At 38.1% G+C, this 72,089-nt stretch overlaps 2 protein-coding genes and 1 long non-coding RNA gene across 3 annotated transcripts; 2 read left to right on the forward strand and 1 right to left on the reverse strand.

Moving 5' to 3' along the window:
• The first annotated feature begins 11,903 nt into the window (after positions 1-11,903).
• fam149a (family with sequence similarity 149 member A) lies at positions 11,904-41,355 on the forward strand. Its single transcript, XM_017475032.3, has 15 exons — positions 11,904-12,274; positions 20,898-20,990; positions 21,164-21,296; positions 22,683-22,825; positions 25,268-25,393; positions 27,661-27,828; positions 29,107-29,291; positions 29,954-30,105; positions 30,212-30,306; positions 31,010-31,177; positions 33,243-33,366; positions 33,635-33,754; positions 35,293-35,389; positions 35,943-36,098; positions 40,606-41,355. The coding sequence occupies exons 1-15, from the start codon at positions 12,084-12,086 to the stop codon at positions 40,680-40,682; spliced, it is 2,028 nt and encodes a 675-aa protein (XP_017330521.1). The 5' UTR covers positions 11,904-12,083; the 3' UTR covers positions 40,683-41,355.
• LOC108269275 (uncharacterized) lies at positions 36,239-41,554 on the reverse strand. The gene is made up of 4 exons (XR_001813442.3): positions 41,367-41,554; positions 39,296-39,473; positions 37,722-38,005; positions 36,239-37,581 (listed from the first exon to the last, which is right to left on the reverse strand). It is a non-coding gene; the product is annotated as an uncharacterized LOC108269275 (long non-coding RNA).
• A 106-nt stretch (positions 41,555-41,660) lies between these two features.
• On the forward strand, positions 41,661-51,221 carry LOC108269274 (cytochrome P450 4V2). The gene is made up of 11 exons (XM_017475034.3): positions 41,661-41,917; positions 42,025-42,137; positions 42,382-42,467; positions 43,813-44,003; positions 44,166-44,235; positions 45,263-45,389; positions 47,503-47,673; positions 47,754-47,856; positions 48,391-48,525; positions 49,866-50,045; positions 50,752-51,221. Exons 1-11 carry the CDS (start codon positions 41,725-41,727, stop codon positions 50,913-50,915), a joined length of 1,533 nt encoding a protein of 510 aa, XP_017330523.1. The 5' UTR covers positions 41,661-41,724; the 3' UTR covers positions 50,916-51,221.
• The last annotated feature ends 20,868 nt before the right edge of the window (positions 51,222-72,089 follow it).

Raw genomic sequence — 72,089 nt, forward strand, 5'->3', positions numbered from 1 at the left:
CGAAGGAAACGCTCAGCAGTCGTAACGCTGACGTTTCACCAAGCCGTTGTCTCTGTGTTGGATTTCCCTTATTCTCGGATTTACTGCCTGTTTTGGATTACGATTCCCTGCCTTGCCCAGTTTGGATTGTTCGCCTGATTGCCTGACCTTCATCTTTTTCCGGATTTCGTCTTCAGCCTGATCCTCGTCTTCCTGTTATTGCACCGCCCACGCTTGTCTCCACACAAGGTACCGTAACACCTGAATACTGCGGCAGATTAATTTCTTCATACAGGAAGCATCTTGAAGCAGTCATTACAAACAAATGCTTCACCACTAAATATTAAATAAATTTCAGTTAGCATGTTCAATACTTCAATACTCCTGTTCAATACTCCTGTGTCATTCCATTTTATTAGACATAGCTTCATTTATGAGCTTTAATGTGTGGATTTCTTGAGTTAATATTTATGTCTGGTGAAAATTTCATGGGAATAGCCTCATTGGAAATATATTTACTGAAAACAACGCTGTCATGTTCAATACTTATTTCCCCCACTGTATAGAGACAACCGGATAGGCTTCCCCCAAACTAGGCAGAATGCTCTGCACCAAAAATCCCCCAGGGGATCCCTCAAGATGGATCACAGAGGACCCTCTCTTTTTGTGAAGTGGATGGACACAGATGGAGAAGTGTCTATATGCTCTACAATTTACCAGCATTCTCAGGGCATACTGAAATTGTTTAGCTTGTTTTCTTAAATTTTTTTAATAAAATGTGAGTTTTTTATGGGTGTTTTTTTCTTCTTCTTCTTTTTTATGTATTATGGAAGCACCTATCAATAGTGTTCACAGTGTTTAATATTGTTTTTGCTTAACTAAGATGGATTACATCACTGATATGTGCTATATGTTAATGTGTTTTGATTATTCTGGCCTCCATTTGTTTTTTTTTTATCTACGGTAATATTTAAAAAGTAATAAAATATTCTTAAAGCTGAAGTTGTGCTGAAAATAAAAATGATACAAAACACTTAAATGTAAAAAAAAAAAAAAAAAACATTTGCAATGTGGTTTAATACAGCAAAGCAAAATCAATGGCAAAATTAAATTATCAAAGGTATAAGCTATTACACATTTCATGTTATTGTGAGTATTTATAGCTGTTTTAACACGGTTATTACTTTACGGAGTCTCTATTCATGGTTTACAGCCCGATAAAAATCAGACAAAAACCCTGAACACAGAAAAACAATTATTTAGCAACACTTGCCATGCTAACTAGCCGGCTAGCTAATCTTAGCTTAGCTCATATTTCTCATCAGCGTAACGATTAGACTTTAGTAAATTTTTAGTAAACTTTAAGAAAAACATCAGACTTTTCTAACAATATAGCAAACAAAAAAGAAGTGCTAACAAGCCCTCTAACATCCGGCTAACTATTAAGAATCTTAAACCAATAGCCAAATGGTTCATTTCTACCCACATTAACATTTCTGAAAACATTTACACCGTTTTCTTCTTTCCTGTTTGTTTCCCTGTAGTTTACTGCTTGTACTTTAACACATTTAATGACATTTTAAGCATGTTTGTATGTTTTAAGGCTCTTAAAACTGTCTGCAGTGTTGTAACCGTTATTACTATAATACTCAAACAGCAATAAGATAATGCTAACAGCTCACTAGCTCACCGTTCCAGGGGTCGTACAGTCTGCTCCATCCAGGCTGAGGGTCTTCTTCCTGGAGCTCCAAGGAACTCTTCTCCCACGAAGTTCATCGTTGACGATACAGAGGTGGTGCAGGAATAATCCCAGAGGTGGTGCAGAAATAATTGCAGAGGTGGTGCAGGAACAATCCCAGAGGTGGTGCAGGAAAAATCCAAGAGGTGGTGCAGGAATAATCCCAGAGGTGGTGCAGTAATAATCAAAGTGTTGCAGGAATAATCCCAGAGGTGGTGCATTAATAATCCCAGAGGTGGTGCAGGAATAATCCAAGTGTTGCAGGAATAATTGCAGTGTAAGTGTCGCATGTGTGATCTTGAGCTTGTTTGAAAGTTTTTTGAAAATAAAATTCCAAAGATTTAAGCTTAAACATTCCAAAGCCCGGTCGCAGCAAGTCTGTATCGCTGCAGCCCGCGTACTTACACCGCAAGTAGGCAGGATTTCAGAAATGGGCTGAAATTAGGTGAAAATCCAGAAGTATGCGGAAATCCCTAATAGACTCTTTTCACAATGACGTCAGAAAACTTCCGCCTTTCCGCAAAGCAGTGTATATGTACTTCCGTTTTACCTTATATTGCCATAGTACCATAGGTAGCACAATTAACGTTTCACCTTTGACAACAAAGCAGTTTTTTTGCTGCTGAAACAAAACATTTTGGAGGAAGCCCAATCTTATATAAAATTCACCAGTGTAGGAGAAGAAATGTGTGCTTGGCTATCTACCTGCGGCAAAAGCACAAGCTCCAATTAGTTTAGCTTAGCTTATGGCCTTAGCGCTTTTAAAGAAAAATAATAATAATAATGAAACACACTCACTTTTTGTTGCAATTTATTCAAAATCTTAGTGTCACCATCAGGGTTTCATTCACTATATGGTGACCGGGAACCGGACTGCAGCTGTTGGGCCATGGCCTTCGTGTTTCCTGGGTGAAGTGTCTGGCTTGGTGTTGCTCACTCCCGGGTGCTGAAGCAGCGACAAGCCGGACACTTCACCCAAGATAGGAGCTACACTGGGATTTTGCTTGATTGCAACAAGAAGTGAGTGTTTCATTATTATTTATTTATTTTGCTTTAAATCCGCTAAGATCCTAAGCTAAGCTAAGGTAATACGTTACTGACTTTTATCTAACAATACTTGTATATTCTAGAGCTAACATCAGTAATATGGAAACATGATTGCAACAAGAGTTTGCAGTCTGTATTACAGTCAATTAATCAAGAATAAGGACTTAAAAACTTTCTATATGCAGAAGCGAAACTAACAAATACCATTATCCTAACTCCTAAGTCGCTGTACACCATTTAGATGTATTTCTGGCAGATGTAGAAGGGACTGAGTAAACTCCATAGTTCCACTATGCTGACAGAAGTAACCATACACTGCTTTGAGTCAGAATGGCAGTTGCATGACGTCATGTGAACAGTGTCTATCATACAGAGGTGCGTGGTGATAAATGATGACAGGAAGTAGCTACACTAGTGAAAAACCGCATGTCCAATGCCAATTTGAATTTGAATCTTCCGCCGAAACATGGATGCAGCAGGAGAACGGAGGAGGCGCAGAACCCGGAAGTCGACGCCAACCGTCCCCGCTATGGACTCAGTCCACTTCCCACAATGTACATTTATGGAGCTTCCTGATCCATTTGATGGATTTTTTGGTGCCCCAGAATATTTCCTGGTAGACTGTCAATTCTATTTCTCCAGCCTGTCAGAGGCCCTAAGCCAGAGGAGAAGCAATGGCTCCGATTCATGTGGTCCTGGTTCTTTGGACTGGCCCGTCAATGGGTGCAGCTCAAACTGCATAAGCACTGTAGGAACCTGGACAGTGTAGAACAGTATGTGGGGGAATTCATGATGCGATTCGGGAGTCCGGAGGCGAAGGGCGAGCTAGAACAACTTCTCAGGGGGGTAAGTCTGGCAGGCAAACCTGCCCTGCCGTTTACCCACTACTACAGGCAAACTCATGCAGAGTCTCAAGTCCCTGAGGTCCAAGCCAAGTCTCCAGTCCCTGAGGTCCAAGCCAAGTCTCCAGTCCCTGAGGTCCAAGCCAAGTCTCCAGTCCCTGAGGTCCAAGCCAAGTCTCCAGTCCCTGAGGTCCAAGCCAGCTGATCCAGTTGACCAAGCTCTGCTAATATCTAAGCCTAATGACCAAAATTCTGCTCACGCCCAAGTCTACCGACCCGGTCGCCCAAGTTCTGTCCACGCCCAAGTCTACCGACACGACCACCCCAGTTCTGCCAAAGCCAGAGTTTGCTGAAACAAACAGCCAAGCTCTGCTCATATTCCCGTCTGATGACCGAACCCACCAAGTTCTGCTCACGCCCCAGTCTGCCGACACGCGCAGCCAAGTTCTGCTCACGCCCCAGTCTGCCGACACGCGCAGCCAAGTTCTGCTCACGCCCCAGTCTGCCGACACGCGCAGCCAAGTTCTGCTCACGCCCCAGTCTGCCGACACGCGCAGCCAAGTTCTGCTCACGCCCCAGTCTGCCGACACGCGCAGCCAAGTTCTGCTCACGCCCCAGTCTGCCGACACGCACAGCCAAGTTCTGCTCACGCCCAAGCTTCACCTGGTGACCTCAGAGCCTCAGTCTCCCTGTTCAGTTGAGGTCGTCGCTCAGCCTGCCGGTCCGGCTGTGGTTGTCGCTCAGCCTGCCTGTCCGGCTGTGGTCGTCGCTCCGCTGTCATGCTCCGCCGAGGACGTCGCTCAGCCTGCCTGCCCGGCTGAGGTCGTCGCTCTGCTTCCCTGTTCCGCCGAGGACGTCGCTCAGCCTGCCTGCTCCGCCAAGGTCATCGCTCAGCCTGCCTGCTCTGCCTCCCTGCACCGCCGAGGTCGTCGCTCAGCCTGCCTGCCCGGCCGAGGTCGTCGGTCCGCCTGCCTGCTCCGCCGAGGTTGTCACTCAGCCTCCCTGCTCCGCCTCCCTGCCCGGCCGAGGTCGTCGCTCCGCCTCCCTGCCCGGCCGAGTTCGTCGCTTCGCCTCCCTGCCCGGCCGAGGTCGTCGTTCCGCCTCCCTGCGCCGGCCGAGGTCGTCGTTCCGCCTCCCTGCGCCGGCCGAGGTCGTCGTTCCGCCTCCCTGCGCCGCCTGAGGTCGTCGTTCCGCCTCCCTGCGCCGCCTGAGGTCGTCGTTCCGCCTCCCTGCGCCGCCTGAGGTCGTCGCTCAGCCTCCCTGCCGAGCTGAGGATGTCGCTCCGCTTCCGTGCGCCGCCAAGAACACCGTGCAGTTTCCTGGCTCTGCTTGGGACATTCAGCCCAGGGGGCCGGGGCCACCAATGAAATGGGATGACTCATGGCACTCTGGGAGGAGTGCCTTTGGGGGGGGGGGGTTCTGTCATGATTCCCCCTTGAAGCAGCGTGCTCTAAGCGCGAATGCGTGAGCACCTGCTTTTCCGTTGTTGACCGTAATGACATCTGGACACGTGTGTTTTATGTTTCTGTCATGTCTCCTCCACAACGCGGAAGATTACCATAGAGTTAGTTTAGTTCGTATCGTAGTCATAGTCACGGTCCATGTTTAGAGTTAGTTCATGCTGGATTATCCGCTTCAAGTCCCTCGTCATAGTTCGTTTCTCGTTTTGTTTATCGACCCTGTTTTCCGTGACCACGACCTAGATTCCTGCTTTGCCCCATGTATACCTGTTTGCCAATTGCCTGACCTCTTGCATGTTTGTGGATTACGTTTTGGATCACGTTTTGGATTTGTCTGCCTGTCTCTCTTTCAAATAAACAACTGTTCATACTGCACTTGCATCCGTCCTATCTCTGCTCCGTCACGATTCGTGACATTTATATATATTGATACTGTTGAATTTTATTTTTTTTAAATATATAAATAAATAATATGAGAGAGAAATTTTAAAATTCAACAGTATCAAGATGGAAAAAAACCATATAACAAGATATAACTGCACTCAATGAGGTGAATGTTTAACAACATTATAACCAACAATTTTTTATTGCTCAGTGATTTTGTTTTTAGGTTAGGGCAAGATGCAGCCTGCTATGACTGGGGGTGCAGGGGTGCAGTGAAAGTTTCTGGGGGGTGTTATGATGGTACACGGGGTGGTCTAGTTAGTGGGTATACTTAATGATTACCCCAACCCCCGTCAAGGAAAGCATAAAAAAAAAGGTATGACCAAACAATGTGTGTTTTTTAAAATATTTTGGTAGTTTCATTGTTCATCATTTTGCATGGCTAAGCTTATATTTCCTGAGTATATAGAATAACAAATCATTTAAATTTCATAAATCATAATGAAGTCTTTATTTACTATGAGGTCTACTTGGCCCAACAACATGACACAATACATGAAGCAATCATGATCAGAAGGCCTTATACTTTGTCTTGCTGCCAGCAATGGCATCGCAGAGAGCAAACATTTTGGCTGTATTCTGGCATGCATTTGGCATTTTTGGCTTTGTTTTGGCATAGGGAAACTGTGGCATGATTATGGTTAGCCATAATAAAAGGTACCAGCAATACATGGCTGAGTTATGGCATATGTTTAACCGGAAAATTGGCTGATGAGTGGGATTACATGTATGTATAGGTGTTTTGGCTTGTTTCTGGTTTGCCAAAACACTGGAAATTTCCACTGGAAAGGTGGACTTTGAAAAGATAACTGAAAGCAGTAGTAGGCTAGTGGGTAAGTTTTATCACTGTAAAAGCCATTAATAAAGCATTCTGAGGCTACTTATACAGTAGATTTAGCAATTCTATTTGTTTTGTCTTCGTGTATGTTCTATAACTTTTAGATGCCGTGAGAAGAAATCCCATCTTCTCTACCGCCACAGAAGCAGAGGTGGCACAGGTCATCAAGCAGTGGTTTTACTGGGTTGGGGTCAAATTGAAATTAATTAAACTAAACATAACTAATAAAATATAACGAAAACATTATTAAATTCATCCAAGCTTCCTTTTCTTACAAATACATGTAGACACACAATATAATTAAACAATATAACCTTATGAACCTATACTATGTTCTAGGCACTAGGCAATTAACAATTATTAGCAATAAACGTGGGTAGACATATGGCAAATTAAATTGATTTAAAATTTATTAAGGGTAGCTTCAGTGTAGAACCAATTATTTGGCACAATTATGGCCTCATGCTGGGTCAGTTATGGCTACTATTTGGCTGGATTGTGGGGATTTTGGGACAAAATCATAGTATAATTTTTTGGACTTTTTTCCCCCTCAAATTTTGTCCCTATAATATTTGATTCCTCTACTCAATCACATCATTAATTCTCTGTTTTTCTGGGGGGGAAAAAACTCTAACAAACTCATCCATGTCTAATGTTTCTGTCATGTAACATGGTGCTGCGAAATGGTGCCAAGACATGGGAGTGTGTAGAGAATGAACTTTTACACGATGCTGACGATACACCAATGATCTGTGTTGTGATGTATAGTGTATGCAGCCCAGGAAATGCTTCCTTGTAGCCACTGAGCTATTTGCACATATTAGAGGGGTCCACCTGTGTAACATCTGTGAATTTTTTGCTTAACATGGGCCTGGCCACAAGAATTTCATATCATAGATGCTCTGAATTTCAGCATCTCAGAGCTCCGACCTGTCAAATCCGGAAAAAGATCTAGACTGAGAAAGAAGGCAATCCACTGCCTTCATCAGGTCAAGGTTTCGCTTTGAGAAACAGTTTTCAATTTCAGCAATGGCTGTGTCAATAATGTTAAGCAAAGCTCTTTTCAGAGATTGTATAGATCTCTCAGAATGATCACCCTGACCTATAGTGGACAGAACAACACTATCACCAAGTTGCTTGCTCATTGTTCTCTGTCTCTTTCTTTCAGGGGTTGGATCTGTTTTATTTGTTTGATCCCATGTACTATCTGCTTGCATATCTTTCAATGCCTGCAAAGAGGCACTGATGACATCCCCTGCATTGCAGAGGTGTCACGTAACTGAACGTAATGGAGGTTAGGACAGATACAAATGCAGATAAGAGTGTTATTAAAGAGAGGCAGGCAGACAAATCCAAAACATGAGACAATAGCGTAGTCAAAAAACAGGCAATAGGTCAGGCGATCGGCAAACGGGCATAAACAATTGCAAGAAACAAACGCTTGGTATACGGAAAACTCACGTAATACTTAGCAAAGAGTGAATGCATTGAAAATCCTTTTAAACTATGGTAAAACCATAAAATGTTCTAGCCTGGTTACCACAACACTAAATCTCATGCAAGTTATTGGTCTTGGCAAGACTGTGTTTGAAACAGCTTGTTTTTTCAAAAGCATTCCTATTTGCTGTCATCATCTATATGACACTTTCTACGCAGATAACCAACAGTAATTGGACTGTCCATATTAGGGTTTGGGAAATAAAAAGTCTACTAGTCTTCTCTCTAGTTAAATGAGTGAGCTTACGCCATTTCAGGCTGGTAACCAAGCTAAAAATGTGCCACTAACCTTGGGACAAGTTGGTAATTTGAATATTATGATCACATTTGGAACACTGACCCCCCGTTCAATTCTCCTGAGACTTCCTCTGAGGTGGCCTTTGTTCCAGAGACTGTTGGTGTGTACTTTATCGCGTATCCAGTAGCCCTTGTATCTGTACATATATCTGACTGTGGGTTAGAATGTAAATAAATGTTTCCATTTTAAACTTTGCCAGAATACTGGACCTTTCACAGCCAAAGCCACTCCATGGAGTACATGTTAATATTGTAAGAAAAAATATATATGTATATAGGAGGAAATAGAAAAGTATTGTTTTTGAATACTCCATACTATTTTAAGACTGTTTTCTACAAGATCTCCAGCACTTACTGACCGATTCCTCAGGTGATGAGGCTTTACCTTTTGGAACCCCAAGTGATCCTATTCTGGCTTCCTCGAACTGGGGCACAAGACAAAGTATTTTTTCAGAGAGGTGGAGGGCAGACAGACCCCCGTCTGGTGAACACGGCTACGGCACAAGAAGCAGTGATCTGAGGGGTCCTGACCACGCGTCCACATGTGATGAGTTGGGAGTGAGGACGTGTTGGTATTTTACACCAATCACACTAAAGTTGTATACATTTAATCTATTTTAAATGCAAGTAAATATGTAACAGCACTTAATAGAAAAGATTAAATTTGAAACAAACCTTAATAGTAAAATACAATTACAGGCATTGTGTTAAGCTGATGGTCCAGAACAATGAAGAATGCAATGCTCACATATTTTGCACAAGTACTATTTTACATACATATACACACAAAACATAGAGAGGACGGGTGATGATGAATGAAACTCCTTTACTATAAAAATCATCCAGTCTTCCTGGAGCACACAAACTCCTACTCTCTCTTTATTGATCGACTGCTGACTGATCAACCTGTCACATTTTCCTAGAGTAAAACTACTATATTTTACCCTTTCAATTGTGTGTAACCTGGATTAACTGATTCACACTGGTGAAGATGACGAGGCAGGTTCTACATTAAAAGCATAGGAGAGACAGTCAGTTCCTCTTGCTTACCTCCTCTGAGACTTGGTTTCTCCAAAAGATTCTTCTCCTTACCCTGTCACTATTGCCTTGGCTTTCTCAGAGGGCATTAAGGCTTTATACTCTAAATGATCGAAGAGCTAAAAACTAAATCAGCATGAAGCTTTATAATTAAAAAGAACTCCATGTGCATTAGTAGGACATTCTGCACCATAAGATGGGCTTGGAGAGGACTGTGAGCTGTTCAAACTCCGACAGAGGAAGTACTGTATTTTTAATACGGCCTCATTATATTTTATTGCATATTTTAATTTGAATATTATAGTGCATTTTGCAAGAGTTGTACTGCAGTGTATGGGGGGGTTTCCATGACAGGGGTGTCATTTAACCCTAGTAAATGAACATTAACATCAACATTGAATGAACATTGAAAGATGTTTAACCATCTCAGGCAACGGTCTTTTGTTTTTTATTTGTTGCTAAATAAGTAATAGAGTTAAGATGTTGTTTTTCCCCCCATAGAATTAGCAAATACAAAATGACAGTGAATCCATGATCATGGCGTGAGGAAATTAATGACATTCTAAATCTATACTTAAAATATTTATTTTAAATAAATATTTTACTTTCAGACTTTTGGGTAACATGGTTGCACTTTCAGAACAAGTCAGTCATCAGTCAATATGAAAGTATCACTGAAAATAAAGAAAAAAGAACATTTTCTGGTTGTTACAATGTCTATTAACAAGACAAGCCTACATATAATAATAAACACTGCAATTTTCTTAGATAATAAAAAGAACAATAACATGCACAAATGCATAACAAATTTATAAATACAATGCACTACATTTGTAATTTTAAATCGATATAAAACAAGTTTCATTTCAATCCTGGAAGGATTTTGTATCTTCTGAGCAACATGACACCAGCAGAGTTATTTTTAAAAGCACAGGTATAAGAGAAGCAGTAATGAGACACTGATGTAACACGCACACGCACACATACACAAACAATTATGAGACTAGAAAAAACTAGAGTTGGACGTGGCTGTCTCTGATACCACATACTCTCTTGCCTCCATTTTCACTATCCTTCAGGGGTGAGATATTTCAGGAGAGGGACAGTTTGTACTCCATAGCTGTAAAAATTCATTACAGTGCGCCTGCTATAATACAGTTGATAATACACCTGTTAAAAACAATTACTTTTAAACTATCAATATGATAAGCTCTCTGGATCCTGGACATACAGTGTAAAATGGGTTAATTGGGATTTCATGGCTGCCAACAATGTGGAAACATTACCTTTTAATTTGTGTTATTATACTAAGCTTTTGCTGAAAGTTGTGTTTGATAATTGGCCTGGTGTCTACTAAGTGAATAAAACCATTTCTTGCATTATTAATTCTTAATTATTCTTCTGTCCCCAGGTTTTTTTATTTATTTAAATAAAAAAGCCTGAATGAAAGCCTTTAGGAATTTACTTTTTGTGGTCTGAGCAGTTTACACCATTAGATGGTTGATTGACTGGTTTAGCATAGAAGATCATCCTGAGAGCTCAGTCCAAACAGCATAGTGACATCCAGCGCCTTGCTTTGTGGTGTATCTGTCCATGACGTTTGTGCTGTGACCAGCTGGGCAACGGCAAACACATTTTATAGACTCATTTTATTGATGTAATACCACTGCGCATTTGTTGGTATATCCAACACATGCTCCAACAAATAGGCCTCAGTGTTGGAGCATTGGAAGAATACAAATGAATAACTTTCTAGCTAGTGGGTGGAAGCTTGCAATGACTAAAATATTGGGAAGAAAAACTGGGGTAAAAATCCCAACTAAATAAAATCATACCAAAACTAAACTGAAAACAAAAAACGTAAACTTTTTTTTCCCCGCATTGAATTTTGCAAGCTGATTTTGAATGGTCGAATTTGAGCGCCGAATTTAATAACCCGAATACATTTATTATTGTGTCTGAATTTGTGAACACTGAAACAAGTATATTTGTATATAGATACTTGATTATTATTAATTTTTTTTTTGAAAATCTGAATTTTAAAATGTGAACTGCGTCTGAACACTGAAACAATATTAAGAATTCAATGACACTTTTTTTTTTTTTTTAAAAATGTAAATCTTTGATTTGAATTTTTGGATTCCATACACCTGCAGATACACACAACTCAAAGCTACTAAAACATCTGTTTGCTAGTTATGACGTCAGTTGTGCCTGCTGAGAAAAAAAAAGTAGAAACCATTAAAAAATAGAAACAGTGAAAACCATCAGAAATTCTAAAGGGTTTCACTACAAATAACATTACAAACAATCAGCTATTAAAACCGTTACCATTTCCATTATTGGTCCTTAATGGTAACTACTCTACATAACAGGAGGCAGCAAATTACCAGTAGAATCCTACAGCAACCATTATAACTTCAATTAAAACAAATACAATTCCCATTATAGCTAACCATTAAAACCATTATTTTTCCAGCAGGGTGTGTATGGAAATTGAATGCTTAGGCTTCCAAGTTTCAGACTGATACCAGTTTGTTCCCTCTTTCAAAAAGACCTATTATTTTGAATAGTACTTAAGAATCGATTCACATGGGTGGTTCAAAGGAACCGATTCCCTCGCGAATCTCCCATCAACAGTGCTTTAATGGTGTGTGTCGTCTTGTAAAAGTTAGGGCGGGACATTTCTTGACAGACAAGCAACGGAAGCCATGAGAACCAATTAGATACAGCCATATTCAGCTCTACAGAAACATTGAGATCGTTGAGGAACTCAATCAGTGACGCATGGAGGGCAGGTTTTGACTTTAAGCGTCCTTAGCTACCTTTTTTCTCCTTTGCCTGTATGGGGCAGTCGGCTTACAGCTCATGACCACAGATCTTTACATGTATAAACTTTTTAAATGCAAGTTACCGTGGAGCACATCCCGGCGCCACGGAGCGCCTCTGTCGCCTCCAAGTGCTTTGGTTCCTTGGCCAGAAGTTCAGTCTCCAACCTGGAAAAGCACCAGTCGCACCTTAGCCGGACATTTCCGGGGAAAAAGATGAGGAAGGAGCCAGACACAATGAACTCAAGCCAAGACAACAGCCTAAGGTAAGACTACACTTCTTTTGAAAGATGATGAAGAAGAATCAGGTGTATTAAGTGCTTTATTAGTTGAATCCTGTTGAACTAAATGGTTTGTTTGTTTGTTTGTTTGTTTGTTTGTTTGTTTTTTAACCCATACTTGTTTTGTCATTAGTGACTTGTGACGTAACTGATGGAAAGAAAATAAAAGCAGTGCTACACGGCATCTTTTAGACCAAAATGTATTGTAATTTTTATTTATTGTAGTTATTGTCACCAACCAAGACTTTTCCTTGGCAGTGCTACACATGCAAGCCTCATGTCAGTGAATGTGCAAGTATTGTCTTTCCTTTGGGCCTAGCATATCTAATTGCTGCATCTACACCAGCATTTAGTTTCGCCTTTGGTCTAATTTTAGCCCTTCTTTGGAAACATGGACAGGCTTCAGTTTTCATTTTCTATATAATTGATTTGTTGAAGATGCAGAATATGCATATCTTTTCACAAGGCCACTTGTTTGAGCTTAATTAAAGTTATGTAGTAATCAAGGATAAGTAATAATGTATTTGATCAGCTTGAATTAGGCTATCTTCTATAAAATGAAATACTTCATAGCACTGATCTTAAGTATGTACATTTTATTAGGATTTCCTTGTGCATTCTGTGGTTATAACTGCAAAATCAAGTTTGCTTATTTATAATACATTGTATTGATCAATGTCCATCACATACAGTGTTGTGAAAAAATATCTGATTTCTTCTGTTTTTGTGTATCTCTCATACTAAATTGTTTCAGAAATTCAAACAAAATCTAAGATAAATTGAAGGCAATCTGATTAAACACAATATAGTTTTTTAAATGTTATTTATTGAAGGAAAATAGTGTCAAAATGTATTTGCCCCCGTACTTAATAATTCCACAAATCTACGAAACTGCATTCATAATGGGGTTCAGATGGACTAGGCCTGATTACTGTAAACCCTGTTCAATCAAATCAACACTTAAATAGAACTTTTTCAACAGCATGAAGTTAGTTAAAATGGGGTTCCCAAACTTTTCCAGGGCAAGGCCCCCCAAATGGCATTAACATTTGACCGAGGCCCCACTTTTGCAAGATGTCTTTAAAACACATTAAAAATACAGACTTCTGAATATATCCCCTTTTTTTAAAAATTAATAATTACATCTTTACATTACATTAGATTAGGAATTGATTGTGTGTGTGGTTGTCTGAGAGTGAGAATTTTTTTCACACCAAATTGTTGAGGCCCCCCTGGCGGCCCCCACTTTGAAAACCACTGGGTTAAAAGGTCTTCGCTAGTAACACACTATGCCAAAGTTGAAAGAAATTCCAGAAATGATGAGGAAGGTTATTAAAATCTATCCGTCTGGGAAGGTTACAAAGCTGTTTCATAGGCTCTGGGACTCCAAACAACCACAGGGAGTGCCATAATAGCACAGTAGTGAACCTTCCCAGAAGTGGCCAACCTTCCAAAATTCCTCCAAGTGCACAATGATTACTCCTCCTGGAAGTCACAAAAGAGCCAAGGACAACATTAAAGGACCTACAGCCCTCTCTCGAATCAATAAAGTTCACTGTTCATGACTACACTATCAGAAAGAGACTGGGCAAAAAATGGCATCCATGGAACGTGGCGATGTGAAAACCACTGCTAACCCAGAAGAACATTAAGACTCGTCTGAATTTTACAAAACACACCTTGATGATTCTCAAACCTTTTGGGAGAATGTTCTGTGGATTGAGGAGTCAAAAGTGGAACTGTTTGGAAGACTGGGATCCCGTTACATCTGGTGTAACCCAATCAAAGAATTCCACAAAAAGAACATCATACCTACAGTCCAGCATGGTGGTGGACGTGTGATGGTGTGGGGATGCTTTACTGCTTCAGGGCCTGGGCAACTTACAGTAATTGAGGGAAACATGAATTCTGCTCTCTACCAGAAAATCCTAAAGGAGACTGTCCAGTCTTCAGTCCATAAGTTGAAATTCAAGCGCAGCTGGATTATGCAGCAAGACAATGATCTAAAAAAAAAAAAAAGAAACAATTTTGGAGTGGCCCAGTCAAAGTCTTGACTGGAACCAATTGAAATGCTGTGGCAGGACCTTAAATGGGCAGTTCATGCTTGAAAACCCTCCAGTGTGGCTGAAATAAAGCAGTTCTGCAAGGAAGAGTGGGCCAAAATTGAACCACAGTGCTGTGAAAGACTGATCTCCAGTTATTTGAAGCATTTGGATGCAGTTATTGCTGCTAATGGTAGCACAACCAGATTTTAAGGGGGCAGTTAGTTTTTCACATAGGTGATAGGTGTTTTGATAACTTTTTTTTTTTTGGTTCAATAAAAAAAAAAACTTATTATTTATTCAGGTTCCCTTTGTTTTGTTGCATTTTGTTTGAAGCGCTAAAACTATTTAGTATGACTGATTAGGGATGTCACGAGAACCGATACTTCAGTACCAAGTCGGTGCCAACATTCTTAATACGTGACTGTACTTGTTTTTCTGCACTAGTGTTGGAACCATTTCTAATGGAGGTACCGCGGTTGCAATTCTTCCTGACCTGATGGGGGCAGCAAATACACGCAAGTGTTTTAGTCGGTCCACAAGTGGTGAAGAAGAATAACGCCTACAAGCACACAGGAAAAACTACAGAAGATTAACTCAGCTTAACAATGGGTCCTATATTATGTTTCTTTGAGGCAGCTGCATTGTGGCCATGAAACCAGCTAACGTTATGCTCCATGTAATGTTAGCGATAGCCAGTTATTTGTTAACGATGCTAACACATTGCAGTATTATAAACTACCTCCGAATGGGCCACCATGCATCACCATTCAGCCACGGTCCTGCCAGCTAAATGTAGCCTAATGTCACTAATAATTATTCAAATGTTCATGCTTTTAATTAATCTTTTTGGCCTGCCAACATATCAGTGAATTTAAACTAATGCTTGCATTCAGAGTATAAGGTGTATGCGCCCATGCGTTTAGGAGTGCACCTCCACTCATTGTCAGACAGTGTTTGATAACTAAAATACCCCTCTCTCTCTTTACCAGTATCCGCCAGAGGAGGATGTCCTCCAGAAGAGTTTAATTAATTTTTTAAAATTTTATTTTTATACCACACCTTGGTATCGAGTATTGTGTACTTTTGGTGGTATCGGTCCCGACTACTAGGTTTTTGGTATCGTGAGATCCCTATGAGTGATACATAGAAACAGAAAAAGTCAGAGCAAATATTTTTTCACAGCACTGTAGGTCACACTTGTCTCTAAGCTCGGTACAGTGTGTTATCTAACAAAACCACATAAAGAAGCATTATTAAGTCAGTGCCCAAATAAGTTTTTTTTTTTTGTTTGTTTTGTTTGTGTTTTTTTTAAATCATAAAATAATTATTTAAAATCAGTTGCAATTTTGTTGCCTGGTATGTTGCTCACATGAGTATTATTGATATGTATGGTACAAAAAATAGATAAAGGAATAAACTTATCTAAAGTAAACTAAGCTATATAATTTAATGGTATAATGAAGATAAAGTAAAAATGGGATAGAGAGAGAGCTGCAACAACTAATAGATAAAATCGATAACAATCGATTATGAAAATCGTTGTCAACGAATCTCATTATTGATTAGTTGGTCTGCGCGCGGCACGGGGGAGATTTACTCATTACGTTACTTCTGTTCCGAAAACACGTTTCGGAGAGTAAATACTAAAGTTGTGTCCCAAATGGCGTACTATACACTTGCACTATACACTGTGTACTGTACCATCTAGTGTGTGGATTTTAGAAAGGTAATATCTCAAAAGGAACACTGGCATTTTTTTTTTGTTTTTACTAACCAGAAATATCAGCCACTTCCTAGTCAACGGCGCATGACATCATACGCACGTAATGTGACGCTGCTTGCTTTAGCAGATACCCAGAGTCACCGACAATGACTTTCCTCAGTTTGCTGTTGTCAACATTACCTTTTTATAAAAAGTAATGCATAAGTACTGTTATATAATATAAACTTCTATATTAGTTTACATTATATACAAGTATTTATGCATAATTTTTTATGGATGCACAAAAAGCACTCAATTAAACCGCAGTCCTAAATTAATAATATATGTTCTGGTGTGTATCTGCGTGTATTGGGTTCTTTTCTGTTTTGGACAAATAGTTGTGTAAAGTTTTAGTCTGAAGTCTGTGTTTGTGGATTTTATTTTAATCAAACGAAAAAAAATGGTACTGAAGGTTTGCACCCCCCCCCCCCCCCCCCCCCCCCCACAATAATTGGGCAACTAATCAATTATGAAAATAATTATTAGTTGCAGCCCTAATATGCTTACATTGAGAGTTGTAAAGATTCAAGGTGTGTTTGGATAAGTAAAGCTGCACAAATGATGCAATAATTTATGTATTGTTCATTAATTCATTGTTGAATGTCATTTCACATACAATCAGTGCATTTAGCTTTATTAAGAATGTTATTAACCAAGCTCCATCAACATAACAGCATAACGGCAGACCCCTGAAGTGCAGTGACGTCATCCAGCTGAGCACAGTCATCATTAATTGACGTCGCTTGAGAAAGTGAGGATATTCCATTTGACTTGCTTCAATTCTTCTCTCCTCACATTTCATCCTTCTCTCACATCCAAAGGGGGTGGAGCTAAGATGGAAGGAATGATGTGAGGAAAGGAAATAAGAAATGAGAAGCACCCCAGGCATTGATGTAAGGCGAGGAGGCCTGGCGCATGGTTGGTGTTCATTTCATCCCAAAGGTGTTTAGTGAGGTTGAGGTCTGGACTTTGTGTAGGGCACTCAAGTAATTTCACCCAGAAAAACGATGTATTTATGGTAAATGGTCCGCAATTGTATAGCGCTTTTATTCAAAGCACTATACACTGTGTCTCGTTCACCCATTCTCACACACACACAGACACCAATGGTAGCAGAGCTGCCATGCAAGGTGCTAACTTGCCATCGGGAGCAACGTGAGGTTCAGTGTCTTGCCCAAGGACACTTCGGTATGTGGAGTCATGTGGGCCGGGATTCGAACCGCCAACCCTACAATTAGTGGACAACCCACTCTACCACCTGAGCCACAGCCGCCCAGATCTATGGATCTGGCTTTGTGCATAGGTGCATTTTCATGCTGGAACAGGTTTGGAGATCTTGGTAAGAGTGACGGGAAGTTGCAATGCTACGGTATACAAAGACATACTAGCTTTGTGGCAACCGTTTGAGGAAGGCCTTCATAAGGGTGTGATGGGTGTGTTCACATACTTTTGGTCATATAGTGTATACACAAGAAAATCTAGATGCTTGAGGTTGTATATTTACATTTATGGAATTTGGCAGACACTCTTATCCAGAGTGACTTGCATTTATCCCATGTCATACAACGGATCAGTTAAGATCAGGGTTAAGAGCCTTGCTCAAGGGACCAACAGTGGCAGCCTGGGATTTGAACTCATGACCTGATCGGTAGTCCAGCGTTTTAACCACTGAGCCGTCACTGCCCTTATTGCACGTTTATATTGGCTTTTGTACAATGATGATTGGTACAGATTGTTTTGTGTTTTAAGTGCTGCTGAATTATGCAGATTAGTGATTTCAGGCTAAAAAAAGTGTCTTCTGTGGTTAATCAGGGCCATAGCTCTGATGGAAAAACATGGCTGGATGAGTTTTGATTTAATCAGAATGAGTAATTGGTGGATGCTTAAACATAAAGCATTTTTGATAAAAAAAATTCACTTGCTTGTTTAATTCTACTCATTTATTCTTTGCTGGTACAAATGGTGAATGAACTGATAAGTGAGATTAGTAATAGATTGATGTGCTACTGTTAGGACATTTTCCAGAACATACTGAGCCAAAATGTGACCCTTGGGAGTTACTAACCAGAATGGCCCACATTACACCCACAAAAAGAACCTAAATTTAACCCATTTACTTCCGTTCAGTCATGTGAAAGCTATGTCTAAGAAAATGAGCAGTGACTTTACATCATGTCTTTTCTGTTAAATAACGACACCTTTTGTTTTTGGTGGTAAAAGGTTGATGATAAACTGAATCCACATCAGTCAGCTGCCTACTGTGGCTTTCATGAAGGTCATGCATGTTTCATAAAGGCCTGGCAAGCAAGCTGCTGAAATTATTTGCTGTTTGCTCTCTAGGGGAAACATGATCTGTCACCAGTGCCAAAGGTTTCTCTTCAGTCTCCGTCACCCGCCAAAGCCAAAACTCTTCTGCTAATTAGTTTTCTTTTCACTGTTTCTTGGCTGCCATGTTACTTCTGTGTTGGACTTTAGTGTGAAAGTTCAACAGATAGCTAAATAATTTTGTAGGCTGTCAGCAATCAGCCAACATATGGTTCCCCAGGCTGTTTGTCATTGTTCGACAATAAGAAAAGGGTTTCTCAAGGGATCTTTGGATAGTTACTTTCTAAAGTGGATCGTTTAAATGGTCTTGCAGAGGCTCAAAAAAAAAAAAAAAAAACTTTAATGTGTAATTAATTAAGAATGCCCCTATAAATTTTGTATAGAAAATTGCATTCATTAGTGTGATGCTAATTTAAACAACTACTGTAGATAATTTGCAAAAGGTGGTGTAATTTTTTTCCCCATTTATTTATTTATTTATTTTTTAAGGAAATCCTAAAATGGGTGAACATCCAAAGGAACATTTTGGAGCCATTTTTGACTGAGTATAGGGTGAGATGATGTTCTCTTGAATGGCAGTAGCAATGTCGAGAGTCAAACTCTCAATGTCTCGATGGCAGGGTTATCAGAAACCTTAGACAGTTGTGCACACTCTTTTGGGAGACCCACTGTGTAAGTTTTGACTGTGAAATGTGAAACTCTGGTATTATCAGGTTTTGGAATTCCTTAGCCCTTTAAACTCAACAGAACTGCATCTGTGGTTGTTTCAACAGAGACGCGTACATCAATTTTTGTGATTTTAAAAACAAAACAAACAAACAATTTTATTTGCCATTATTTTAATTAGTTTGCAGCTTTGTCTACATCTTGATTTAAATCTTGCTGCATGTGCAATGCTGCAAATTAGCTTTGCTTTATCAGTTTTAAAATTTTGGATTACCTAATTTAGCAGGTATTTTATGTGACAGTAGAGACTAGGGCTGGGCGATATATCGATATAATGATAAATTATGCAGTACACTTTTCTGAGATCGTTTTTTTAGGTTTTTAATAATTACGAATTAATTGTTTTGATGTAATTTATTTGCCCTTTTTTTTTTTTTTTTTTTTTTTAAAAAGTATTCTTTGTCTTTGTAGGCTTTAAAGAAATGTACCATCAAAGGCAGTTTAACAGTTTTTGTTTATTTTGCTACTGTTTTGCAAACAGTTTTTTAGCTAAATTGTAATTTGTGTTATGCATCATGTACTGTAGAAATGTCCTGAAGTATTATATGATATTTTTCTCATATTTCCCAGCCCTAATAGAGACCACATATGTGCATTTCATTGCAGTGTATTAGGGTCATGTGGGAATGCAAATAAAAAAAATAAATAAAAAGAAGGAAAGCGGGAGGGCCGAAAGATTGAAAGGGAGGGAGGGAGAAAGAGTGGACAAAGGAAAACCCCCCAAGAACCACAAAGTCATCTCAAGTTATCCAAACCTGGATCAACTGTGGTACAGAAGAGTAGCCATGAGAGCAACAAGGAAGAGCATTGTTCATTAATGGACCATAGATATGTGTGAAGGCTGGGACAGGAAAGGAAGGAATTTGAAAGAGAGAGATGAGTTTCTGAGCTGGATGAGGCTGTCTTTAACCCTGGGGTTTGCTTTGACCTTTTCAAGCTGAGAGAGCAGACAGGTAAACAGATCCTCCTACAGCGTCTGAGGGTTTATGTGGATGCACAGGTGAGGATGCTGCCTGTAAATCCATCCTGGTCCCTGGAACTATAACGAGTTGCACCCATGAATGCAATGTTGGGTAGTTTTGGGTATTCTACTTCAGTATCCAGTTTGCGCTCTCTGCCCACTCGCGTTTACACAGACTGCTACAGGACAGGGTGGTCCAGCAGGAATGTAGGACTCATTGTTATTGGGTAAGTTGGTGCATTTATTGAATTTCAGAGCCCCTTTGTTTGTGGAAATCTGGAGGAATTATTTTTCATACATTCATTATTTAATGTGATTTCTTATGTAAGTGTTATTCTCTCCAAATGCGTAAGAGATTAGTGTGGTATTACATTTTAGATTTTGACTTTTTTAAATACAGATACAGTTTACAGATTATTTCCTAATACTAAAATCTAACGTTAATGTTCTTTATTATAATTTGAAAAAGTCAGAAGATTTCATTTGCTTGCGACACTCCATGTGTCGCATGCCTGCATTTTTGTATTTTGTTCTTGTTCTATCTGAATTATTCATTAGTTACAATAATCAGCTGAGGAAAGACTAGCTTCATCAGAGTGAAAACTTGGAGCAGCACACTGTAACCCATTAGAAATTCATTTCCAATACATTTATTTTTTTAATGGAAAATTATACTCTGAGCTGATGGGAATTTTACCACAGTAATGACTAACTTTACACTTTGATATAAAACTGATCCATTGTATGTATTTATGTTCCTGTCTGTGTTTTTTTTTTTTTATGCTCTAGGAAAAAGATTCTCAGAGAACCAAACAAATACAGTTGTTCAGGTCCTGTCCAACTCGCCAGAAGTTCTAACAGAGGCCTATCAAATGACCAAAGGTAATTTGTCCATGTCTAAATAGACTTGCATTCTCTCAGCTTTCACTGGAGAAGAAGGACATATTGTGTTTCTTTCATGACTAGTGTTGTACAGTTTTAGCTTCATGTCCAAATAAATATCCTCTAGCAAGCAGTGGCGTAATTGGGACTTTTATGGCTCTGTTGTGTTTCAGTGTCTCGGTATGTTCTCAGAGCTCCACTGGTGACTGTAGTCCAGCCAGCCTTCTCACAGCGTGTTCATGCAGTGCTGGCTACGCTACAGGCTTCTCCACCGAACACAGCTCCATCTACTCCTGGAGATACGATGTAAGAATGTTGATGCCATCTGTTGCTCGGTATATCCCAGCCCTGTCTAGAATGTGAATATGTAACCAACTAAAATGGCTAAAACATCTCTCCAAGTATCTCTAATCTACAATGAATCACGACACCATTTTGATCTGAAAGCTTATGCTTGACATTTGTTTCCAGTAGCATGTTTCAAGTAGCATTTATTTCAAATGCATATTAAACACACTCAAGTATAAAAGGATGTTAATTATCATCTAAAACAGTGGTCACCAACCCTGTTCCTGGAGATCTACCTTCCTGAAGTTCCAACCATAATCGTACAAACCTGACCATCTAATCATTTCCTTAAGAAGTTCTTGATCAGCTAAAACAGGTGTGTTTTAGATTTTGGTTGGAGATGAATCCTACAGGAAGGTAGATCTGAAGCAACAGGGTTGGTGACCACTGATCTAAAATATAGGGTGGTTTTGATTCTGCCATATATCAGTCACATGGTTGATTCTTTTAATTAGCTGGATTTACAGTTGGGTTCATAAGTATTTGGACAGCGACACAGTTTTTCTAATGTTGCTTCTGTGCACTACCGCAGTGGATTTGAAATGAAACAAGCAAGATTTAACTGAAGTGTAGACATCCAGCCTTAATTCAAGGGAGTAGTCAAGAAAATAATCGTTGTATTATATTTTAACATTATTTTTTTATGATGTATTTTAATTTATAATTGTTAGCTTGTCCAATTACTTTTGAGCTGGTGAAAATAGCTATAATTCCTAAACGGTTAATGAAATATTTTTTGTTGTATCCGTTGACTTAAAGCTAAAAGTCTACACTTCATTCACATCTCGATTGCTTCATATTAATCCATTGTGTTGGTGCACAGAGGTAAAACGACCAAAATTGTGTCACTGTCCAAATACTTACGGACCTGACTATACATGTCAGGAGTGGAAATAAATTATTTGTCTAATAGATTAGAGCACACTTGCATGCAGCCATTCTAGATAATCAACAAGTCTGTTATTAACACAGTCACAGTTAATATTCACAGGCCCCGAAATATCATTTGTTGTCACCCATACGTCACTGAAAGGCAGACAGAGAGCCAGTTCTGTTGGCCATGCTTCTCAAACATGGAACACTTGCCAGTGCAGAATTATATGATTGCCTTTGCCAAGAAAAATACATGCACTGCTGAAATAGAAGACAGCTGTCCATATGCTGGCATCCAAATTGGACAGGCTTTGTCTTCCAAATGGAACACAAGGGCAATAACAATATTTTCAGCTAAAGAAAACTTATTGTGTAGGGATTATCACAATATGCTGATGATTAACTGACTATGAGCATGTTACTGGTCCATCTGGGTGGTGGTGTGAGATATGTTCTGCACTATGCATGCAGGAATTTGACAGGGAGAATACTCACCATGTACGGCAGCTCTTTAGCGCCCTGGATGAACTGCTGTATGAAGGTAAAATGTGCAGTAAATCTGAGTCTCTACGCAAGGAGTGTGAGGAGTGGAACACACACTCCCCCCACCTCAGGTACACACCCATCTACATGTTCTCAGTACTTCAGCACCTGTATGTGCTTGTGTCTTTCTGACTTTAGAGTGCAATTACTGTTCTGTTCTTGGAGATGAAGTGGGAGAAATGCAGTCAACTCCTGAATTATTGGCACCCTTGAAGAGATTTGTCAAAATGATTTTATAATATGAAGATTACACACACTGATTAATGGTACAACAAATAATAGTAAAACTCAAAATCACTGACCTACATAAAGAATATTTCAAATAAATGTAAACAAATTGTCATCTATCATCATGGAGAAAACCAAAGAGTTTTCGGTAATAAACAGACCGTTGGTTCTTAGCCTGCACGTTAGGTAATGGATATAAAAATGGATGCAGTTTAAAATACCATTAAAGAATTGTTGAAAGTTTTTGTTGATTCCTGAGGCGTTAATACAGCCCGAGGCTGTAGTTGTAAACTACTCATGCCACAACATGCTGCTCAGAAAGAATGAATTAACATGCCTTTCTTCAGAGCAACCCAGAAAATACAGTGATTGAACTTCACCAAGCATTACTGGAATTACAATGAGATCAAAATCGAACGTGTCGGCCATGTACACTATTGACATGTTCTTGTTTGTGTTCAGCAAACAAGACCAAATCCCACTATATCAAAGACACCCACTGTAGTATACTAGGTCGGGTCATTGGTGCTTTGTGTCTGTTTTGTGGCAGGTGATCTTGGCTTTTATGAAGATGGATCATATTATAAATTCTGCTAACTACTAGAATATTTTAGTTCCAAACCTGGATGCCACTGCCAGGAGGTTTAGCCCTGTCTATAGCACAATGACCTCAAACATGCTTCCAAATCAGCACAGAAATGGTATTGGGACACAAACTAAACGCAGGGTTCAATTCTGACCTCCGGTGACCGTCTGTGTGGAGTTCTTCCCATGTCCATGTGGGTTTCCTCCAGGTTTTCTGGTTTCTTCCCACTGTCCAAAGGATAATGCCATGAAGCAGTTAATGTAGATGAATGAATGAATGAATGAATGAAAATGTGTGGTCTGCATTAAAGAGACCAGTCCACATTGTGTTTATTGTGGGGGTGCTGATCATTTAATTATTATATTTAAATAATTACAAATTAAAATAAATAAATAAATAAAAATAGCACATGTAATTAGTTTTTATTTACAAAAGTATTTATTAAAAAAAATCACCTACTGCATCATATATATAATATAATATAATATAATATAATATAATATAATATAATATAATATAATATATATATATATATATATATATATATATATATATATATATATAATATTATATATACACACAAAAAATTACTGTTAATAAAATAAAGGAAAAGAGCACCATGCAAAAGTTTGGGCACCCCAAGAGATTTGAGCTCTCATAACTTTTACCAAGGTCTCTTAAATCCTTAATTAACTCAATACATTTATGAATTGTTCACAATCATCGTTAGGAAAGTCTAGGTGATGCTAATTTCTAATGCTAATTAAAGCTTTGTCCCAACAATCCGCAGCAATGGGCTAAGAAGCTGCCTAGCATTCTGAAAATGTAAATAATTGATGCCCACACAGCAGGAGAAGGCTATAAGAAGACAGCAAAGTGTTTAAGTTGCCATTTCCTTAGTTTGTAATGTAATTAAGAAATCACAGTTAACAGGAATTTTGGAGGTCTATGTTTTTTTGAGGCCTGGAAGACCAAGAAAACTTTCAGAGAGCTGCTCGTGTGATTGCTAGAAAGGCAAATCAAAACCTCTGTTTGCCTGCAAAATGCTTTCAGGAAGATTTAGCAGACTTTGGCTTGGTGGTGCACTGTTTTCAAATATGCACAAATATGACCTTCATGAAAGAGTAATCGGGGGGGTTGAATTTTCCTAACCACAAATTCAAAGGAACATCTTAACAAGCCTGATGCAAGTCCTGTGAACTGATTAAGATCAGTGCATGCAAGAAACCTCAAGAATCTCACAGAACTAGAAGCCTTTTGCAAAGAAGAATGGGCAAAAGTCTCCCAAACAAGAATGGAAAGACTCTTAGCAGACAAGAAAAAGCATTTATAGCTTTGATACTTGCCAAAAGGGATATTACTTATTAGTATTGAACATACAGGGTGGCAAAAACGTTTGGCTTTTGGAATTATATATTCACAGTAACAGAAATTTTGACAAGGGATGCCCAAACTTTTGCATGCCACTGTGTGTGTCTTACATGTGCAGATTCCTTAATGAGAGTGTATTCTACATTGTAGAAATGCACATTTTAAAAATTAAATTAGTTTTTTTTTATTATTTACTTTTTTTCTGATTGAAATAGTGTATGATATTTAAATGTGTATGTTGAATTGTATTATCCTTCAACATTTTCATGTAACAGAAAAAATAACTAGAAATGGATAGGTAAGCAAACTGTGTTTGGTGATGCTCCAGGATTTTAGGCAATCAACTGGAGCCTCCAAAGCAAGAGGGAATTCAGTATGTGCACTGGACACCCACTAAAACTAGGACTGCAGCATCATCACCTCCATGCCTGGATCAAAGAGACAACCACAGCGAGTAAGCTCTTACTTATCTTCCAGTCCACACACACTAGAACCGACTGTTGTTATGTAACACAAAGCTTTGTGTCACAACACGTTTGCTGACAGCACACCAAAATTAGTCTGATTAAGACTAATTTTGTGTGTGTGTTCTTTGATAGATTGACAGGTTTTCCTATCTTGAACTGAGTGTTACTGTGATGGGCTCTGGATCCACCATAACCCTGACCAGATCAAACTGGTTACTAAAGAAAAACTACTTAATAATATTTTTTATTACATATTTATTTAAAAAATATCCATTATTTATTACTGTCTCATTTATTAGGAGAATACATGTATATGAAAATAGATGCACAAAATCCCTTAACATGCTTGAAAATCTTTGATAGCAGGTGTGAGTTAATAAATAAACGAGTAATGTGATGATTTTGAATACATCTGAATTTAAAACATATATTTCTCATAATAAACTTTTGTCTATATAAAACTCATGTATTGCATAAAATAAGCCAAGGATATAATGTTTCATGGTATGAATGTTTAATCTTTATGAGCAAATTATGCTTAAGCAGTTCATAATGAAACAAACAGTGCTAATTGACTGGTATTACATTCCAGTGTAGAAGGCTTATTAGAGTCCCAGTTGAAGAGTGATGTTCCGTGTTTGAGAGAATGAGAGTGATGACCAGCTCTGTGGGGGATTCTGATAGCGGAGAGTAATGATGACTGGCTCCAGTAGGCACAAGGCCAACAACAGACAGATAAGACAGATGGATAAGGAACGCACGTGTGACAGAGCGGGAAGTGACCAGATAAAGAACACAGCCTACCCAAGATATCCATCCCCTCTGGACATTTCAGTGCTTTGAGAGCTTGCCACAGATATCTTGTGGTGTGAAGTTCTACATTCAGTCTTTTTTATTATTATTTATTTATTTATTTATTTATTTGTTTATTTATTTATTTAAATATTAACTTATTTTTATATAAATAAATTTGACAATTTGCCCATAATTTATGCAAGTTAAAAGTGAATGAATAATTTTGTAGTTTTGTTGTAGTTGTTATTTCAGAACCAGCACTATGGAGCGGAAAGGTTACGTTGCGTGTATGCCATCAAAGCTTTTGGTCATGTAGTTTGCATGTGTTGGGGTAAACCACTTGTGAATGCGCGTGATCTCTGATCCCTCAGACGTCACTGTCTTAAACAGTCGACTGTCCCAACTTTTTTAAAGTGCATTGCAGTCATCAGATTTCAAATGAGCGTATATTTTCAAAAATAAATTAAATTCACAAAGTAAAATATAAAATAATGTGTTAATAATGTGTCTCAATATAGTAGAGTGTGAATAGAATTTTCAAATGACCCTTTTGTTGTGTGGCTTTTTGTTTTTTGTTTTGCTTCTTTGTTTTTGTCCCCCCCCCAATTTTCCGTACTTTCCCAACTGTTTCACAGTTGGGGTTGTAATACCTCAATATCTTTACCACTGTATGCCCTTAACTGTTGTCTTGTGTGGTGATGTGATTATATATATATATATATATATATATATATATATATATATATATATATATATATATATATATATAAATATATATATATATATATATATAATATATATATATATATATATATATATATATATATATATATATATATTATATATATATATATATATATATATAATATATATATATATATATAATATATATATATATATATATATATATATATATATATATATATAATATATATATATATATATATATATATATATATATAATATATATATATATATATATATATATATATATATATATATATATATATATATATATATATATATATATAAAATATTCTTCATCATTTTCTTTAGAATTTCTGAAGCTAGTAGACTTTTTAAAAAGTACTTTGTTTGTTTTGCTTTTCTTTCCATTTCAGTCCTCTAATGTGTTAGCCCTTCATGCATGGATTCATGCTATTGATTGGTTTCAGGGCTGTTTTCTACTTCAATAGAATGCATTTATCAGTGTGCAGCACAAAAATCATGTTTTATTTTACATGCACCGTCACATACCTGCCCTCTCGCAGAATGCTTCACACCTGATTTAAAATATACAGTGCTTTGTGGAGTAATGGGATGAGATTGCTGTAAAAATGCCCGTAAGTGCTGCATTTATCAGTCTGGCCCATTTATGATAAGTTATTTTCTCTCTCTCTCTCCCTCACTAATTCTTTGTCTTATACTGCTTCCTCTTTTTTCCCCTCCCTTTCTGCAGGCTGTGTGTGGAGGGCTACCGACTAGCCCCAGGATCCTGGTCTGGACAGTCTGTACACTCTGGGTTACCTATTTCAGAGCTATCATCCTTGCTTATCCCACAAGAGGAGGAGATGTATGAGGTAGAGGGCAGGATAGAGGAGTTTCTTGCTTATGATGGGAGAGAAACGTAAGCCACACAATGAATCTTCTGTTTGTCCACATTCAGTTTATGTATGACTTATTTATACATTCACTGTGCACTATGTAGAAAATAAGTAAGTGAGCAACAGTAAGTACAATAAATAAGAAATGCATTTCCTAAAATGGAATCTTGTAAGTTTCTCAATAACAACCTTAGAAAAGCTACAAGCAGCGTTTAAAGGGGCCAAGCACCAAAGGCACAGCAAGCACAATGTGGAGCCTGAAGAACATGAAGAGGAGAAATAGAATGTACATGAATGAATAAAAGAGAGGTTCAGAAGCACAGTTGAGAATAAGGTTGGACAGGAAATGAACATAACAGAGGCATGTATTTGCATGCCAACAAGTTAGTGAAATTCTGAACCACAAAAGAAAGGAACTGAATTACAGATTACAGACACTTTTTGGAACACCACATGGGAATCGACCACAGGCACGTTAGAACTGAAGCTTATTGTTTATTCCAGTGCACCACACAGAGACCACAAGTTTGGTTTGATGTTGAGGAGAGCTTCCAAGGCAAGAATAAGCACACAGAAGCATTAGATAGAATGTTAAGAGATACTGGATCATAACTTTTGAACAATATGAATATCAAAATTATGTTCAGTGATTTGTGTGGCTCTGTCCACTGATTACCTGAGCCAATAATGGCAAGGCTTGGACCAAATTTGAATGAGAAGTAGCAAAAAACGCAATACTGTACATTTCAAAATGGTAACTGTAATGGGTGGAGTCTTCATCTAAGATATGGACTGCGGTCACCATGTGGAGAGTAATATGATGAATTCAATTTCTTTTCTCTAGGACAGTGTTCAACAACTATAACCATTTGAAAAGTGAATTTTTGTACTAGTGGTGGTGCTCCCAGTGGGGTAGAAGCAGAATAATAAGAAAACTAACTGATACAATAGGTGCCTATGTACCTTCTGTGCTTGGCTTCTTTCACAGGGACAAATTGAATAAGGCTTTATGTTCCTAGAGTCGCCCGCCCCCCCCCCACACACACACACATTAAATACAGGCACACAGATTTCTGTTCTGTTGACTACCCGTTTTTTTTATTAAAATTTTTTTAATTTTAAATTTGATGATGTAAAAATCAATTTTAATATTGCTTCATATTTAGTACAGTTTTGGCCTAGAAAAAAAGATGAGCACTTAAATAGTGCTGTTTCAGTGACCATAAAATATCAAATTTATTTTATTACACCAGTAGAGAATTGTGTACACATTGAGGATGTGCATGGTTCTTTTATGTTAGGGAAAATGAGGGAATGGATCAGAGGAAGGCTTCAGCTGTTGCCTTCTGGGATGGTATACCCCGTGTGTCCCCCAACGCCTGCATCCATGATGCTGTGGCTGATTCACTGTTTGATGATGTATGGCGGGAGGTAGTGAGCTTACTGGAAGAGCTGTTGCGTAAACACTGGGAGAAGCAACATTCTGGTGGGTCTAATTTAATTAAAACTGACAGAGATGCTTACATTTGTATGCCAGTTCTGTCACATACACATATATTATATTATATTATATTATATTATATTATATTATATTTATATATATATATATATATATAATTTTTTTTTTTTTCCCCCCCATAAATTTTAGGCAGCATTGTGAAGGCAATCCTTAATTCATATTTGTACCAAGGTGCAATAATAGACACAGTCTGAACAGAAAGAAAGAAAGGGAAGGCATGAAGTAATTTATTTGGAATTAAGGAAAACTAGGCTCATGATTAAATATTTACAAAGGCTCTGTGTAACAAGAGTATTATATAGACAACCAAGTGATATTGACTGATGTATGCATGCAAAGTGAATATTGCATATAGCAGTGTGTTTGAACTTCGTTGGACCTATGTTTTTTTGTTTGTTTGTTTTTGTTTGTTTGTTTTAAAATATATATATATATATATATATATATATATATATATATATATATATATATATATATATATATATATATATATATATATATATATATATATATATATATATATATATATATATATTTCTATATTTTTTAAAAATAAATTAAGTTACTATTTTGCTAGTACTTAAGATCACTACGAGACTTTTCCCTTGCCTTCATTATTATGGCATCAGACGGAGCAACACAGAGATGGACACTGGAGAGTACAAGCCAAATCTTCTGTGAACCTTCAGCACATCTCCCATCAAGAAGAAGCCACATTTCTCCTAGCAGAGGCTCTAATAGCAGGAGCATGTTTCTATGGACAAACACCTATAATGGGCAGGTACCAACCTACAACAAAAACACAAGACAGAAATACAGAATGCTGTTATTTGAGCAATACAGTTCTGCGCTTCTAAATGAAACTCTCTTATTTTGTGTTTGATTAGGACTCAAATGTCTTTAAGACTAATTTAAACGGTGTTATGACAATCCAAGCAAAGCCTTTGCAACAAAGACAGCAGGGATATGGCGAAAGGTCATTGTAAGTCTCATATAGTTACAAAATCTCAGACAAAATCATTGCAGCACTTGCAAAACCGATATATAATAATGGTTGAGCAGTGCTCTTCTTTTGATCATTTGCACTATTTTTTATTATGTGTATATATTTGTGTGTGTGTGTATATATGTATATATATGTGTGTATGTGTGTGTATATATATGTATGTGTATATATATATATATATATATATATATATATACACATACATATATATATATATATATATATATATATATATATATATATATATATATATATATATATATATATATATGTATATGTATATATGTGTGTGTGTATGTATGTATGTATGTATGTATGTATGTATGTATATATATATATATATGTGTATGTATATATATACCTCTGACTAATGCTTTTATAACTATGCTGACAGAGTGCTTCCTAATATTTACAGTATTCTATTATTTCTATGATATACATGTTCTTTTCATTCACAATACATGAAATATCAGGGGATGATCATATTTCATTATACTGTCTGGTATACCACACTCAAAATCTAGCTGCACTTAATTATCTTGGTATCCATAACTGGTAATGGAAAAAAATGCATTATTATATGTGGTTTAGTCAAAGGGGTTCTGATTCATAGTTACCAAAAGTTGCATTTTGCCAACAGTTTTTTGTTTTTTTTGCTTTTGTGTTGATTCTGTTGAAGGTATGACTCAGACGACGGAAGCACTACGCTCGCCACACTGAAGGCCCAAAGTGGAATGAGTACACACTCGCACAAACCCTCTGGCCAGCGGATTCTCCCCAGACTCAATGGCAGAGCTCTTCTGTGTCATAACTTCCCAGCACAAAGCTCCCTGCGAGGAACCAGACTGTTAGTCATAATCCCAGATTTACCCACTGATGCTGCCTCACAAAACGAGATGATACTCAACAGTATCTAATTTTGCTAGTTAGTGGGAACTAAAGTTACCAAATAAAAACCCATTGCTGTGGCAGTTCTGTGTCCTCCACTAATATTGGCATCCTTGGTTAATATGAGCAAAGAAGGCTGTGAAAAACTTTTTGTTTAACATTGTGATATTGTGCTAAAAGAATTCACAAAAATACTCTCGTCTCATGGATATCAAACAATTGCAAAGAAAACATATCCAAAACATGGTTTATCCAAAACAATATCTTTGTTAAATGTAGGTGTGCAACAATTATTGGCACCCTTTTAGTCAATACTTTGTGCTACCTCCCTTTGCCAAGATAACAGCTCTGAGTCTTCTCCTATAATGCCTGATGAGGTTCGAGAATACATGGCAAGGGATCTGAGACCATTCCTACATACAAAATCTCTCCAGATCCTTCACATTTCAAGGTCCATGCTGGTGGACTGTCCTTTTCAGTTCACCCCATAGGTTTTCTATGGGTTTCAAGTCAGGGGACCTGGATGGCCATGGCAGGACATTGATTTTGTGGCCAGTAAACCATTTTTGTGTTGATTTTGATTAATGTTTTGGATCATTGTCCTGGTGGAAGATCCAACCACGGCTCATTTGAAGCTTTCTGGCAGAGGCAGTCAGGTTTTCATTTAATCTGTTGATATTTTACAGTCCATGATGCCATGTATCCTAACAAACTGTCCAGATTCTCTGGCAGAAAAACATTAAAGAGCCACCACCATATTTAACCGTGGGCATGAGATATTTTTCCATATGGCTACCTCTCAGTTTGCGTCAAAGCCATCTCTGGTGTTCATTGCAAAAAAGCTCTATTTTGGTTTCATCTGTCCATATAACCCATTCCCATTTGAAGTTCCAGTAGTGTCTGGAAAACTGAAGACTCTTGAGTTTGTTTTTGGATGAGAGTAGGGGCTTTTTTTCTTGAAACCCTTCCAAACAACCTGTGGTGATGTAGGTGACTTCGGATTGTAGTTTTGGAGGCTTTCTGACCCCAAGATGCAACTAACTTCTTCAATTCTCCAGCTGTGATCCTTGAAGACTTTTTGGCCACTCGAATCATACTCTTCACAGTGCGTTGAGAGAATATAGACACTCGTCCTCTTCCAAGTTTATTCATAACATTTCCAGTTGTCTGGAACTTCTTAATGATTGCCTTGATGGAAATGGGCATTTTCACTGCTTGTGCCATTTTCTTATAGCCACTTCCCATTTTGTGAAGCTCAACAACCTTTTGCTACACATCACAGCTATATTCCTTGGTCTTACCCATTGTTATGAATAATGACTAAGGGAATTTGGCCTATGTGTTACCTCATATTTATACCCCTGTGAAACAGGAAGTCATGGGTGAACAATTTCCTGTTCCTAGTCACCCAGGTGTACAAAAAAATGGAAATATTAATGGAATATACTAAATATATTTTTCTTATACGAATTCATAGGAGTGACAATAATTGTTGTGCACACATATTTAACAAAGATTTTTTTTTTTAAATAAACCTGTTGTTTGAAATTCTTTTGATATCCATGAGATTTAAGTATTTGTGATTTTATATTTTTTTAATGTATTTTTTTAACAAAAGATCAAATGGATAACAATAAAGGCAATTTATCACAGCCTTCTTTGCTCATATTTAACAAAGGGAGCCAATATTAGTTAATGGCACTGTATTTATGCCTTTATTCCCTTTTTCTGTCAGTGTGTTTAAAACCATTTTTAAAAAAAGGAGTTTTTTCATGTCAAATGCAGATTTAATACATAATGCAAATTTAGAACAATATAACAAGATTTACACACTAGAAGGTCTTCTGAGTATCTCTGTATTCACAGACAATGCTTAGTAAATTTGCCCCTAAACCAACCTTATTAATTGTGAAACAGTTTAATTTGTAGACCTCTGGAATGACCGAAGAGCTAGCTCGGAGCATTTGCAGACATATCAGGAGTTATCACACCTCTGTTAGTTGTTGACTGTGTTTGTGCTGTAGATCCACGGTGGCTGAGGACCTGCTCACCAGACCTGTGAGTGCAGTTCAGAACCACAGACTTCCTCTCATCCAAGCCGACTCTGCAGAACAAGATTGTAACATTCCTGCTCTCAGACATACACAGGTAACATACATTGTCACAGGTGGCCTGATCCAATTGTTTTTTGATCGATTTTTATATAATGTTGTGACACATCTACTATTTACACATTGTTGTACATGTCTCTCTTGAGGCTGCAAAAAGAACTAATTTGCATATATTTTATGTAACGTTGATTCATAACTCTGGTTACTCTATATGTTTACTTCACATTTTTTTTCATGGTTCAATGCATAGTGATGTTTATGAAACTGCATGAATGGCAGTGTGATATGACCTTCACCATTTTTAGCTCAGGGGTCGGATCATGAGAGGTGGTGCAGTGCACACAGTGTCCAGCCTTCCACCACTGAAAGAGCCCACCCTACTGCTGGAGTCCCTATCCCGCCCCAACACCAACCACATGTTCAGAGTAAGAGTCCTTAAAGGAGCCGTTTGTAGAGCTCACTGATGGAGTGACTTATAAGGTGTTGGGCCATCATGAGCCACCAACACAACTTTAATGCATTTGGCAAAATAATCTGGAACTGAACTGAAGTGAAAAACATCATTCTTCCAAAATATATTCCCTCATGTGGGGTTTGATGATTGCAATAGAGAGCACTTTTATCATGTGACTCCAAAATCTCTAATAAGTATATATTTGCTCAGAGTTGGGGTGACTGTGGATGCCATATCATTCCATGCTTGTGGTGGCCCAACACCTTACTAAGGTACAAATTACAGTGAAACATGACAAGAAGAAAAAAAACATGCACATAGAAATGCTGGAGCTCAGTTCTGCTTCCTTCACGTAAATTTAAAGTTGGGGACTTTTGCTCTCCTGTGCTACCTGCACCCATAGTAATAGACAATTTTTGAAAAATTTCAGTTGTTTGAAGCACAAAAACACCTGAAGTGCTAGTGAAACTGGATTTGAATATGTTTGGACTAGGATTATGGAATATTTGTTTTGAAAGCAGTTTAACAACAATTTTAGTTAAATCAGACTTCATAATGCCCTGTGAGACCTGCTGGTATGCAGACCTGTAGAGAAATGTAGAATTGGGAGTGCTTATTCTGCTGTTACACTATATGGCCTAACATTTGTGGACACCTGACCATCGCACCCATATGTGTGTTTTCTCCAAGCTGTTGCTGCAAAGTTGGTAGCACACAATTATCTAGAATGTTTTTGTATGCCATACCATTACAGTTTGTCTTCACTGTAACTAAGGGGTCTAAACCTGTTCCATGACAATGCCCCTGTGCACAAAGTGAGGTCCATAAATACATGGTTTGCCAAGGTTGGAGTGGAAGAATGGAAGTTGCATGCACAAGTGGCCTGCACAGAACCCTGACCTCAACCCCATTGAACACCTTTGGGATGAACTGGAACACTGACCCCGACCTCCTTGCCCAGGCACATTAGTGCCTGACCTCGCTAATGCTTTTATGGCTGACTGGGCATGTAGGGAAGTGATAGCTCAGTGGTTAAGGTGTTGGTCTACTTCTCAGAAGGTCGTGAGTTCAAGCCCCAGCACTGCTAGTCTGCCACTGTTGGGCCCTTGAGCAAGGCCCTTCGCCCTCAATTGCTCAGATGTATGAATGTGACATAAATTTAATGAATGGACAAATCTCCACAGCTATGTATCAAAATCTAGTGGGAAGCCTTTCTAAAAAGAGTGGAGGATATTATAAAAGCAAAGGGGGGACTAAGTCTGGAATGGGATTTTCAAAAGTGCATATTATCCACAAACATTTACCATATATTTTATTGGGAAGGTATTTTACCTTAAAGACAGCTCCCCCTTTGTCAATTCCTAATGCCCAATCATAACAGCCTTGCATGAGCAGGGATTACTCAACTGTCTGTTCATAGATAAAGATAGGAATGTTATAGCAGGTGTTATATGTGGAGGGTAAAATTTAAAAGGTCTGTTGTAATTCAGGTCTTGTTACATTCTACAGTCAGACACACCGATGAAAAGTTCCTACACAGCCATGGATTTTTCCTTTAGTATGAGGACCGGGAAAAGCCTTTTCACTGGGAGCATCTCCAAAACAGGTGATTGTGTGTGTGTGTGTGTGTGTAACAGTAACACACATGTAGCCTAGCTCACACTTGCACACATTAATCTTACTTGTTTCTGACCATTAATATTACATATAGTCCCCTCCAAAAGTATTGCAATGGCAAGCTAACTCATTTTTTTTTCTCTGTACGATGAAGACATTTGGTTTTGAGCTCAAAAGATGACTGAGATGATAAATCAGACATTAAGACTTAAAATTACTCACTTAAAATTAGGTGGTCTGCCACTAAAGGTGTCATGCTCTAAGTTGTTTAACACACCTATTAGGTGGTCTGCCACTAAAGGTGTCATGCTCTAAGTTGTTTAACACACCTAGGTGTAAATATCAGGAAATGAAAGCTGAAATTCTGATTCTTGAGGTGGGGGTGGTGAGGAGTAGGGGGTTGATATTATTACATGCTCATTATTACATATAACTCATAAGTAACTATTATAACTTGGTAGATGTGTATGTATGGTCATTGTGAGCTGAGTTTTGTTTGTGTCTCATGTGTTACTAAATTGTATGTTGAATTTGTGTCTTAGGTGAAGGCACACCTATGGGTGTAACAGGCTTCAGCATGGGCATCACTTCTTCTACAGCAAATGGCTTTTCTGACTGTGCCGCGCCACCAAAGAGACGCACACATCTCTCTTCCTCTGATGGGGAAGGGGGGAACATAACTATACTTGGATCAGTGGGTAAATATAAAGCAATAATAATTATGAATGAGTTTATTCAATATTATTTATGCTTAATCAACATCTTTGGACACTGGAAATTAGGTTTCGGTTTTTCTAATACAGCACTCTGGATTTGAAATGAAACGATGCAGACGGACTATATTTGCAGACAATTTTTTATGATCGACAATTTTTAAAAAAAATACTTTTAACAATTTTCCTAAACTCTTAACACACCAACACACAATTGGCAAAACGGTTCATTACATGCTAAAAATCCACACATTGTAAACTAAACTCAAACAGTAATTTTCAAAAAACAATAATACACTAACACAATACACTATGTCTACCAAAACACTGCAAACATGTCTCAAAATCAAATAATTCTCCCAAAACACTAACACATGTTCTCTTCCAACAGGAAAATTTAGTCAATCATAGCACAATGTCATAAAAGCACTAACATTAGATGGAATTACAGATACTGCATTATTTTATATGCGTCAGGTCTGCCCTTATACAATAGACAGTTTATTGTATTGATCATAGATTGTGCTTTGCACTGCAGTTTCTTTTGAAGCCTCTCTACATTTTTGTTTTGTCGGGTTTAGCAAATGCATGCATTTTGTTTCTTTTGCTGCATAAATTCAATGCAAAACATGAATTGACCAATCTCAGACTAGCTTTATAGAATGTACGGTTTATGGGGAGAAAAAAAAAAGAAGACCGAGACAGAATTGTTGCAGTAAAGGCTCTATTTGCAACAGGACATTACTGCAAGATAACATAAATATGCAATATAGCTTCCATTTATTACGCAAAAATACAAAATATACAAACAGAAAAAGCCACAGTAGAATAATAATAATAAAAATGTCATCTTCTAATCTACCCGGTCTTCTGCATTTGGCCACATGTTCTCATCTACATCACACCTGATATCATCTCTGGCAAGGCATCTTGGGAAGAATCTCTTGGCATGCCTTCTCCACCCCTGGCAGTGTTCAGCTGTGATGTCTTGGCATGCAGCATCCATTTCATCCAGGAGGGACATTTGGTATTGTGGACGATGGTCAAAAACCTTCCATCTCCAGGCTGAGAACAACTCCTCAATGGGGTTGAGGAAAAGGTAGTAAGGGGCAAGGAAAAGGGACATCATCCTCGGATGGGCATCAAACCAGGCTGTGACTGCATGGGAATGGTGGAATGCCACGTTGTCCCATGTGGTCATATATATTGGCAAGTGGTCTCCCACTTGTCCCCTTTCTGCCTCTGTCACCTGTCTTTCATACAGGTCTTCTAAAAACTGGAGAAGGGGCCAGTCTCACATTTATGCGGCACACGTGGTGATGTTGGCTCCTCTCTGGCCCGGCATGGTAACTGTAGCCCTTTTGCCAATTATGTTTTTTACGCACCAACGCTTTTTCCACAAGTTGAAGCCATCCTCGTCAAAATAGATCATTTGCTGTGGGACATTGACCTCCAACTCCATGATTCTCTGAAAGTAATCAGACATGTTGTGTGTAAATGCTTTGCTGTATACCTACTGTATGTCCTATTGTACTCCAGGTTTATAGAGTAGTTTACTGCAAAACACACTATGTATAGTACAGTAATGACTGTATTGCATGACCTTACCTGGACGTCTTGGCGACTGAGTTCTTTGATGACCTCAGCATTCCTTTCAAAAGGAACTTTTATACAGTTGTTTCATTCGGACTCTGTGTTTAGCTAGAGTCCGAGAAATGGATGTTATGCTGATTGCTGCAATGTTCCCAAAGACAAGGTTGTCCTCTACAACTCTGAACTGTATGTCCTTCAGTTTTATTTCATTGTCAACAATCAATATGTTGACAATAGCAAGTTCCTGTTCTTCATTTAGGAGCTTTCCTCAGTCCCCTGATGGAGGTAGACGTTGAATCCTTAGAGAGACAAAATACAGTTACATATTCGAGACCGGAGGCATACGGTCACTGTACAGTAATACATGGTAAAATTACTGTATTTACACTTTGCAGTAGGAGGAGCCCTTATACAAGATCCTACCTGTTGATTTCTTGAAAAATCCAGACAATGGATGCCACTGTGTCCCAGTTGAGATTTACCAGTCTTTCTGTATGATAGCCTGTGGTTTCATCAGTTACCCTAGCTGTTTCCCTTCTTTGAGAGCCACCACGCATTCTAACTCCTCTCCCTTGTCCTCGTCCAGACATTAGTAAATGGTCTGCACTTATATAGCGCTTTTATCCAAAGCACGTTACACCTCATTCACCCATTCACACACCAATGGTAGCAGAGCTGCCATGCAAGGCGCTAACTTGCCATCGAGAGCAACTTTGGGTTCAGTGTCTCACCCAAGGACACTTCGGTATGTGGAGTCATGTGGGCCGGGAATCGAACCCGCCAACCCTACAATTAGTGGACAACCCGCTCTACCACCTGAGCCACAGCCACCCAGTGGTCTCCCTTCTCCTGGTACTCGTCTTCCTCTCGCTTGTTGAGGCATTTTTCTTACTTTCTTTGTGTTGCTCTATATTGTTCCTTTTCCACACAAGATCAACCCAAAGAGTTCCTCTTTTACTATATACCATATGGTCATGCGATTTAAAAAAATCTCAACACCTGAGTGTATTTCCTAGATGGGAATCGCTGTGATTTGATCTTTTTGCAGAACTTCAATCAGCTGTTTCTCAGTAGCAATCGAATAAAATACAGGGGATATATTTGTGTTTCAGTTCACCACATGAACAGCTGTTCATTTTGACTTTGCCCTATAAGTTAGGTTTACAACATGTTATCTGTTCTGACATGCAGTGTGAAAACATTTGTAAACTTGGCAGTAAAAATCCATTGTTTTGGTCTTGGTTGAGCTTGTGTTTAAAAGAAGTTCAAGCATTTTAAATTTGTGTTAACTGTATGCATTTTGTTTTAAAGCAACAAGAAATGTGTTAATTGTACACAGACAGATGTGCTAATTGTGTTAAGAGTTTAGGAAAATTGTTAAAAGTATTGAAAAAAATTGTTATAGCAGTCGTACAAAACTGTAAATTCTGGGATGTTCATTCATTCATTTTCCTTGCACTGTTCCTGCTGGGGGTTGCAGTAGAAACAGAATGAGAAGGTCAGCCCAGACTTCTCTGTCCACAGCCACAGTCTCTATTTCCTCCTGAGGGCTCCCCAGATATTCCCAAGCCATGAGATACATATCTCACCTGTTGGTCCTGGGTCTGTATTGCGGTGTCTGTCCAGTTGGACATGCCTAATACAGCTCTAGGGATGGAGCTGACCAGGGGCATCCTTTTAAGCGCCCTGAACCATGTCGTCTGGCTCCTTTTCAATACTATGGAGCAGCAGCTTTACTCCAAGGCTCTCCAAGATTGCCTCTTCATCCTATCATGGATAATATACCATTCATTAATTCACTCACTACCACTAGATCATGACCATAGGTGAGTACAGACACGTAGATTGACTGGTAAACGGAGAACCTCATCCGACACCCAACTTCATCTCTAAAGACTGATAAAGAGACTCCAACACTACTGATGTGAACACAATCCATGTGTTAATCTCTCATCACTCATGAATAAGATCCCAAGGTTCTGTCCTTGTAGCAAGATCTGTCCCCTCAGCTAAAGGGAACATCCTGTTTTGTTTTTTTTTGGTTGGTTTTTTTTTTTTGTTTTTTTCTTTTAAAAAAGAGGAGGTCATCCTTGGGATCGGACCAGGAAGTGCTGATTTTTGTCTCGGTTGCTTCACAGTTAAACATTGAAGTGGGTATTAGAGGTTCCACGGATCTCCATACAACATCAAACATTCGTATTATCATAATCCGAACCTTCTCGGGTACCCTCGAGCTGTGAGGTAGCAATGCTACCCACTGCACCACCATGCCAACTCGCCACTCATTCCACTCACGTGGAACAGGTTCTCTTGTCATTAATGTTGTGATGACCAACAGTAAGAGAAATTCTGAAGTAAATGTTACTGAACCCAGTGGAAAGATTTGTAGCAGGACACACAATACCAAAGTATATTGAAGTAAGTATGTCAAGTTAAAGCTGATATTCTGCAACTTCATAGACCGTGTCTCATTTCCAATTCAGTATGCTGGACAACAGAGCCACGCATTGCACTGTTATCACGGTTGTATTAGTGGCATCAGAAAATCGTATTAAAATGTAATGTGGCCTGTCTAATGTGATCCTGATCTTAGCTGTTTTAGCTTAACCTAGCTCAGGCAGGAGGCAAGTAGAACTGAATTTTTGTCTCCATAGATATAATATATACAGTGCATTCTTTCTAACTAAATTGTAAGTAATCAAAAATACAAGAGGGGCTTTTAAGTATGAGAAACTTTCTAGAATAATGCATGAGATTAAATATTGTTTTGTTTGAGTTACTGGGATTTAATTAATGTGTTTTAATGAGGAGAGTTGAAGGACAAACACACAAACCAAGAGAAGTGCATTGTTCTTTGATTTATCAGTAACAAATGCAAATCAATCTTAACATTTCTCAGGAGCTCGGAAGGCATTGAATCGGTTTCCAATACATGCGAGGAAGAAGTTTCATGTGGTAATGCCACAACACAGTTAAACAATGTTTACAATGTTGAAGGACACCGCAGAGTGCATCTCATCTCCGACTGTAACAGTGTGGAAGAATAATTTGGTGCTTTACAGTGCATTTGCACTAACAGAACTTGTTGCTTTATGGCCAGATATTTTATATACATTGTAAATGTATAATGTTAGCAATTATGCTGACCATATTTAAAATTAACCTGTGTGTTTGCATTTGTGTTCTCTGATTTTGTAATACATGCCTGTCTTAAATGCTAAGTCAGTGTATATGTGAAAATGACTATGGTTATGTAGTCCAATAAATTTATTTTTGTAGAACTGTGTATTGTATGTTTTACCTAGAGATATTTGAACAGCTCACTTGTAGTCTATTAGTAAGGCTTCAGCTCTAACCTTAACACGAATTGATCATGAACTTTTGATTTTATTTATAAAAAAAAAAAGAAAACTTCTTTTTACTTTACTTTTTTATATCTGAAATACTAGACTACATTTAAGTGCTGACATTTTCACTTGAGTATAATTTCACTTGAGTATAATAAAATATGTTTTCATGTGTTTGAGTAAGATTTTGACACAATACCTATACCTGCACATATAAATATATTTTTCTGTATTTTGTCCCTGGTTAGCCTTCAGTGATATTACTACCAGATGTTTCTACCAGAAAATGAATTGCAGTAACTTCAATATTTACCATTCATATGCAAGCATAGTAGCAGTGTACTCCATATTCCTGCATTTTTATTCTTCTCAGTTTATGGCCTAGCTGACCAGTGAAATGGGTAGTAAAGCACATGTTGTTAAACACTAGCTTTGTTAAACACAAATGCACCACTTTTTCCAATTATCCAGATTGAAGAGACGATTGCATGGCAACACAGTATGTGATGTGTTGCTCTTCTCCTGTCAATGATTTAACTGGAGGCCGTAAATAAACTAGCATGACCCGATAATCTTTGGCTTTGTTTGTGAAAGTTAAGGTTGAAGTTCATGTGAGCGGGATTTATCTACCTTTTCACAACATTCACTGATGCCAATTCCATTACTGCAGAATGGAAATTCTGTTTGGATTGCACACCCTGGGGAGCATAACTTCCATCGTCCTGCTTATTCTTCTGATGTGTATGTTATATTCTCCAATTAAAAGCTACATACATAAATGGAGGGAGATGAAACCAATTCCAGGAATGGAGCATGCCTTCCCATTCATTGGTAATGCTTTGCAGTTCAAAGCTAATGCAGGAGGTATGGTGTTGTAACCGTTTGGTTATTTTATCATGTTTTGCTTGTTGAATAGAGTTTGTGTTTGAAGAATTGGTGCATTGCATTTTATATTTGTATGTCGTTTAAAGAATTTTTCAACCAGATTGTTGAGGGGACTAATGAAAACAGACACAGGCCTCTCGTGAAGGTCTGGGTGGGACCCATCCCCTTCCTTGTTTTATTTCATGCAGAGACAATTGAGGTGTGTATAATTAAACCATTAGTCACAATACCTGCTCTTCTGGCAACAGAAAGTGATGATTCATGTTCATACAGTATGGTCACTCTGTGATGCTGGAAAAGTGCCAAGTACTGCAGCATTTGTTCCACATTAAAAATTAGTAACAATGTCAACAGTTTATTAACGGCTTGTTTAAGCAATACATTTCTTTTCTTCTTGTTTAAATTCTTGTTGCTTCTTTTTTCTTTTCTTTTTTCCCCTCCAGGCGGTCCTCAGCAATTCCAAGCATCTAGATAAATCTTATCCCTACAGATTTCTGCACCCTTGGCTTGGCACAGGTTTACTCACCAGGTACAGATACAAAACCACCTGTCTACTGTGAATTGCATGGATTTAAGGCTGGATTCAACATTTGGATTCATAAGCTCTTTTAGTTAATAGCTTTACATTCAAGTCAATTTACCGATGCTCTGATCCAGATCCGCTAATGCTGGTTTGTACAAGTGCTAGAATCATCTAGGCAAAAACAAATGGTTAAAGAGTGTAATGCATGTGAATTTTAAACTTCAGTACACAAGCTTCAGAAAACCGTGATATATATATATATATATATATATATAATTTATATTTATATTTATATTTATATTACAAAAGACAACCAATACAAAATAAGTGCAGAAGCAAAAGAAAGATTATCTTAGATATTGTTTAGACTTTATGAAGAAACAATGGGCCTAGTCAAAGTGGAGAGAAAGTTATTCCAGTGAGAAGCAGGATACTGAAGCAGTGAGTTTTTTGTTATGAGCAGGTTGTGACCTCAGAGATTTTTCAGTTGCACAGAGTTTGAAGGTCTGAGTTGGTATGCAGGTATGTAGTTTTGAACCACTGCATAGATAAAGGTGAATAGCCCTTTTGATGCCTGGAATGTGAGGACAACAGTTTTAAATTAAATCTTTCCTGCAGCAGGTCACCAGTGGGAGAAGGGGGCTTCAGTCTTATCACAGAATTTGGGGTTCTGAGCCAGGCAAGCAGCTGCATTCTAAATGCATTGAGAGGATTTGAGACACATGAAGGGCGTCCAACAAGTAGCAAGTTGCGGTCGTTAGGTCTGGAAATTGGAGGACTGGAGTTAGTATGAGAATCTCTATGCAGAAAAAGTCATATTCTTCTGGTATTGTAAAGACAAGTCAATAGGATTTGTTGGTTGATGTGATTGGAGAGGTTGAGTCCATCCACACATAGATATTTAGCCAAGGGTATCAGAGATGATTGATAGGTCCCACACAGAGGTTTTGTGAATGTTGAGGCAGATTATTGGTCTTTCAGAAGACCTCCAACTGCCTTTCAGACAATTCTTCCTAGTTGAAGACCCAAGTTGTGTGTCGTCAGAGTAGCAGTGTTGGAAGAAGCAATGAGATTTGACCACTTATGCCAGATGTCTGGTATACAAAGAGAAGACTGGACCACAAAATGAACTCTAGGGAATTCCAGTACTAAGACTTTGAGGTGATAAGTACTGAGAAGTGATACAAAATGTTTACTCTTCTTTATATAACTTGGCAGCTTTGTATAGTCACGACTGAAATGCCAAGAATGCTTTTGACAGCAGTTCTCTACAAGCATTAAAAAACATTATACAAATATTCCAGAAAGCGAATCTATGTGGAATTCATGATTTGCCTCCCACACATTGCAGTACGGGAGACAAGTGGCGCAGTCGACGCAAAATGCTGACCCCGACATTTCACTTTTCTATTCTCACTGACTTCCTGGAGGTTATGAATGAGCAGAGTGATATTTTGACCCAGAAGATGCTGAAACATGTAGGCGGAGAACCATTTAACTGCTTCAGCTACATTACACTCTGTGCCTTGGACATTATATGCGGTTAGTATTTTCTTTCCACTGCCTGCCATTTCAATACCTTCGAATCACCAGTATTCTTTGAAATTAAACACTTGGGTAATTGGGTACTTGAGAGATACATCTGTCTATGCAGATAGATCTATGCAGCAATTTTAATTTTGTATGATTTTCCCCACAAAACAGAAACCGCAATGGGCAAAAGTATCTATGCACAGAGTAATGCTGACTCTGAATATGTCCAGACGGTGTATAAGTAAGTATTTATATTCATATATGCATAAATGGGTACATCTACTATATAGTGTGTTTTGTAGGATGATGAAATGAAATTATTGTCTGTTTCTTACCCCCTCTACTCACTGGAAACGCACCACCACCTGGTCCAGCTGTCATTTGAGTGGTAGATCATTCCCATCATGACACTGACTGTAGTAACAGTGTAGTGTGTGTTGCGCTGGTATTAATGTATTATGCACTACGATGATATCTATTCAGTGGTAGTCCTATAGTGGTCCCTTTGAATGACTAGAATAAAGGGAGGCTGTCGTTTTTGTAGCTCTAATTTAGGGACCTCTGTAGGTGTAACTTTACAATATGTAGAATTTTCATATATTAGTGATATTTTTTTTTGCTTTTGGTTCAGGTTAAGCCTTGCTAAAACATAATCATCACAAACAAGCCTCTGTAGTCATTTCCTATTAAACCAATCAGTTAAACGTATATGTCAGTGTAACTGAATAAGCAAAAGTAAATTAAGTATTTGAGCAAACACCAAATACACCAAATACATTTTTTTTTAATTATAAAAAATAAGAAAAACTAAAGAGGTCACAAGGCCACATCGTAAACTGTACTTGTCAAGTATGATGCAGCGAACTCGATGCAAGTGCAGGGTGTTTATTGAAAACCACAATGCAGGCAAGCAGACACGGATAAATTAAAAATCAGACAAACAGTGATCATCAGAAAGGCTAGATTAAGCAGTACTAAAATACTTGTATTTGGCTATGAATAACAGCAAAGATCTCACACACAACAAGAGCTCATGGAATCACACAAGCAAGACTGCTTAATGTATGTGTGTGAAAGTCCAGGATATTTTAGGAAGTGAGTAAATCGAAGACTGGCCTGCAGGATTAGTACTCGGGGGGGCTGTGAACGGACATATTGTTTGTGTTCACTGGTCATCGAATTATGCTGGGGAAAATTCATACCATGCAGTGGGGGGAATATTTACACTCTGTACAATGTAATCAAAACTTCCCTTAACCTTCCTGCAGGATGAGTGACATCATCACTCGGAGACAGAGAGCACCGTGGTGGTGGCCTGACTGGATTTATAATGTGTTAGGAGAGGGTAAAGAGCATGCAAAGAGACTCAAGATTTTACACTCCTTCACTGCAGGTGTAAGTAACTTTTCTCATTTTTTATTAACCTTAAGTTGTGAGCATTTTGATCCATATATTTTGTATGGCCCTTAGTAATTAAATGATTGTGCTGAAGATCATTTAATATACAGTCCCCTCCAAAACTATTGCAATGACAAAGCCAATTCATTTGTTTGTGCTGTACACTACAGACATTTAGGTTTCAGATCAAAAGATTGATATGAGACGAGAGTTTAGGATTTTAACTTTTATTTCGTGGTATTTAAATCTAGATGTGTTGAAAAACATAACAGATAGAACCTTTTGTATTCGACCACCCTATTTTTAAAAGAAGTAGGAACAAATAAGTCTGAAAGTAAATAACACTTGGTATTTGGATGCATATCACTTGCTTACAGTAACTGCATCAAGCCTGCAAGTCATTGACCTCACCATTGACCTCCTCTTCTTTTGGGATGCTTTTAACGCAGCATGTTTCAGGTGATATTTGCAGCCAGGATTTCTCTCTTCAGTCTCCTCTTCAAGAGGTGAAATGCATGCTCAATTGAGTTAAGGTCTGGTAATTGACTTGGCCAGTTTAAAGCCTTCTACTTTTCCCCCCGATGAAGACCTTTGTTGAGTTGGCAGTATGTTTTGGATCATTTTTTGCTGCGTGATGAAGTTCCTCCTGATTCATTTGGATGCATTTCTCTGTAAATTGGCAGACAAAATATTCTTGTACACTTCTGAATTTATTCTGCTCTTACCATTATGAGTTATATCATCAATAAAGATTAGTGAGCCTGTTTCAGAAGCAGTCATGCAAGCCCAAGCCATGGAGTTGCAAAACCAAATACCAGCATGTGTTTGGGATATACACTCACCAGTTACTTTTAACGGAATACCTGTACAACTGCTCATTTATGCAGTTGTCCAATCAGCCAATCGTGTGGCAGCAGGGCAGTGTGTAAAATCATGCAGGTATAAGTTATGAGTGTCAGTTAATGTTGAGATCAAAGATCAGAATGGGGGATAAAAATTATTTTTGATCATCGCATGGTGCCAGATAGGCTGGTTTGAGTATTTCATTTCAAATTGCTGATCTCCAGAGATTTTCACACACACAGTTTACACAGATTACTGCAAAAAAAAACATTCTGTTTGCAGGCTGAAACATGAGAGATCAGAGAAGAATGATCAGACTGGTCTGAGCTCACAGACTCACCAAAACTAGACAGTTGATGACAGGAAAAAGACCAGGTGATCAACTGTCCAGTTTGGGTAAGCCTCTGCCCATAATAGCATCAGATGCTTGTTCTTGGCTGACAGGAGTGGGATCCAATGTGGAATCCACACCCATTGTCAGGTGTCTACTTTAAGATTTTCAGAATTAAAATGTTTTTACTGCCTGACGAAGGCTATCATGGTCAAAAGATTGTCTTTTCCTATTTATTATTAGATGTTCATAAGAGCGTTATAGCAGTGTGCTGTCCTTTCTTTCTTTTAACTTCTGCTGTTGTAGCCCATATACCTCAAGGTTCAATGTTCTTGTGAATGCTGAGATGATTTATTTATTTATTTATTTTTTGCTCACCACTGTTGTAAAGTGATTATTTGAGTTACTATATCCTTCCTGTGGCTTGAACCAATCTGGCCATTTCCTTATCTTATCAACAAGACGTTTCCACCCATGGAACACTCACTCACTCACTCACCCCCCCCAACCCCCCCCCCCCCCCCCCCCCCCCCCCCGGGACCAATATTCATTCCACGATCAAAGTCACAGATCACACATTTTCTTCATTCTGATGCTTGATGTGAACGTTAACTAAAGCTCTTGGAGGAAATTGTGCTGCCCAGTGTTACACCTATTGCAACACACTCAAACTACAAATGATGCAATCATATATCATTGACATAAAGCATTCTCAAATAATAAATGTCAACAATACAATAAAATGCCAAAAGTACATGATAACTTTTTTAAAGTTTTTTTTTGGTAGATCCTACTCTTTATTGCATTTATTTATTTATTTTAAGCATCCAGAGCTTGGAGCCAAAACAGTAAACCATTTGATGGAAAATATAGCTGATGGACTTTGACCCAAAGTCTCCGTGTGTTTGAGTCTTTCATGCTGTTTGTGTTTGGAAGGTGATCAAAGAGAGAGCAGAGCAATCGAGTGAAGGATCTGACAATGATTCAGACCGTTGCCTAAGAAAGAGAAGGGCCTTCTTGGACATGCTGTTAAAAACCAAAGATGATGCTGGTGCTGTGCTGAGCCACGAGGACATTCAGGAGGAAGTGGACACCTTCATGTTTGAGGTGGGAGCAAAATACACTACACTATACCAGAAGTGGACAAGCGTGTGCCTGATACCAGCCTTTTATGGTATCTTTAATAGGGGCACGACACCACAGCAGCTTCCATGAACTGGGCCTTACATCTGATCGGCTCTCATCCAGAAGTCCAGAAGAAAGTACAGGCAGAGCTGCAGGAGGTGTTTGGTAACACCACTTATACCGTCATGTTCTGTTCCATTATTAGCTGTCAAAACAATATTCATGGTAGTTAATACAGAAAATCCATTCACATGTTGATGGAAAGTATGTGTTAACTGTTTAATTGTTGTTTTTTTTTATTACTAATAATTGAACAAATCATTATTAGCAATAAAAACAATATTTATGGTAGTGACTTGCAAGTCCCCTTCACATGCTGAAGGGAAGAGTATAAATAAGAGATGAAATGTGACAGGGACCAACTTTTGTTTAATATTTAAGACTAAATAAGAGAACAATCATTTTAACACATTTTGCCTTGCTAATCCCAGGTCCAAATAATGTGAATATAATAAACTGTAAAATAAACTATAAAATTTCACATAAAAAAAATATTATGCAGCTTTTATTCCAAATGTCACTTTAAAAAATTTTTCTGTAGACAGAAAACCATACTAATTGGTAAATGTGGCTATGAGAAATCTCGTACTTGCCCCTCTTCCCCTCTTCCCCTCTTTCTCTCTCTGCACTGTCGGACAGGTTCATCACAGCGCCATGTGGGAGTGGAGGATCTAAAAAGACTGCGCTACCTGGAGTGTGTGATCAAGGAGAGTCTGCGAATCTTCCCTGCAGTGCCGCTGTTTGCGCGTAGCATCTGTGAGGATTGTACAATAAGTAGGTTACAGCACATTGTCATCATGTCATTTGGTGCACCGAAACGTGGCTCATCGAAGTCACTGCCAGTATTTGTATCTCAGTGAAACAGCAGATGATTCTAAGCAGCTACAATCTTTTCACCTTCCTGAATGAAAACTTTCAGCTGCTTCAGTTACATCACATCCTGTGTGAAACTAAATGGAATTACAATTGAAAGATAACACACTTAATGAGCACTGTTGTTGAAAATGTCAAAAACAGAGAGAGAACTTTTCAGGGACTCATGACGGAATTACTCATTGTGACATACTGTTCGCTTTTTTTTTATATCAAAGACTGATTGTTCAATCAATCAACCAACATTTTTTTAAAGCACATTTAAACACGTTGATCTGAAGTGCTGTACAATAGGAAAAGTAAACCAATAAAAACAAGAACATCTAGACATTTTCAAAAGCTAAAGAATAAAAATATGATTTAAGGGAGGATTTAAAAATTCCAATTCAATTTTATTTGTATAGCAATTTTAACAATGGACATTGTCCCAAAGCAGCTTTGCAGAAATATATAAATTCAGGATATAGATTTTATATATCTGAATTTATCCCTAATGAGCAAGCCAGAGGTGACTCTGGCAAGGAAAAAGTCTCTGAGACGATATAAGGAAGAAACCTTGAGAGGAACCAGGCTTAAAAGGGAACCCATCATCATCTGGGTGACACCGGCTAGTGCAAGTATAAATAAGTAAATCCTTTCTATAATTGTGCTAATACTACATGGTCAAATAGTGCAATTGGGTAACCAAGAAATTCGCACAGTTTTTTGTGGTTTTTTTTTTTTTTTTTTTTTTTTTTTACATGAAGTATGTTTTGTTGAACGTCTCTACTGTTGGAGACTTAAGGGCAAAATTGTTTGTGGCAACTGCAATGCTGAAGCTATCATAGCAATTGTAGTCCTAAACCATCATAGCATAACTGTTCATATGAATTGAGGACCAAAGCTATCTTTATGGTTTTAAGTGGTACCATCCTCAGTAAGCTCAATGGTCTTTAGGCTGCACCATGTGGGGACATCCTCAGCAACAGCATGTAACTTCCAATTGATGAGAACTCCAACCAGAAGTAGGGCATCAGGATGGATCAGGCAGGTCCGGAGAGCAGAAGGGGTCAGGAAAAATAGCTAATGATGAAGCAGACCTCACATGAAATCGGAAACTATTCCAAAGTTTGGGTCTGGCCACAGAAAAAGCCTGATCACCCTTGGACTAACATCGACACTGGAGGACAGACAAAAAAAAATTGGTCACTAATCATTAATTACAAAAATGATCGTTGTAAAAAACTACTATTTTTCCGCAGATGGTTTCAAAGTTCCAGAAGGAGTAAATGCTGTGATCATCCCATACGCTCTCCATCGTGATCCTCGTTTCTTTCCGGAGCCTGAGGAGTTTAGACCAGAGCGCTTCCTTCCAGAGAACAGCACAGGAAGACACCCGTATGCATACATCCCGTTCTCCGCTGGTGCTCGAAACTGCATTGGTAAGAGACAAAAGAAAGATGCTGAAGCATAAAACAATCGCACACCATTCCAATCACACCAAAACAGCCTGTGACCCATAACTTTGTAAACCACTTCCACAACTCTTAGTGAAGAAGTGAAAAACTTCACGGTGCTAAATTTCTGGGTCAGGGTTATTTTGTTTTATCAGGCAGGTCACATTATATTAGCAAGCCCACTTGTTATGATATGGTGTCCCAGTACCATTACATTGCAATTCATGGACCCGCAGCTATACTCCACCCAGAATCAATCACCCATTTAGCATGACCGACTACAACAGAGGAATTGCTAACTTTCCTCCTGCATTTATCTCCAGAGAGCACAGACCTGTCTTCCACTGTTGACTGAGACAGAGTGTCTCTCATCAAGTGGTGCTGGCAGTTCCTGCCCACTGGCCACTCAAAAGGGAGCATCACTGCATGTGCAAAAGAGAGGAGAGAGAGTGTGTAAAAGAATGTGCTATGCCTTCGGAGATTAATCGTTGCAGCCCTCTGTCTGCTGCCTTCCAGCATTGAATTGAAAATCAGAATACAAAGATATAATGTGAGGTAGAATATAATGTGGTATATAATGTGAATGTAGAATTGTAGTACTTGACAGATATTTCTCTCTCTCTCTCTCTCTCTCTCTCTCTCTCTCTCTCTCTCTCTCTCTCTCTCTCTCTGTGTGTTTGTGTAACTCCAGGCCAGCGATTTGCTATGATGGAAGAGAAGGTAGTTCTTGCCACAGTGTTACGTCACTTTGAAGTGCAGGCGTGTCAGAGTCGTGAAGAGCTGAGACCCCTGGGGGAGCTCATCCTCCGTCCAGAGAAGGGCATTTGGATCCAACTAGACAAGAGGGCCAACTAAACCCGAGTCACGTCTTGCATGCAATGTATGTAGTTCTTCAGGTATGGGGCAGAGAGATTTTGGCTGTCATTTGTGGTACATTACAGTCAGCACACACACATGCATGGCATAGGAATTCTCTTGTACTCAAACTGTAGACTTTGAGACACTACTTTGTGTGTTCCAGTGCATCCAGTAGAAACCTACAGTTTTCCATGCTTTAAATATCATACAGTGAGGGATATTTGCTCTTTTCTGTAGCACACTGTATATACATTAGTTAACAAGATATTTAAAAAAAAAAATAAAAACAAACTGCATCAATAACGATTGCTACTTTGAATCATTGTCTTAAGGTACATAAAATGATCTGCCAACATATTGAATGGATCAGCTGATCATAACAGTTCATAAAACAAAATATTACTATTAACGTAAAAAAAAAAAAAAAAAAAAAACGCTGGGATGGAAACTCCAGCTGCGAATAAAATCTCCAAAATGCACATAAACTTACTGCGCTCAGTTAAGGTTGTTAATTTATTTAAAATTTTTATTACGAAGACCTGCGCATAAACTACGATGGAAACACATTTACTGAATAGGTTTCCTCGATGCGCATCCAAAAAGTCATGTGACTTTGCCTCAACAAATCATGTGATTGGATAATCGCCTCAGAAAAGTAAAAATGGCAGAGAGCAAGATGCACCAGTTTCCCCAGAAGTTACGATTTTGTTCACATGTAAAGGAAAGGGTGCTTCAATCGCAAATGTTTTATGCGATATTCCTGATGTTTCCTGAGATGTTTCCTGACCATCCGTGTTAATGTAAAAGTATGATTTCTTTTATATATACTGACCTAGTGCAGAAAAACTGTCAACTCTGTGTATTTATTTTATCCTAACATACCTTTTTATTAGGTACATTACATTACATTTACAGCATTTGGCAGATTCCCTTATTCTGAGTGACTTACATTTATGTCATATTTATAGCATATGAGGGTTAAGGGCCTTGCTCAAGGGCCCATCAGTGGTAGCTTGACAGTGCTAGGATTTGAATTCACGACCTTCCGATCAGTTGTCCGACATCTTAACCACTGAGCTACCACTGACCCGACTAAAGTCATAGGTATCTCATAAACTCTGGCAAATCAGCGTGTTAGCTCTGATATAACTTCTTGAAATGACTTCCTGCATAGTTTCACTATTAAACAAACTGCTAACTTCTCAAATTCCTCTCCTCTCTAGATGAGCTGTGCATGATCCAAACAATACAGCTTTTGGCAATGTAGTCATGCAGGCTTCATTTTTGGTCCAGTTTCAAGATTGGCTTTCTGTGGATAAAAAATAAACCTCTTGTAGGAGAAAATGACTTAAAATGTGTGTGTGTGACCTTCCATCCTGATATTCATCTTTGCTTTAATATAGCAGATTTTCCAGTATTCGTAACATTTTATCCATGTGGATTTCATTATAAAATGATTCACTGTGTATTTTCATATCATTCCGTGAAGGTCATATCCCTGACTATGAATGTCTTTGAGCTGAAAATCATTCCACAAAAATTGTCAGAGGGTTTTTTCCATAATGTGTGATCCAAACTTTTTAAATAAGCTGAAGCATGCTTCAACACCTGTTTGCTGGGAATTGGAATATACAACAGATCTTGAAAAATCAAGTTCAGCACAATAATTCCTTTCCTGTTGATTACAATGGAATGGTTACATATGTCCTTTAGTGTGAGTCATAACTGTTCAAACACTGTTACTGACTGAAGGTAACAGTACAATAAAACCTCAGCTCAGAATTCAATGCATATTCATCAGAGCCGGTGAGCACAAGGAAGTTGCATAAAGTTAGCCATTTTCAGTCAGCAAGTTTACATGGACAATGATAATCCGATATTAAACTGATTAAGACGATACTCTGATTAAGAAACTAACATGTAAACAGCGATTATTGATGACCTTAACCTGACTAAAGTCATACTTGAAGTAAACACAAATGGAATTAAGACATGTGGAGTATTCCTATTTTAGCTGCATTATCGACATGCATTACAGACATGTACACACCTTAATCACACTATTAATGTCGTGTGGGAGTTTTTACAGCATTTTGCGACAGGACACACACACGGCAGTACTCAACCATTTGATGGCAAACAAGACGGCACGGCTGCATCCGAAACTGCACACTTACCTACTGTATGGTAGGAGAAATACACGTATATTTCTATACAGTAGGTAAGTACGCGGTTTAGGACGCAGCCCACGGCTTCAAGCAGTCATCTATTAGCACATACAGCATGACAAATAATGAACTGCACTTGAAGCTTTCGTAAAATTAAAAATTGAAACGCGCAAAACGGTACCATAACGAACCGTATGATACGTGAAATTCTGGAGGGAACGTCGGACGCCGTGGCGTGGGGACGTAATGACGTGTGCAGTTAATTCCTCTACGTTCTATAACATGTAACACGGGAATATGAAAGGAATATTCTAAATGCGACTCATGTAAACACCTTAATCAGGATATCGTCTTATTTAGAATAAGATCAGTAATTAGATTACTGCTGTCCATGTAAACTTAGTCACTGTCTAGAGATAAACACAAAATCAAAAACATCTGCTTTGAGCTACTATCATCACCATCATCATCAAGTTCCAATGCTAGATTATTTTGTTTCCTCTCAACTCAAATATCAAAATCAGTTTTTCTGAATTCCAATAGAACCTTTAAATCAGCTTTGCTGTGTTACTACAGAACTGCAGTTAATAGAATATCAGAAGAGAGAATTACTGTAGCCTTGCTCATTCTGTACCTTTTCATCCAGGGTTCAGGATGCTGAGGGAACACACACATTGTAGCTCCTCCACACAGAGGCAGTGTTGCACCTCGTCACCTCCCTGTTCAGCTTAGTGAGAAGAGGGCAGGCCTGGTTCGTGGGCTAAACCTGAACTCACTTCTCAAAAGATTAATGAAGTTCTTGGAAAGACCTGACACTTAGAGTCTACGTGAATTTTTTTTTTATCTATACACAATAGAATAGAAAAACTGGTAAAATAAAATCTGTTAAAACTGGCTTAAGGTGATATTAACTGCTTCTAATGGAAAGATATAGAGACGAAGTCAGATCATTTTCTTTCTCTTTTTCATAAAGGTTGCAAAAACACAAGATTGGTGCCATTTGTACTCTGTTTGATCTTATTTAAAAATATGTACATGTGTACAGTTGAGTGCAAAACTGTGCATCCCCCTTTGCTTTTGACAGGGGGGGGTGGATACGATCTGTACGATCTAAAAAAAAAAAATCAGAAAAAGACCAGACAAAAGATCTTCAACTGTCCAGCTTTGGTAGCATGCCATGTAGCCTCAGATTCAGTCTGGTCATTCTTCTCTGACTTCTATCATCAACAAGGCCTTGCCTCCTGCTGCTCACTGGGTGTGTTTTATTTGTTGCAAGATCTTCTGAAAACTCTAGAGACTGCTATGTGTAAAATTCCCAGAAAATCAACAGTTTCTGAAATACTCAACCAAGACAGTCTGGCCCAAAAAACTCATCACTTTTTTTTTTTTTTTCTTTTCGTTTTCTGATATTTGATATGAAACTTAACTGAAGCTCTTTACTTGCATGTGCATGGGTGTTTCTCCAACCAGCTCCCTAGTTCAGGATGTAGTGAAGCAGTGGTGTGCACGAGTTCAGGCACAGGTAAGGACCCTCTCTCACTACACAGTGGGACACTGATGACTCAATTTCTGGCAACATGACTGCGTACATCACCGAAAATTAAAAACTTAAACATATTAAGTTACATATAAAACTTAAATTTGAAGTTTTATATGTCTCGTAAACTTGTTAGATTATTCACGTTTTTCTGTCATAATATGTGACACAGGCACATAGGCAAGCTAGTGTGTTTTTTTTTGTTTTGTTTTTTTAAATCATTAAACACTTAAAAGTCATTAGACTCAAACAAACCATATATAGAACGTCAAATAAATGAAAAAATCGCTAATGTAAGTAATCATTTGAGATCTACAACAGTAACAAGAGACTTGTATTTGTAGCATGAGTTGGCTGAGTTCGCCCCCCTTTTTTGAACTGAGAGGCTTCAGAAAATATGACATCATTTCCAGTAAGGGAACATGGTGAGCATTGATGCTCCCTGGTTTTTGCTGTGCATTGTGGGATTTTTTTAGGGAGCGAATATTGAGACAGCCCTTAAAATGGCCGACTTGCTGATCAGTGCCCTAACAACTGAACTAGGGAGCTGGTTGAGAAGTACAATATTTACTTTATGCATCATGTTGCTGTTACATGAATAGGTATTCCGGTGTTCCTAATAAACTGTCCAGTGAGTTCATGTAATATATGTGTCTGTTAATCAGTGTAGAAACGAAGAACAGTTGGAAGTGAACAGACCAATTGTGTGAATCTCACAGGGTAGCAAACTGATGACATTTACACTAAGGACTAAAATGTTTGCATGCACAAGTTTAACAAAAAGAATGGTAGAAATCAAGGAAAGAAATTATTAGACTCACTATATGCAAGATTATACCCCCCCCCCCCCCCCCCCCAAGGATTATAGAGAAGATAATATTATGTCTATTATTAGATGTCTTTGAAAACAAACAAACCAAAATAAATTCTCTCTTATTGAAAGCCGTAATGTTTCCGTTTCCAGGTTCCTGGTTGTTTCGGTGTTCTTGCTGTCGTTGTAGCACATCCTCAGTTACTATGATCATTTCAAAATGACAACAAAGTCTCCCCATGTATGGCAAGTACACACAAGCACAAATGATGGTGACAGCTGTCAATGATGTGTGGTGGGAAGGTGACCATGTGGTGTTTGTTTGGTTTAGGTGAGTGACAGACACAGGAGATTACCAGGTATTAAGTGTGCCATTCTTCAAAGAGTGTGCCTCATTACATGGCTGTACCTACATCTGCCCTGGTATAAAAAGAGCTCAATGTTATCCAATAAATAAAGGAAGATATTAAATCCCCTTCTTCTGAAAAATTCTTACTAGGATCAGTATATGGAGTAGAGGGAGACTGACAGTCTTTGCAGCCATGACTTAACCTTAGTTATTCACACTGTCATTTTAATAAGAATTAAAACTAATATTTAGCAGAACAATTTCTATATATACATTCATCCGTTCATGTAGTTTAAAGGGAAGATCTAAAGTATTTGTGTGATAAACAGCAAAAACTTTTTCTAAATTGCTGATTTGATTGAACAGGGTTTGCAGTAATCAGACCTTGTTGCGTCTAGTCCATTTGAACCCCAATATGAATGCCGTTTCATAGATTTGTGGAAGTAGTAACTACAGAAAAAATCGATTTGCACACAGGCCCAGTTGATATTGGATAACTTGTTTTGCTTCAGTAAATAACTATAATTTCAAAACTGTATTTTGTGTGCACAGAATAGAATGTGCACATCTAGCAAGGCAGCATCAATACAGAAAGGTTTGATAGCAACATATGCTTCCACCCAGATTCCATCCCATCTTTATTTTTGAGAGACTCTTCCTCTCTAAGATACTCTTTTTATACCAAGTCATGTTGCTGACCTGTTGCCAATTAACCTAATTAGTTGCATTGATGGTGTCTATCCAGATGTGCAAGCTGCCCATTCCATAGTCACTACTGCAACCCCATACCATCAGAGATGCAGGCTTTGGAACTGAGCGCTGATAAAAAGCCGGATGGTCCCTCTCCTCTTAAGTCCTCTTTAGTTTAGAGGATGCGGAGTCTATGGTTTCCAAAAAGAATTTCAAATTTCGATTCGTCTGACCACAGATCAGTTTTCCACTTTGCTTCAGACCATTTTAAATGAGCTTTGGCTGAGAGAAGACTGCAGCGTTTCTGGATCATGTTCACATATGGCTTCTTCTTTGCATGATGGAGCTGTAACCAGAATTTATGGATGGCACGGCAAACTGTGTTCACAGACAATGAGTTCTGGAGGTGTTTCTGAGCCCGTGCAGTGATTTCCATTACTGATTATCATGACTGTTTTTACTGCAGTGCCCGAAGATCACGAGCATGCAATATTGATTTTCACCCTTGTCCCTCGTAAACAGATTTCTCCAGATTCTCAGAATCTTTTTTAATGATATTATGTACTGTAGATGATGAGATATTCATAGACTATTAATATTCATAGTATATTCATAGATCTGATATTAATGATTAGATGTGTATATAATTGTGGCACAAATTGTAGATGCAGTTTTTCGCAGACTGGTGAACTTCTGCCCATCTTTACTTCTGAAAGACTCTGCCTCTCTAAGATACTCTTTTTATGCCCAACCATGTTACTGACCTGTTGCCAATTAACACTTACTTTTCCAGCCTTTTGTTGCCACCGTCCAAACTTTTGAGACATGTTGCGGCCATCAAATTCAAAATGACCTTATTTTTTTGTTAAAATGGTACATTTACTCTATTTAAACATTTGATATGTTTTCTATGTTCTACTGTGAATAACATATGGGTTTCTGATATTTGCAAATCATTGCATTCTGTTTTTATTTACATTTTACAAAGCATCCCAACTATTTTGGAATTGGGGTTTTAGTGTTCAATGTAGTTTATGAGACACAAAAACAGAAGAAATCACAGCATTGTGTATATCGGGTATCTCCCATATCTAGTGAGGATGTGACTCATGGTAAATGATAGTAAACTGTAAGAAACACCATTGCACTTATTGAAATCACAGGCCTGGTTAAGAAGTGTGGTGAATAATATGACATATAAATGTCATCACTTAAGTACAAAAAAATCTGTATTTTATCTTTCATTCCCAGGCTACTGTATATCTTGCATTTTCCTTTAGCACTTGAACCCTTTTAACCAAAGGGCAGTGGGTTTAGGGGGGGGTACAAAAACAAAGGAGCTGAACTGTTGAAAGAGAAGGGAAAATAGATTAGATGTGGGGCTCAGCTTTTAAAACTGAACCCATGCTACTGCTTTTTTTCTGTCTTGGCTAAATCCGTCGATCATGTTTTTATGCCTGCCTTTGGCCTCTCCAAAGCTGCACTTATTGGCGGTTAAGGCTCTGGGTTACTGATCGGAAGGTCCAGGGTTCAAGCCCTGGCGCTGCCACTGCCGCTGCTCCAGGGGTGCTGTATCATGGCTGACCCTGCACTCTGAACACAACTTCCTAGCATACTGGGATATGTGATGAAAGGAATTTTACTGTGCTGTGACCAATAAAGACTTGTTGTAAAATCCGAACCATACAAACCTGTCATGACTTCTGTTAATAGCAGACATGCAGTAACTTTATATTGCAATTCATTTCTGCTCCTGGCATAAGACCCCGTTTTATAGAGTCTCTATTGGCACCAAACTCCTGCCATTTTGCACACTTTATTTACCTTTACCTTTAATTTTTATTTTTGGTAAACTTTAATTTTGGTAAAAGTCTAGATTTGAGAATTCAGTCTTAAATCGTTTGATAGTTAAATAAAGCAATACGAATCAAATTAAAGGCCGGCTTTCTCATTTGAATCAGAAGTAGTGAAGTGTACATGTTCCCAAATTGATTGCAGGCTTATTCGGGTGGTGTTCTGAATATTTTCAAATAAATTGGTAAAGGCTTTTTTTGGTGCAACACAAAAATGCTACAATATATCTGTTACATATGTTGAGACAGTTCTATAATTTATACCCATGGCTGATTAGATGTTTTTACAGTACAGGTGCATCTAAAAAAAAAATTGAATACCTTGGAAAAGTTATATTTCAAGACTTCATTTGTTTTAATCTTGATGACTACGGCTTATAGCTCATGGAAATCAAAAATCCAGTGTCTCAAAATATTAGAATGAAGAATTTATAATACAGAAATGTCAACCTGAGAAGAGCTCTAATGAGCTAATTAACTCAAAACACCTGCAAAGGTTTCCTGAGCTTTTAATCTCTCAGTCTGGTTCAGTACACAAGCACAATCATGGGGAAGAGGAAAGTAAAATTTGCATTTCATTTGGAAATCAACGTACCAGAGTCTGGAGGAAGAGTGGAGAGGCAGAGAATACAAGTTGCTTGAAGTCCAGTGTGAAGTTTCCACAGTCAGTGATGATTTGGGGTGCCATGTCATCTGCTGGTGTTGGTCCACTCAAGTCGAGAGTCAATGCAGTGTCTAACCGGAGATTTTAGATCACTTCATGCTTCCATCTGCTGACAAGCTTTATGGAGATGCTGATTTCCTTTTCCAGCAGGACTTGGCACCTGCCCACAGTGCCATAACTACTAGTAACTGGTTTGCTGACCATGTATTACTGTGCTTGATTGGCCAGCCGACTCGCCTGACCTGAACCCCACAGAGAATCTATGAGAGACAACAGGCCCAACAATACAGACGAGCTGAAGGCCGCTATCAAAGCAACCTGGGCTTCCAGAAAACCTCAGCAGTTCCACAGGCTGATTTCCTCCATGCCACTCCACATTCATGCAGTAATTAGTACAAAAGGAGCCCTGACCGAGTACTGAGTGCATAAATGAACATACTTTTCAGAAGGTCGACATTTCTGTATTATAAATTCTTTATTCCTATATTTTGAGATACTGGATTTTTGATTTCCATGAGCTGTAAGCTGTAACCATCAACGTTTACAAAAAAAAAAAAAGGCTTGAAATATTTCACTTTATGTGTAATGAATCTAGAATATATTAAAGTTTCACTTTTTGAATTAAATTACTGAAAAAATTAACTTGTCCATGATATTAAATTTTTTTGAGATGCACTTGTATGTGACACACACTCTAATTTTAAAAGAAGTCCATTGACTTAATTTTAACATTAGGTGCCCATCCCTTGTTTCCTACAGTCACTTTTTTTTAGCTTAAAGTCTGGGAAGATAATCAGCACCTTATTGATGTTTGTGTAAATGCCACAGTTTCTCCGGTAAACATCAGGGTTTTGTTGCAAAAATCAGACACAAGATTTAAGATGTTTTTACGTATTTTCATCATAATGTAATAATCAATAAATAGTTTGCAATATTTGCTCATCCTTGTCGTGAAGCAATCTTTTTACGAAATAAGAATGCCAAGGTGGTTGAAACACAAAAACTTGTCTGCCAGTTGTTTGTGTGCATGTGTGTGCTGTTGTGCCCTGTGATGATTTAGCACCCCGTGCAGGGTGTCCCCTGCCTCCTGCCCTGAGTTTCCTGGGATAGGATCCAGACTCCCAGTAACCCTGTGTAGAATAAGTGGTATGGAAAATGACTGGCTGGATGGATAATGTCATTAAATGATTCTGGATTTAAAAAAAAAAAAAATAAATTTTATGGGTGGCACTTCTTGACCAAAGATTGACTGTACTCTTCACTCTGAATTTTAATATTGTAGGTTAAAGGTGGTTAAGCTAGGTGGTTCTAAATACTGAGTTCTTGGCACCTAATAAACTAAATAACCTTGTATACAATGTGTTCCCTATAAACACTGAGTTGTTATTTCATCAGGTATTACATGGCTACTACATAGGGATATAATTTGCACCAAGATGTGAAATAAGAAGTTCCAGATCTGCAAAACTCCTGTTGTTTAGTCTCATTTCCATGTCAAACCAAGCACATTACACAAGACCATACAGAGTAGTGAGTCACATATACTGCAGCTAAAATGGAGTGGAGTACATACAGGGATGAAAACTGGAACTGTGAAGAAAACACGTGTTTAATAATATTTATTCAAAAACACATTTATAACACCAAGCTTAATAAATTCTTTTAATTACTAAACTATGCTCAGATGTCAGTCTCTTACTCCAATTGTTAGATACAGCATCTACAGTAATAGTCAAAAGTGCTGACTGTCATAAATTGTGTGTTTTGCAAAGTTTGCTGCTTCAGTATTTGTAGATAATTTTTGCACATGTTTCTGTGCAAATGATAAACATTTAATACGTTTTAAAGGCTTGTATTGGCAAAAACATTCAATATATGCAAAGAGTCAATAACCTCTGCAGTCCGCTCTGACATGCTGGATATCAGCTTCTGGGCCAAATCCTGACTGATGATGATCCATTCTTGCCTTATTAATGTTTGGAGTTGATCACAATTTGTAGGATTCTGCTTGTCCACTTGTGTTTTGAGGACTGACCACAGGTCTATGAGATTAAGATCTGGAGAGTTGCCTGGCCACAGATCCAAAATTTCAATGTACTTCAATGAACTTCATTATCACTCTTGCCTTGTGATGTGGTGCTCAATCATGCTGGAAAATGCACGGCTCATCAACAAATTGCTCCTGGATCGTTGAGATTGTTTAGATACCATTCTTTATTCGTGGCAGGGTTTTTGGGCAGAATTGTGAGCGAGCCCACTCCCTTGCATGAAAAGCAATCCCACACATGGATGGTCTCAGGATGCTTCACTGTTGGCATGACGCAGGACTCACCTTTGCGTTCACCTTTTGTTCTCCAGACACTTGATCTTCCAGATGTCCCAAAGAGGCAGAAGAGGGCTTCATCAGTGAAAATAACTTTGCACCAGTCTTCTGCTGTTCAATCCATGTGCTTCCTGCAGAATTTCAGTCTGTCCTTGATGTTTTTCTTGGAGAGGCTGTTATCCAAAAGTCTTCGCCTCACTGTTCAGGCAGATGCACTAACACCCACCTGCTGCAAATATTAAGCAAGCTCTGCACTGGCGGTGATGCGATTTTTGTCCTGGCGCTTGCCTGACACTCCGGGACATCCTGAAGCCGCCTTCACTGCAGTTGAACTTCTCTCCTTGAAGTTCTTGATGATCTGGTAAATGGTTTTCAGGTGCAATATTCTTTGCAGCAATTTCCTTGCATGTGAGGCTATTTTAATGCAAAGCGATGATGGCTGCACGTCTTTCTTTGGAGGTAACCATTGCTAACACAATCATTGGAAGCACCTTTTCCATCCTTTTATAGCAATCGGTCTGCTCTTATAATCCAATCAGAATGATAGTGACTAGTACTCGTTCACACTTTCTCATGTGCTGATGATATGATTAGTGAAATGATAGCTGGTTATTTTGTGCAGGGCAAAAAAACAATGAAATTTGGGTTTTTGTAATATAGTTCTTTTTTTTTGGCCAGTGAAGCTTTTTGCAATTATTTAAAATGCATCTGATCACTCTGCACAATGATCTAGAAACAATGTAAATCAACACGACGACATCAACTGAAGCAGCAAACCTAACGAAACACAAAATTTATGACCCTGCCAATACTTTTGGCCATGGCTGTACTATGGTTTATAAATGATAGTGATATGCATGGTCAATTCAACCGGTCTATAGATCATTTGAAAAGAAAGATGTTCTCAATCATACTCAAAATAAATGCCCATTTTAAAGCTGAGAAAGGTATGCTATTCTGACAAACGGACAATAAATTGAGATTTACTCATTGCTGATTTAACTGATTTTCTTATTTTCAAATATTTAGGGACCTACGAGGCTACAGAAAATGAATGACCAAATTTCTAATAATAACTTGGATTTAGATTATTTGTCTGAATACTAAACCCACATTTTACACATTGATTTATTCTCATTGGTAGGTGTTGAGGTCAGACCTGTCATGTAGCATGCTTTAGCAGTAGAGATCCAAACAATCTAATTGTCTGTCATTCAGTAAGTTATATTTATTTACGGTACAATATAGAACGGTGCCTTACCTCAGACTGCAGCATGGTGTTAACAGCAACATGTGTTGAAATCAATAATTAAGCTTCTGGCATATTTAAGAGTCCCATAGATTTTCCTCATATTGTCAAGCTGTTAATTTACTCTCTCACTGGTTGGTTTCAAGATTGAACTACTTACCAAAAACAATTGCAAACCCTGATATAGACAGGGCAGAGCAGGAGCTGGAGCTGAGAAAACGCACCTCTGTCACACAACCTGACTTGGGAAAAGCCAAGGAAGTGAAAGCTATACAGTTTTTTTTTTTTAAATAAATGTCTCAGAAATTCATTTGCAAATACATTTGTCAGTTTTTGAGCTCCATTTAAACTATTTAGAAAAGTATCAATAGTCAATTGACAATCAATTCAGATGGACTATTGTAATTAAAAAAAAAAAAAAATCAGCAGAATTGCAACACATCTGCATCATCTGTCAACTATAATAGAACTCGACAATTACCTGAGAATAGTGTACAATGATTAAAACTTACAGAAGCAACTTCATAGCAGGTACAAAGGTGCAGTGAAATGGGATGTGGCAGCTCCCCTTTCACTGCACCTTTGTACATGCTACAGTATGGACACACATGTGACACATAAATCCTTGAATCTTGAATCTTCGACTGAAATTATTTAATTTAACTCACATTCAGTTAAGGTTAATTCCAGACTGCAAATCCAAATGTGTCTCATTAATGAGACTGGTCTCCATGTTTTGATTTAGACACACTCATTCTATATTTTAATTTTTTCCCCCACATTTTAGAATAATAATAAAGTGATAAAAACTCTGCAATAACACAAATGGAGCTTTGGGAATTAAATAAAAAAATAACATAATATTTTAGCATCTTCAAAGTAGACAGCCTTTTTTGCCCAGAATTTCCAGAAATGTGTTCTTGGTATTTTCTCAACCGCTTTCTTGAGGAATCCCCCTGAGATGCTTTTTAAACAGTATTACAGGAGTTCACACCGATGCTGGACACTTACGGCTGCTTTTCAGAATATTTCGCTCCGAGTCATCCATTAAAAAATAAATAAATAAATAAACATTTTGTAAATAAAATGTTAGTTTTTTAATGAAAGAAACAAATATGTTGGTACGATTATATTTTTTGTGTAAATTTCAAACCTTTAATCATACACCTTTAGATCAAAAGATTTTTAAGATCATGAGAAACATTTCAGTCAAGTGTCTCCAAACTTTTGACCAGTAGTGTACATATATAATGTGTGTATATACATATCGATATAGAGGGAGAGAGATATACATACACACAGTATACTTCACATAAAAACTTGAAGAATTGTTACTTTAGGCATTTTGCCGTAAAACCATTATAGTTCATTACTTGTCTTATGACTTCACATTATGCTGATAATCAGATATGTTCTCAGAAAGATTCACTGCATCATTAGACAAAAAACAAGACAAAACAAACTCCACTTGAATTCCAGCTAATAAAATTTACCAAAGTATTCAACCATCAAAGTATGATTTGTCACACACTATATGGCCAAAGGTTTGGAGACACCTGACCTTCATACCCACATGTGGACCTTCCTTAAACTGTTGCCATAAAGTTAAAAGCACACAAAGGATTGTATGCCCTGTATGCTGTAGAATTACAGTTTCCCTTCACTGGAACTAAGGGGCGCAAACATGTTCCAGCATGAAAATGCCACTGTGCACAAAATGAGCTAAATGAAAACATGCTTTGCCAAGGTTTGAGTGGAAGGAGTGGCCTGCACATAACCCTGACTTTAATCCCACAAACACCTTTCGGATGAACTGGAATGTCAACAACTCACCAGGCTTCCTGACCCGACATCAGTGCCTAATATCACTAATGCTTTTGTGGATGAATGAGCAAATCCCCACAGCCATGCACCAATATCTAATGGAAAGCCTTCCTAGAAGACTATTATAACAGCAAGGGTGGACTAATGGAATGGGATGTCCAAAAAGCACACATAGGTTTGATGGTCAAGTGTCCACAGACTTTTGGCCATATAGTGCATGTAATGATCTGTTACATGCAGAATGAACCCTTATATGCAATGCATGCATTTGAATTTAAAACTAATGCATCAAACTGTCATCAAACTAAAACCCACTAAAATGCTTGATTTATATTTTCTCCAACTGGAGCTAATGATTTCATGTTGAGGGCCAGGGAAGTAACAGCTGTTCAGACAGTGTGAGTGTTTATACTGTAGCATCAGGGTTCTTAGTAGAAATGTCGTGTTCTTGTTCTATGCTGCTGCAGAAATTTGTATTTAATTGTTGCTTCCCCATTTTATTGCAAACCTCATCAGTAACCTAATGGCTGACCAGAAGCTACTGTATTTGTTGTTGTTCTTTTTTTCTGCTCAGATGTATAAAAGGACTAGATACTTCATTCTATCTGTTACCTTTTAAATGTATGTACTACCTTCAATGATTTTGCCTTCAGGCTAAATATGAAGTAAGGAATAAAACAAAACAGAATGTGCTGCAGAAAAATCAACAATAGAGTTGTATAATGCAACTCTTAAAGTTAATTATTTTCCTATAAAAGCTCATCCCAAAGAATTATATTCCTCTTGTATTACAGTAATTTGCCAAGATTTACATTTCTCTATTTATTAATGAATGACACATCATACTTTTTTCCCCATTTATCCACCTTATTCCTATGCCCCATGATTCCTTATTTCAATTATGGGTGCAATTTCTGATTACTTATTGGTATCCAGTTGGCCCCAGTAAAGCTAGCGGTTATGCTAAAGGTGGTAATGGTGTTTGGTGGTTAGGAAAGTAAATAATGTGGGTGCACAATCTTTTCAAACCTCCTACTGGATAACCTGGTCTTTCCTATGACTTCATTTGTGGTGGAATGGGAGGATGATCAATATAAAGTAATGGCCTCAGATAACCTACAGTAGCATATTTAGCTTCTTCATTTATTCTGTTGATTCTGACATTTAATATAAATGTTATCAGTATGCAGTGCACAAACAAAACTGGTTTGTACATTTATTTAATCTGTAGAGGAAATAAAAGCACAATGTAAAAATTATCATTCTACAAGTATTTCTGTTATGCTGAAAGCTCAAGAAGCATAATATCAATGTTCTAGATGACTCATCGTCTCTTCGCCAGCATCTCTAGCCTAGCCACAGCATAGGATTCAGGTTCTTTTTGTGCTGGTTTATTGTCAAAAAAAAAAATAAAAAATGAAATGATCACACATACAGAGTTCTGGGTATACTCTTTATGTTTAGATTCTTCAGCCATGTTCTTCTTTGTTCATTCTCATTTAGGTACACAGTAAAAACTGCCCAATTGTTGATAGGCTCATTCCTGTTTTGACTGTGCTATGTTCATAGCTTAGACTGATTGTTAGTACAGCCGTTAATAGCACAAGTTGTCCCAAAACTCTGTAATGAAATTTTGACTATCCGTAAAAATACAGAGAAGGTGCAGAGTAAACAATAGTAATTTATCAAAACCACCACAAACCTCACTTCATCCAACATCAGCTATTACTGTCACTTGTGCTAGTTACTGGAAGTTTCATCCCTAATGATTTCTACAGTATAAGTTTCAGGAATAAAGTGGATAGTTCTATGTAATCCTGTAGAGCATCTATGAAACGTCCAAATTAGCTCCTGTTATCACTTATGTTCAGAGCTGGGTGTAAACGGGTTACTGTAATCTACTTACAGTACTTTTTCTGATGACGCAGTAATGTAACGCATTACATTTTCAATTTATGTAAAATGAGTAGTTATTGATGTCTATAAAATTACATAACTTGCATTACAAATTTATTGTTACGAAAACAATATAAAAGGCATCTTGAAAATAAATCACGTTTTGCACCGAAGATTTTTTCTTTAGCCCCCAATAATTCTCCACTTGGAGAGGTTTGTCACTATTTAACTGAACGTCAGTAAAAGAAGACGGCGGTGTTGTAATTTTATATTTTCAGTGAACGGAGACTAGATCAATCAGACAGGTTTACAGGAAAACCTTTTTCGGGGTTTTCATGCTGAGCAGGAAAACAAGATGTGTAAATGTCTAACTGTAAATGAGTTCCAGTTCACGTGAACATGATATGAGCAGAGCATAAGTTAAGATAATATACTTTGCATGGCTCTGTATCAGCTAAACCCATACAATGATAGTTTAGTTGTGCCTCCCCTTGGCTAGCGACACCAAACTAGCCTAGTTAAAAAAAGTTTTATATTTCATCAGTCTGGTAGTTCCACAAACAGTGACAATACCTGAGACAAGTTTAATGATAAATCCAACTTTTTCTGATCATGTCATACATTGACATGCGCAAAGATTACTGAAAGAACTATGACTTTCACTTTGTAGTGTATTTTTGTAGGTTTGACAGGTTTTGAAAGCAACGTGAAAGTAAAGTACTTAGTAATTGATTACTTTTTACATGCAGCAATCAGTAATGTAATCAGATTACAATTTTAAAGTAGTAATTAGTAATCTGTAGTGGATTACTTTTTTTTGACTAATATACCCAACACTGCTTATGTCATAGCAGCTAAAAACAGTCATTCCCTCACTTTTTTTGTTGATATGAATAGGATCTAAAATATAAATAAATAAATAAGGTCCTGTAGAACTACAGTGCAAAGGCCTTTATCCTAAGACTTCCCATTGACTTTCATTACTTCCAGTCTAATCGATTTCTGAGATGTTGCGAGAATGGGAGGATTTTAATCTTTGGTACTTTACTGTCTGTTTCTCTTGGGATGCCAATGCCCTTATTTTTCTGCTCTGTTTAGCACTGCTGTCTGTTATTTTCTGTTAATATTTTTTTGCTTCCCCTCCTTGCAATGTATAACATATGGTGTAGTAGTGGAAGCAAAGTATTTTTTAAAATCCTATCTCAGTCTCTGGTGCACTAGGTAAGTGTGAGGTGTTAAATTGCTTATAATAAGGACATGTTAAATTGATTACCTTTTTATTCCTATTTTCCATTCTATTGTTGTTGCTGGCACAAGGGAGCAGTCACTGAAGCAGTCTAATGTCAGTATGAAATATGAGAGGCTAGACAAAATCTTGAAGCTAAAGATCGGTGAAAAGATTCTTTTAATAAGCAAGGACTGGGGAACTGTATACAGTTTTATTACGGGACAATAAGCATACCTAATAATCTCTACCTCTCTTTCCCTCTCTCTCCTTCTCTCTTTCTGTCGAGCTACACATGAGAGAGACCAGTGTTCCTGACCACTTCTGCTCTCCGGACCTGACTGATCCATCCTGATGCCCTACTTCTGGTTGGAGTTCTAATCAATTGGAAGTCACATGCTGCTGCTGAGGATGGTGCAGCCTAAAGATCATTGAGAGATTATTGAGGATGGTATCACTTAAAAACCATAAGATGGCTTTGGATCTCAATTCATAGGAAGAGTTATGCTATCTATGATCGCTAGGACTAAAATTGCCACAAACAGTTTTGCACTCATGCCTCCATCAGTGAACAGTGGAGAAGTTCAACAAAACAGACTTCGTGTAAAAAAAAAAAAACTGTAATAAATTTTCCTTTTTACACAACTGCACTTTTTGACAATGTAGTATTAGCACAATTATAGAAGGGATTTACTTATTTATAATTGCACTATCCATGGATACCTAGAAGAGGATGGGTTCCCTTTTCAGTTTGGTTCGTCTCAAGGTTTCTTCCTTATATCGTGTCAGAGACTTTTTCCTTGCCACCGTCACCTCTGGCTTGCTCATTATGCATAAATTCATATATTTAAAATCTATATCCTAAATTTATATGTTTCTGTAAAGCTTCATTGGGACAATGTCCATTGTTAAAAGTGCTATACAAATAAAACTGCATTGAATTGAATTATACAGCTAAGGGCATTATGGATGGAGCACAGCAATCCTAGAAGAAAATTTGTTCTTTGTTTTGTTTCAATCATAAATTACAGCGAACAGCCCTTGTGTATTCTGGATTTATACTAGTTGTCTGCTTTCTCAGATTTGTCATCCTTTGAAATTTGTATCACATAAACATACAGTGTCTCACAAAAGTGAGTACACCCCTCACATTTGTGTAAATATTTGATTATATCTTTTAATGTGACAACACTGAAGAAATGACACTTTGCTACAATATAAAGTAGTGAGTGTAGAGCTTGTGTAACAGTGTAAATTTGCTGTCTCCTCAAAATAACTCAACACACAGCCATTAATGTCTAAACCGCTGGCAACAAAAGTGAGTACACCCCGAAGTGAAAATGTCCAAATTGGGCCCAAAGTGTCAATATTTTGTGTGGCCATCATTATTTTCCAGCACTGCCTTAACCCTCTTGGGCATGGAGTTCACCAGAGCTTCACAGGTTGCCACTGGAGTCGTCTTCCACTCCTCCATGACGACATCACGGAGCTGGTGGAGATTAGAGACCTTGTGCTCCTCCACCTTCCGTTTGAGGATACCCCACAGATGCTCAATAGGGTTTAGGTCTGGAGACATGCTTGGCCAGACCTTTAGCAAGGCAGTGGTCATCTTGGTGGTGTGTTTGGGGTTGTTATTATGTTAGAATACTGCCCTGCAGCCCAGTCTCCGAAGGGAGGGGATCATGCTTTGCTTCAGTATGTCACAATACATGTTGGCATTCATGGTTCCCTCAATGAACTGTAGCTCCCCAGTACCGGCAGCACTCATGCAGCCCCAGAACATGACACTCCCACCACCATGCTTGACTGTAGGCAAGACACACTTTTTTTTACTCCTCACCTGGTTGCTGCCACACACGCTTAACACCATCTGAACCAAATAAGTTTATCTTGGTCTCATCAGACCACAGGACATGGTTCAAGTAATCTATGTCCTTAGTCTGCTTGTCGTCAGCAAACTGTTTGGGGCTTTCTTGTGCATCATCTTTAGAAGGGGCTTCGTTCTGGGACGACAGCCATGCAGACCAATTTGATGCAGGGTCCGGCGTATGGTCTGAGCACTGACAGGCTGACCCCCCCACCCCTTCAACCTCTGCAGCAATGCTGGCAGCACTCATACATCTATTTCCCAAAGACAACCTCTGCATATGACGCTGAGCACGTGCACTCGACTTCTTTGGTCGACCATGGCAAGGCCTGTTCTGAGTGGAACCTGTCCTGTTAAACCGCTGTATGGTCTTGGCCACCGTGCTGCAGCTCAGTGTCAGGGTCTTGGCAATCTTCTTATAGCCTAGGCAATCTTTATGTAGAGCAACAATTCTTTTTTTCAGATCCGCAGAGAGTTCTTTGCCATGAGGTGCCATGTTGAACTTCCAGTGACCAGTATGAGGGAGTGTGAGAGTGATGACACCAAATTTAACACACCTGCTCCCCATTCACACCTGAGACCTTGTAACACTAACAAGTCACATGACACCGGGGAGGGAAAATGGCTAATTGGGCCCAATTTGGACATTTTCACTTAGGGGTTTAGTCACTTTTGTTGCCAGTGGTTTAAACATTAATGGCTGTGTGTTGAGTTATTTTGAGGAGACAGCGAATTTACACTGTTACACAAGCTGTACACTCACTACTTTACATTGCAGCAAAGTGTCATTTCTTCAGTGTTGTCACATGAAAATATATAATCAAATATTTACAAAAATGTGAGGGGTGTACTCACTTTTGTGAGATACTGTACATGTACTGTACATAATGTAACTATACAGTAGATGTCAGACATTATAAAATCACCATTTGTAAATAATAAAAATTGTATTTATCTGCCTGAAAACTCTAGGGCTACATACCTTTTCTATTGGTCAGGTTTCCATTGGTTGTATTTGCTCTATCTTTGTGCATTTCTGATTGTTTTTGTCTTAAGGCCAATTGGTTTGCTCTTGCACTACTTTGTTTGGTCTAAGCTTATATTCATGTTCAATTAAGTCTGTCATGTGTATCACCTGCATGTTTTCTAATCTTTTTCTAAATTACACATTCACATATTCACAGTAAATACCATTGTTGTCAGAATTACTGCAATTGTAAATGTGCATGATTCAACAATGTTTCTGGAGAATAAAGAAGGTAAGCAGTTTATGAACATTCATGTATCAAATGAATGAAGTGTATCAATACTGAACACAAATAGTTAAATACACCAATCCTTTTGTGCTGCAAAAATGCATTTTAATGTTCATCAATAAAGTATGTACAACATGCACAACTCAACATGACAGAAGGTCTAATGCTAATTGTTACATTGTTCTAAACAAAAATCGAATTTCTGATGCAAGATTGTGAAACTCATTTACTGTACATGCAGACCATTTAATTGGCCTAGATTAATGCTGAAACATGTGGGAGCCTAACAAAAACATAGTATAGCAGTCATGTTTATTAAACTGGTGTACCACAGGATAAAAATTACAGTGAATATTCTCAACTCAGAAAAGAAAGTCACGGAAACATGTGTTGCAGTGACCTGCACTATAGATAATTTCTTTGAAGGCTGTCGATGGTTTACAGGTTGAAGAATCCTGATCTAATAAGCAGATTTTTATTTCATATACCATTCAGGCCATTTTATTTCATAGACCATCAACAAAAACCTTTCTAATAAAACATTATTATTTTCAGTAAATTCAGATCAGAAAACAATAACAGTGAAGTAACAAGGTGAGACAAATAAAATTAAATCCTAATAATTTCTCATAGTTCTCTTTGTGCCATTTTTCCACCAGACTGCACATTCAAGTTTTAATCTTCATCACTGCCCTGCAGGGGAAAAACCCAATTTATGCTGAAGGAAAAGCTGCAAAGTGAGGTTATGTTTCTCTGAGACAGTGACAGATGGGTGTTGTAAAAGTTGTAAAATGGACAACTAACAAACTGCCTCTTGTATATTGACAAGTGCTAGCTGAGTCAACAATACATGGCAATTTATTGGCACTGTCCATGCAGATATGCACAGGATTTTCATTTAGGCTTCAGAGCAATAAACACTGGCTTATTTATTTATTTATTTATTTATTTATTTACTTACTTACTTACTTACTTATTTAAATATTTATTTATTTATTCATTTAAGAAAAAAAAATATGATATTTTCTTATTTGATCAAACTGTGGTATGTAACAATACAAAGATATCTCTGAAAAACAGGAAATGTGGCACCTATAAAACTATAGTCATTTTTCATTGTTTTCTAAGTAAGTTGTTTATGTAAAGGTTTGAGTGTGATTAGTAAACAATAGTTGTATATATATATATATATATATATATATATATATATATATATATATATATATATATATATATACACACACACACACACACACACACACACACACACACAATACTGTAACTGTCAACTGAACAACTAATATGCCCAGGAAGGTCTGGTTAGGGAGAATGGCTGCTGTCATGTATTCCCCCTCAAATCAAGCGTTTGCGAGAAGAGGCATTACGGCACACTCCTCTGTGTTGTCATGTTTGTTTATGCTTCCATGTATGTTTTTGTTTTGGTTCATGTCCTGTCTCC

This window comes from Ictalurus punctatus, chromosome 8 (genome assembly GCF_001660625.3).
Source record: "Ictalurus punctatus breed USDA103 chromosome 8, Coco_2.0, whole genome shotgun sequence".
Classification (NCBI taxonomy): Eukaryota; Metazoa; Chordata; class Actinopteri; order Siluriformes; family Ictaluridae; genus Ictalurus; species Ictalurus punctatus.

What these genes read in the sequence shown, in the direction of transcription:
- fam149a (XM_017475032.3), top strand. Translation starts at nt 12,084, where the DNA reads ATGCAAGTTACCGTGGAGCACATCCCGGCGCCACGGAGCGCCTCTGTC. An exon ending in GGCCTATCAAATGACCAAAG is followed by an intron (nt 20,991 to 21,163) that starts GTAATTTGTCCA and finishes GTTGTGTTTCAG; the next exon opens with TGTCTCGGTATGTTCTCAGA. An exon ending in GCTTATGATGGGAGAGAAAC is followed by an intron (nt 27,829 to 29,106) that starts GTAAGCCACACA and finishes CTTTTATGTTAG; the next exon opens with GGAAAATGAGGGAATGGATC.
- LOC108269274 (XM_017475034.3), top strand. Translation starts at nt 41,725, where the DNA reads ATGGAAATTCTGTTTGGATTGCACACCCTGGGGAGCATAACTTCCATC. An exon ending in TGCCTTGGACATTATATGCG is followed by an intron (nt 44,004 to 44,165) that starts GTTAGTATTTTC and finishes CCCACAAAACAG; the next exon opens with AAACCGCAATGGGCAAAAGT. An exon ending in TGGTGCTCGAAACTGCATTG is followed by an intron (nt 50,046 to 50,751) that starts GTAAGAGACAAA and finishes GTGTAACTCCAG; the next exon opens with GCCAGCGATTTGCTATGATG.